This window comes from Primulina eburnea, chromosome 3 (assembly GCF_022965805.1).
Source record: "Primulina eburnea isolate SZY01 chromosome 3, ASM2296580v1, whole genome shotgun sequence".
Classification (NCBI taxonomy): Eukaryota; Viridiplantae; Streptophyta; class Magnoliopsida; order Lamiales; family Gesneriaceae; genus Primulina; species Primulina eburnea.
This window is the reverse complement of record NC_133103.1, coordinates 36,225,300-36,297,388: the sequence shown is the minus strand read 5'-3', so window position 1 is coordinate 36,297,388 and position 72,089 is coordinate 36,225,300. Positions and strand designations below refer to the sequence as shown.

Below are 72,089 nucleotides of genomic sequence, written 5' to 3'. Positions count from 1 at the left end.
TCCCATTTTTTTACAAATACACTTAAAAATGCTTTAACTTAATTTATAAAAATAAATCGTGTAATAAAATAATTTTTCTGAAAATTCTCCGGTCTCCATTCCTCGTTCGAGCGCAAAATGCAACTTAAAAATCTTTAACGCATGAACCTTTAAAAAAAATCATGAATTAAAAATACAAATTAACGAAGTAAACATATATTTAATGTTTTAAAATAATTTAATCAAATACTAAAGAAATTTAATAAGTTGCATGCATGTGGTTCTCGTGGACTTTCAAATTTTCGGGACGTTACATTAAGATTTTTATTAGTTTATGTTTTCGTATGATTATGGATGAGTTTGGTTATTTTAAACTGGATTATCGTTATTTTCAAATACTTAAGATCATTTTTAAATGTTATTTCGAAAATGTGAGCTTTTATTTTTTTTAAAAAAAAAAATATTTCCGCAATTTTTAAAACTAGCAGACGTTTTAATCTTATTTGCGGTCAGAAACACGATGGATGACATTAACTTATGGCTTCATAATTATCTGCTAGTATATACTTACAGCCCAATACATGAACAAAATACTTAACACAATGGAAACTAATGTTTGATTTATGGAATTCGCTTGGGTTTGCCAGGTGAATAGCAGATCGTGTACACAACAAGATATCCTGTTAGCAGTACAGGTGCATTAATGGGACCAAGGTAGTTCAGAGTGTTACAAACAAGTCAAATCGATTTAAATTATCAAACCTAATAAAACTTATTTCGAGCTTGATTAACCTCATTAAGGTTGTTCATGCTTGATCCAATTCCTTGGCCCTTGCAGAACCTTTCAAACAACACTGAAGTTCGATGACCAACTTAATAAGCTTTTAATGGTCATGACGACGGCATATTTGTTCACCTTATCAGTATGATATATCTTCTCTGCGGTACCAAACAACACAGAGCCCACAAGCTTCTGAACAAGAGAAAAAAAAAGCTGAAGCTTGAGTTGAGTTTTATTTCAAGCAAGTTCGAAATACTCATTAGCTAGCTGTCGTGGAGAATCATTAAACTGGTATTCAAGAACTCTCAGCTACCTAATCAAGAACCTTGCCAACATTAATAGATCCCTACTATGACCTTGTCCAAGGATCCATAGTCTTAGAAATGAATCACAAGTCTCAATATTTTTTTACACTTTGGGGGACCTCAACATACGATATTGTGATATGGCTACAGAATATCATTTATCAGTTTCATTTTAGCCTAATCAATATTAATTGCAATCTTGGTCAAATCCCTTTACGAAGTCATATTGGGAATGTGATTCGACTTAGATTGTGTAATGGTAATTTCTTAGGGGTTAATAGAAAGTCACATACTCAATCTGAAATTCAAAATCAAACTTCAAAATGTCCTGTAACCATCAGTTGTTGGGTTACATCAATTGTTGGATTAAGTACACATACAAATGTTAGAGTAGATACCCTGCAAGCCAGCTCTTGGCTAGAGATTTTATTGACTCAGTTGTAATAAACAATCTTTATTTTGATATAATTCATTATTTCATGGTTTGTTATTTTTTTATCTGTATATCCATGTGAATAACATAGATAAAGACCTTGATTATACATGATCTCTACCAAAGCTCAATAGGAAAAAGGAAAAACGGAGATAAATTTTGTGAACAATCATGATCCAATTGATATAACTCACTTGGACGTATCTAATTTCTTCGCTCATCCAAATGAGAATATAAATATTTTGATTGGTGGTCGTGTGTTAGAAAAAAATGAATAATTGTTTTTATTGTTCTTTCTTCTACTTTGAATTTCTATTATTTCTTAGGTTATCATGGTCTCGTTTTTATTGAGTTCATGTTTAAGATTTGTCAAGGGGTTATTAAATATTTTTTTTATTATTGAGTAAAATTCATTTGAATGTCTTACATATTATTTATCATATTTAACTTATTGAGTTATATTTTATTTTAGATTAGTGATGATATGTCATGATGAATGCTTAGTGGATAATGGTACAACACCTACCATTCTTCAAAATAAAAAGTATTTTTTGGAGTTAACATTAGCTGAAAATAATGTTATATTTCAATATCAGGTGCATAAAAAATTATTGAAGGCTATGGAAAGGCAAAAATTATTTTACCAAATGATACAAGCCTATACATTGAAAATGCTCTATATGCTAGTAAATCCAGTAGAAATTTTCTTAGCTTTAAAGATATCCACTGTAATAGCCAAGCCTGGTGAACGGTACGGTTTAAGATTTCGTATGATTATTTACTATTTGGTTAAGTTTAAGTATAGTTTTGATGTTAAGAGTTGCGATTTATGGTTTATAGTATTGTTGTTATTAGATGATGTGTAGTTGTTTTGTAGCGTTGTTGCGATTTAATTCATGGTAATTCGTATGTTGAGCCAATTGGCCAATTGTAGTGGTTAGATAAGATATAGAGGTGCAACTTTCTTGTTGGGAGTGTTGTCAGATTGTGAAGAGAAGTGACGTTGCGATTCGATTTTAGTTGCAAAAGTTTGTTGTTGGCTACAGAGGTGACCGCACCCGCGGTCAGTTAGCCACCGCACCCGCGGTGTTTGGGCAGAGACCAGACCGCACCCGTGGTCAGAAAGGTACCGCACCCACTTCGCTTGCTTCAGATTTTTGGTTGAATTCCAGTAGGCAGAGCGCACCCGCGGTAAGATCTTAGCGCACCTGCGGTCGTCACTTTCAGATTTTTGGATGTGGTTCAGTACACGCAGCGCACCCGCGGTCCAAGGCTAATCGCACCCGCGGTGTATGAACAGTGTAAGAGTGTTTTACGGTTTTAAGTGATTAAATGCAAGAGTTGGCTTCTTTTTCTCTCATTTCTTTCCCATTCTCTCGGTTCTTCTCTCAAGGGGAGGTTAGGGTTCCATTTTATTTCATTTCCTTTCTTTGATTCTAGCTTCTAGTTGGAGTATTGAAGTGAGAGCAAGGTCATTGTTGGTTCAAGGAGCTAAGGTAAGCTTGTGGTATAGTTTATTCTTGGTTTTTGTTGTTGGGAGAAATCATGGGTTTGTTGATGGTGTTGGTTTTATGGATTTATTGGTATGGTTGTTGATTATTGGGTTATTAATGGTGCAATATATGGTTTATTGTTGTAGGTTTTCTACCAAAGGATTAGATTCAAGGTTTTCAAGTGTTGTAAGTGGAATTCATTTCCTTGTGCTCACATGATAATATATGTATTGTGTTTCAATGGTTTTAATATGTTATTCCCTTCCATTTGATTCAAGCTATGTATTAATACACTTTGTTGTATATTAGAGGCATTTTATGTCTTAATTATGTCAAAGGGAATACAAAAGAATAGAGTATTCAAAGTGTTTGATTTAATGCCAAAGAGAGAGTTCAAATGATTTATTGGATTGATAGATACATAGTCAGAGACGGCATGCAATTAGTTGATCAACGACCATAGGCTTATATCCCAACAGAGTATCGATTCATGTCGATGAAATATAGGTACAGAGACAGAGATACTATTTAGATATCAATCCATCAGAGAAAAGAGAAATATCATCGTTATTGCTATTCATGCTATGATATTTATGTTTCAGAGTTGATGATATTTAATGTTTTCAAAGTTATGTTATTCAGAGTATGCTATGTATTCATTGCTATGTAAGAGTTCCACTTGCTGAGTTTTATACTTATTTCAGTTATTTCATGTGATGCAGATAAGAGCAACGAGCCTGGACGTTGATTGGAGCCGGAGTCATATGCATAAGAGAAGGAAGGAAGGAAGAAGCCTATTTTGCTAGCATTTTGGACATGATCACAAAAATGATATTTTGTATTTTGTTGTATCATTTTATTGATCATGCATATACTTTTGATTATATATTGAAATGTATTTTAAATCCTTCTTTCTTTTAATAAAATTTTAAATTCCGCTGCTATTTTGTTAAAACCAGTCAGAGGTGTTACATCCACTGAAATGGATACCATATCGAGACATTTAATGAAAATAACTTTGAATACATTTGCATAACATCTATTATATCTGGCCAGAAGCAAATAAAAGAAAAATTATGTGCACTCTCTTCTATAATGTATTTTATAACAATAAAAACAGTCGAAGCAAACATTCTCACTAACCAGAAGTTTGTTGACCAACAAAGCTTCAAATTATGACATGATCGACTTGGTCACGCTGGGGCAAAAATGATGTGCAAAATAATAATTAACTCACATGGACACCCTATAAAGAATCAGAATTTTTTTATACAATGATTATTCATGTGTAGCTTGTTCACAAGGCAAACTAATTATAAGATCTTCCCCTACAAAGTTGTTGTTAAAATCCCAACCTTCTTGGAAAGAATTCATGAGGATATTTGTGGGCCTATACACCCACCATGTGGACCATCTCCATATTTCATGGTATTGATTGATATGTCTACTAGATGATCACATGTTAGTTTTCTTTCAACTCGAAATATAGTTTTTGCTAGATTAATTACTTGCGCAAATTATTAAATAACGAGCTCAATTCCCAGATCATTCAATCAAGACAATTCGCCTTGATAATGCTGGTGAATTTAAATCACACACATTTAATGACTATTGTATGTCAATAGGGATTTCAATTGAGCATTCGGTTGCCCATGTTCATACACAAAATGGCTTAGCATAGTCATTTATTAATTGTTTGCAATTAATTGCTAGACCATCACTGATGAGAACAAAACTTCCATCATCTGTGTGGGGCCATGCCATAATACATGCTGCATCATTGATTCGTATGAGGCCAACTAATTATCACCAATACTCACCCGTACAACTTGCTTATGGTCGAGAGCCTGATGTTTCTCACCTTCGAGTATATGGTTGTGCAATACAAGTCCCTCTCCCAGCTACACAACGAACCAAAATGGGCCCACAACGTAGACTTGGGACTTATGTGGGACATGATTCATCATCTATTATTAGATATTTGAAACCTTTAACAAGAGACTTGTTTACTGCAAGATTTGCAGATTGCCACTTCGATGAGTTAGAATTTCCAAATCTAGGGGAAATAAAGTTATATCCTGAAGAAAAACAAAAGGTTTGTTGGAATGAGAAAAGACTATCTCATTATGATCCTCGAAATAATCAATGTGAGCAAGAAGTTGAAAGAATCATTCACTTGCAAAGAATTGCAAATCAATTATCTGATGCTTTTGTTAATACAAAGAATGTGACAAAGTCACATATACATGCAGATAATTCCCCTGTAAAAATTCATGTCCCCGTAAGACCAGCTAATATTCAACCTGCAAATGAATCTAAAATACGCTAGAAGCGTGGTTGACCAACTGGTTCTAAGGATATTGTACCTCGAAAAAGAAAGTTAAAGAAAGAGAAAATACGAAAGCTCCAAAAGAAGCAATCTTGGATGATACACTAGAAAAACAAAAGGTGTTTGAACATGTAGTTCGAACACCTGAAAATGCAATCTCGGTAGGAGACATATGGGTTTTTGTACGAAAGAGGAATGAAAATGGTGAAATTGTAAGATACAAGGCCCGACTCATAGCCCATGGTTCCTCGAATTGACTATGAGGAAACATATTCACATGTGATGGATGCCAATGCTTTTCGATTCCTAATTAGTTTAACAATATCAGAAAGTCTTAATATGCTACTTATGGATGTGATAACTGTTTATCTTTATGACTAAATTGATAAATTGATAGTGATATACATATATATATATATATATATATATATATATATATATATATATAGTGATATATATATATATATATGAAAGTCTCTGAAGATTAAAAATATAGAAAGAAAATGGTAAAGCGCTCATGGCTATATTATCAATAAAAACTGCACAAGTCCTTATATGGACTAAAGCAATCTGGTCGCATGTGGTACAATTGTCTTAATGAATATATGTTGATAGAAGGGTACACAAATAATGCTATTTGTCCACGTGCTTTTATTTTATAAAAAGAACAGATAAGGGTTTTGCAATTGTGACAGTATATATTGATGATCTAAATCTTATAGGAACTCCAGAAGAGCTTACTCAAATTGCCAATTATTTGAAAAATGAGTTTGAGACGAAAGATTTAGGAAATACAAAATTTTGTCTCGGATTGCAAATTGAACACTTACAAAAGGGAATATTTGTTCATCAATCATCATACACCAAAAAAAAAAATATTAAAGCACTTTTACATGGACAAGGCACACCCAATGGCATCAACAATGTTTGTTCGATCACTTGATGCTAACAAAGATCCTTTTCGACCACTTGAAAATGGAGAAAAAATCGTTGGTCCAAAAGTACCATATCTAAGTACGATTGGGGCATTATCATATCTCGCAAATTGTAATTGCCTAGATATATCATTTTATGTTAATATTTTATCAAGATATAACTCATGTCCAACCCAAAGACATTAGAATGGTGTAAAACACATATTTCGTTACCTTCGTGGTACAATTTATATGAGATTATTTTATTTGACAAAATCAAAGTCTTCTTTAGTTGGATATTTAGATTGATGATATCTCTCTGATCCACATAAATATAAATCACAGACAGGTTATATGTTTACACGAGGAGACACTACTATATCATAGAAGTCGGTGAAGCAATCCTTAACATCAAGGCCTTCAAATCACTCTGAGATCATTGTAATGCATGAAACAAGTCGAGAGTGTATGTGATTGAGATCCATGACACAACATATTCAAGAATCGTGTGGGTTTCCAACAACCAAAGATAGCCCGACAGTAATATTCAAAGATAATTCAGCTCGCATTGCACAATTAAAAGGAGGCTATATCAAATGTGATAGAACAAAGCATATTTCATCAAAATTCTTCTATACGCATGAGCTTCAAGAAAATGGTGATATTGGCATCCATCAAATTCACTCAAGTGACAATGTAGTCGATTTATTCACAAAAACATTGCCAATTTCAACATTCAAGAAATTGGTGCAAAAAATAGAGATGCATCAGTTGAAAGATCTTATATGATTGAGATCAGGGAGAGTATCTATTGTTGTACTTTTTTTTTCTTCTTTCAAGTTTTTTCCATTGGGTTTTACTGACAAGGTTTTAACGAGACAACATTTGAGTCCCAACATCTCTTAGAAATAATTTGTTGAATCGATAGTAATCTAAGGGAGAATGTTATATAGATAACGTATTATAGATGATTATTGAGAGAAGATTGTTTTTATCGTGTTATCAACTATTCAAACTGTGTAAATGTGCTATATAAATAGATTTTTCAAATGATGAATAAAGCATTACACTTCATTCTCTCCTTTTTATATTTTTCACTATTCATAACATATTCTAAATTTACTTAGAATAATGTAGAATATGGTCTTACAAACTACTGGAAGATTATTTTAGAATATGAACTTGCTTTTTGGGCTCTCATATTGGTTACAAAATTATTAAAGCCCAAATTATTTATTCAGTTGTAATGTACCAAATCAAGTGCAATATTTTTTTGTGGTTCAGAATTTTCCGAAATTTGGTTTATTCGATCCAATTCCATCTAATGTTTTGTTACAAATATTTGTTGATTATTTATCTAATATCAATCGAATGTAATTATTAATATTATATCAATTAAACTATTGAGTATATTTTTACTTTTTTATTAATTATTAAAAAAATAAGACTACAATTTATCCCAAATTAATAAAAAAAATTAAAATATTATTATTTATCAATTATTATTCCACACCAAACTAAAACATTTTAATAACCATATCAATTTTTTATCATGTCGAATCTCATCCATCGAAGTAAATATTTAGTAATCATTCAATTTTTTTTATCATATTTTTATCTCATCCGTCCAAGTAAATAGACGTTAAACGTTAAACCAACCTTCTGTTTTACGATTTGCAGTGACGTCGTGGAGCCGTAGACAAACAGGATATCGTAGGGGATCGGAGTTGCTGCTTTGTTTGTTGGATTTTTTCACAAATATCAGATATATTGTTTGGATTTTGATTTCATGTCTAAATTCTTCGCCACATTTGAAATTAAATCTGTCGAGATTTATGTTTAACATAAACAATAAAAGTGTTGTGTGTATCAGATATCAATATCGTCTCAAATATGGTAACATTTAGTGACAATTAGCAGTGGAATAATATATAACACAAATAAATAACTTATAAAAATAATTCATAGATAATTATGCACAAATATAAATACCTGCACGACACCCTGAGACAAAAAAATCACTGGAAAAGCAACTTAAGTTTACAAAACCAACTGATGGATCGGTTTTGACACCTGCGAGGGTGTATGCAAATACCGATGAATTAGATCGAGTTTGATTTTAAATTAAGCGGAAAATACTCGAAATAATCTTTCGTTAAGAAAGCTAACTAGTTTGAAAGTCTTTTAACTTGTGTAAACTGAATAACTGAAATAAGGGGATCAATTCTTGCGTATATTCGTTCAGTTATGGTGATAAATGAACTGATAACTACTCGAACTGATCAAATCAATTTTAAAAACGAAAGCGCAACAGTTAAGTACACAAGATATACTCATGGATGTTCGGAGACTTCAACTACTCATGCGTCACCCCTTCTACCATATCGGGTAGGATCCACTAGAAGACTTTTTTTTATACAATGCCGCATACAAACCCACTCAGCTTAGGACTTACACTACTACCTAACTGAACTCCTAACCTAGACTGAAGGCAACACCTTCCGGCCAATACTTGTTTAACGTCTATGTATCAAAGACTACATACACAAGTTTAACGTCTTCGTGCAAGACTCACTCAGCTATTCAATAAGCTTAACTCTCTGTATTTATGTGAGTGATAGTGTGTACGTGTGTGAGAACTGATACACGAATACAATACGAAAGTGTTCTCACACATTGAGGGAATTGTGCTTCTAATCTAAACTGATGACACTTTGAAGTGTTCCCTCAAATCTAGGCCAATTGCTTCTTGTAACCTGATATGCGTTGAACGTGCCCTTCTCTGTTGATTTTCACACTTGTATATTTTTTCACAAAAAATATATATTGATAATATTGGTCTGGTATTTATAGAGGCAATGAGACCATACATCAAGACTCATCAAATATATTCGTTGCAATTTGAATCCGTTTCTCGAAATATTCCTGTACTTTTCGACAGCCATTCTAGAATGTTTTGGTTTTAAGCTCTGATGCAACGTCCATTATTGTCCTTTGACAGGACAAAAGCTTTTCCTCAATGCGCACAGTTGGATTCGATTTGAATAAGCTTATTGTGTTCTACAAACTGATTGATTCATAACTAATGTTCAGAACTGATCTTGAACTAGTTTGGAGAAATCAGTTGGCTCGTCAGTTGAACTTGTTTCACTGCTTTAGTTGAACTGGTCAGCTGGACTCTTTATCAGTTGAGATCTTCATCAGCTGGCCGGGCTTTGAAGGTATTCTGTTGAACCACCTATCAGCTAGACAATCAGTTGAACTAGTCTTTGATATATTAGTTGAACTGATTCAATTTGGGCAATCAGTTGGCGCTTTCAGTTTTGCATCTCGATAGCTTCAGTTTTGGCTCGATAACTGATCAGTTCGAATCCCGATCAGTTTCAGCTTCTGCGCACTTAGATAAGTTCATTAGAAACATAATAACAAGTTTTCTTAACATCAAAATCAAGATTGCAAACATGAAATATTGTAACACCAACATTATTGCTTATATATATATATATATATATATATATATATATATATATATATATATATATATATATATATATATATAAACTATCTTGCTTAACATGTTAAAGAATTAAATTGCATCCTAAAACAAATAATCAAACTTAAAACGAAATCAAAGAATGCAAAACGATGTGCTGATAACTAGAGCAACTAAACAAAATTTCCGATCAACACTTTCGCGAAAATGTTGTCTTCATATGTTTCAAACAACCATGACAACACGTAAAATATCGACGATCTTCAAACGACGACGCTCTGTGACTTTTGATTCTTCTCTCTATATTTCTGCATCTCTCATCTCTCGTTTAAGCGTAACATATGATCTTTATATTTATAAGAATGTTTTTCCCAGACTTGTTTCTTTGATTAGATGTCTACCGATAATGGTAGGATAGAGTTTATAAGGAAATAAACATTTTTAACTATATCAAATTAAATCTAGCGTCAATCTTTATAAAAATCTAAAAATGCAAAACTCTTAACAAATCGTATCAATAAAAAAGGTGATTTTAAGTAATAAATTATATCTTGGAATTCAATAATTATTTTTCCTTCCAAATTTCAAAATCCAATATGAAAAATCAAATTTGAAACACATTTACAACATGAGTACCCACCTAGCTATGTATTAGTCGGTGGCATGCTCGCCAAACAAAAAATAGTCTAATTATTGTGTAAACATTTCTTGAAATTTAAATTTTTCTGCTTCTAATTTTTAATATCGACTCGACTCGACTCTATTTATATTCAGAATTATAGATCTACATTTCACTACAATAATTATATGACATGTATTTTTTTTATCACATAATTATGTCCTCGAAATCGATGTTTTAATCTCTTCGTGGTAGCATATTTTTTAACTTTAACTTTACTAATTATTAAATAAAATGGAGAATGATAATTCCATAATGCGCACTAGTCAAGAACAACAAATGCATATTCTTACGTGAAGTAAATAACAAACGAAATAAGACAACGAAAACCTTCCAAACCCCTACAAGTGGTGTCAAATCATGCATATCGAAGGGGGATTTGATTTCTTGGGAGGGCTGAAACTGAGAAAACGAAAAGATTAAATGGAAAGATCTCAGTTGACGTTGGTGTTGGTCTGAGGGCCCGGCCCGGGACTGATCACCGGTCTCGGAGGCGCCCTTCTCAAAGTTGTAGCAGTAGCAGTAGCAGTAGCAGTTGGAGGGTCTGCGGGTGGATCTGAAGTACTGCTTTCTTCTTCACATCCACTACTTTTCTCCCAATATCCGAAGCCTAAACACTTGAGAAAAGCTCTTGAGATCTCCTGCAAAACTCTGCATGGATTCTCAACAACAGAAAATGGTGCTCTAAGGTTCTGGGTCGCCTGATCTTCCTCTGTTGCGTCCGCCATTTCTTTGAATCTCGCTTCCTGCGTGGAGTATTTAATGCTGCGTGGGTGGTGTCACCTTGAATGAATGAACTGTCTTAATTCGTTTCAGGATCGTATGATAATGGTATCTTCTCGTCCAGTTGTCCGGACCCATGTTCTGAACTCTTACGGTCACATTTTGCACTTGACCAAAACAACCTCTCGAATTTTCAATTTACGCCTTAAGCCCACGCAATGCCACATAAAAGTTCTATAATTCTTGTTTTTTCGTAATTTCCGTCACCATTAATGTGTGCTTTTCCTTTTCTTAAATCTAACTATTTTTTTTCTCGTATATCTATCCGACAATTCTATAGATATATATATTATACGAATATTTAGCATTTAATACGTATATGAATAGGCAATTCTTGATGTCATGTGTTTAGTAAAGTGAAATTAATGGATTTTGGATCAGACTTAGACAAAACATCTATGATAACACAGTATTAGCTTCGTATTAATTAATCTTTTTTCTTTATTTTTAGAATACCAAAGTATTATATTTGTAAAGACCAGAAGTTCTCATAAAAAGTTTTTTTAACCTATCAAAATAACCTCCAGTTTTGATTTATTTTTAAAATAATATGATATACTATATATACACTATTGATGTGCAATACCGTTGTTTTATAATTAAATTTTTATAATTAGGGCATGAGAGAACTCAATTCATGATTAAAAATTATAAAAAAACTCATGTGAGACAGTTTTACGTGTCAATTTTGAGACAGATATTCTACTTGAGTCATCATTGAAAAAATATTATTTTTATGACAAAAATATTTCTTTTTATTGTAAATATAAATAGGATTGACGCGCCTCACAAATAAAGATTCATTAGATCATTTCACAAGAGACTTAGTCTAAAAATTATTAAGTTCAAAGTTGGACCCACATCTTGAAAGCTCATGTTGTTCATGTGGCACAACTGATTTGACAAAGTTAATATATTTCCATTTGTACATATTCATTTCTAGCTTTGTACTGCTTGATGAAGGTTCACTCTGGCTATTAAAGCCTAAAACAATTTTATCTTCCAACTGATTTCTGCCATCCTTGCATCTCAGTCAATGCAACTGATTACTTGTTCCAGACCTGGATCAGATCAGTTAGTCTCGAATTTTCAGACTTTAACTACTGTATCACATACTGGTTCTCATCCTTTTCTGTTGTTAGCTCAACACTCTCATTTTGAGATTCGACATATCAACTGATTGTGAACAATCAATTTCAGTTTTATCGTCTTTAGGATTAGTTTGCTTTTCTTTAGCTTCCTCAAAGGAGAGAGCAAGCATTCGTTACCTTTTTACCATGTCATGAAAAGTTGAAATAAGTTCTTCTCGTGTTTAATCAGTTGAACTAAAATCAAATACCTGTTTACTGTTGGATTCCAGCTCAACATCATTAGCCATGATGCATTTCACATCTTCTTCATCACTCGAGCTACTTGAGCTCTCATAGAATGATGTTTCCCTATCAGTTCTGCCTATTTATACTTATTTTCTTCAGCCACTAAGGCTTCATGCTTCTTTCTGGATGATTTCTTGTCATCTTTAGATCTCTTTTTGTGCTCAAATGGCTTGTTTTCCTTTTCAACTGATCTCTTGTTGTCCTTCTTTGGCTAAGGACAGTCAACGATGAAGTCACCATTTTAGCCACAATTGTAGCAAACATTCGGTTCATCCTTTGACTAATTCTTATGATAGTGCTTGTGGAAATATCCTTGTTTCTTCCTCATGAACCTCCCGATTTTTCTAACAAACAATGACATCGCGTCATTGCTTAATTGTTTAATGATTTTCTCAGTTGAAATGGTTGGACCCAATTTCAGAGCACTTAGGCATTTGTGACTGGTATAACTGATGGTTAGCCCTCTCGTATCTGCATCTTGAATTCATATGCTTTTAGATCAGCAAATAAGTCATGAATTTTCACTTTGTTAAGAACTTTTGATTTTCATATGGTCATTGTCTTGACATCTCACTCCTTGGGAAGATCACGCATCACTTTCAGTGAAATTTCTTTATTTGAATACATGCATTCAGTTCGTTGACAGTGCTGCTGAATCGTTCATCAAACCCATTCATCGATTCACCATATTTCATTTTGATGTTGTCAAATTTATGTACAATAACTGAAAGTTTATTTTCTTTTGTCTGCACATTGCCTTCACATAGCTGAATCAGTGTCTCCCAAATTTCTTTGCCAGATTTGTACATCTTTATTTTGCTAAATGTGTTCTTTTCTAGCGTCTTGTATAGTATGTCCTTGGCAACATTATCTAAGTTGGCTTTTTTCGTTTCACTTGTTCACTCATCACGTGGTTTCTCAATGTGATGAGGTGCTCCATCAGTTAAATAAAAAATAGTGTTTTCTCTCATGATATTTATTGGTTCATCAGTAATGACGTACCGCATGTCGTCATCTTGCACAGCTAAGTGAGCCGGCATTCTAATCTTCCAACCATCAAATTCTTCTCTGGAGAGCATACGAATTTTTTTGGATGAAGTCATGGTTATCAGATATAAGTATTTGAAAGTATTCAAGAATAAGATTTAACCGCTCTTATACTATTTTTTAGGATCGATTAACTCAAGTAAAGTATTTAGAAGAGATGATTGAATAAACATTAATCTTTTTGAGTTCTTTTTTGAATGTGAGTCAATTCTTGAGGGACTGATCTCAAAATGTTATATGCCTATATCAATCAGTTAACTAAGATAGTGTGGAATAAACTGAAAGATAAATTTGAATATCTTGGTTTGGGTGCTGCAAAAACTTAAGGTATGGAAAAATGAACATATGGATTTTTTGGATGTTCAAAGACTTCAAATGCTCCTACTTCAACCTTATATCTCAAGGATACGTTTTTACTAAAAGACTTTGATTAATTATAACAAAATGTAATAACTCACTTCAGTTTGGACATAAATACTGTCAAACTAAAACTCTTAGCTTCTTTTCAACCTTATCATTTTATAACCTAATTACTTAAATGAGTAGCCTGATTGCTAAAAATAAATCAATGAAGTGTGAGCTTGATATTGCGATTTGCAAACTGGATATTAACTTTAGAATGAATTGCAAATGACTTGATAACTGATTGTTCTTTGAGTAGTTGTGTAATTGTTATTCACGTTTGATGCCCGAGAATTTATATCATGCTAATCTGCAATTATTGATTTTGAGTTCATATAATTATGAAGGATCGTTCCGAGGCTTGAAATGTGATTGCATGTGATATCGAATGTCCGAGAACAGTACCTCTCGCGCACATGCGCATCGTGATGCGCGCACATGCGCGAGGCGGGCAGAAGACCTCGCGCATATGCGCGGAGTGAGGAAGCGCATATGCGCGAGATGTGCGAGCCAAGTCCAGAGAACCTCGCGCATATGCGCGGAAGTGGTGCGCGCGCTGAGACCCGAAGGTCTCGCGCATATGCACCGAGGATGTCGCGCATATGCGCGAGACGTTTTTTGTAAAGAATAAGCCACCTAGCTTGGAGCATGCTATATATATATATATATATATATATATATATATATATATATATATATATATATATATATATATATATATATATATATATATATATATATATATATATATAAACCAGCCTTTGCTCCTCAGATAAAAAGGAGAAGAATACGAAGGAAGCTCGAGGGAATTGCATACACTAGAAATTGATTCGTTCAAAATCCGTTCTTCCAATTTGTAATCCGAGTATACTACCGTGATCCTATCGTCGACCGCTACAACTGGACGTAAGTTTTGTTACGTTTTGTTAAGATTTGAGATTATGATATTTTCAGAATCGGATATAATTCATATATGGCACTCTTGACATGTTAGACATCGTAGAATCGAAGTCAGATTGAAAAACAGATTGGTTATGGAATGTTATGGTTTTTCAGATTTTATTGATTGATATTGGACATATTTGAATTATGAATTGATTATAGATTGTATCGGATATCAGTTATAGATTGTAATTATTATCTGTTGAGATTGTGTTGACGTGAATATCGAGATTATACCATTATGCCATTGATTTTGAGTTAAATCCAGATTGATCAGAATTGGTATTGATTAGAGCAGTATATTGATATTGTACTACTTGATATTGTCATTACCGGATTGAATATTGACAGACTTGGAATTCCCGACAGGAACTTGGTCAGAACTGCAATAAAAGAAAGGTATAAGTCAATGTGGTACCGGGTGAACGACTCGAGTATGATATACTTGAGTTTCCCTAAATCACATTCTTATTGTTATTGTGTGCATTGATTGAATTGATATGCTTGTTTTATTGATTTATAGAAAGCATGCATTAGACGAGTATTAGATGATTAATCTTGTTACAGAAATGCCGATAGTGATGGAATCGTCACTGAAACATTGCACATTGTCACAAGATAGTAAATTGGCGAAAGTTCCAGAGTCTGTGACGGATAGATCAAGACACCGTATGTTTGGTTATATCGATGTTGAATAGAATTGGAGTTTCTTCTATTACTGATATTCGATATGTAATGCCAATGTCTGGAAACCGGGATCCCTCGACTAGGATTGAGTCTAGTCTGAGACGTGGAGTCACGAGTCTGATTGACGATTTTATATTGGTTATGTTTCAGATTTTGATACATGTTACTGCTATCTGTTACATGCTTTTACATAGTTTATATGATTGCATGTTTCGTTGATTTATACTGGGATGTATTTCTCACCGGAGTTATCCGGCTGTTGTCGTGCTTGTATGTGTGCATGGCAACGGGTGGGACATGATCGGGGTCGAGGAGATGAAGAGAGATCATGATTAGAGTGGAGACTACGGACCTTGATTAGAGATAGGGTTTGGACACTTGATATTTAGATGTTAAACTTTAGTTTGAATGTTTGTATATAGTACAAGACTTGTACTTTAATATTGACATGTATATTAGATCGAATACATTACGTTTCCGCATTTGTATTTAAAAAAAATTAGACCCTGTTTATTATAATTGATTAAATTGTCCCAATGATGATTAAGAACATGATTAGCGTCCGGGTCCCTACAACAACTGAACTCCTCAGCTGTTTATATTATTTGATTCCAACAGTCACATTGAATGCATTTAATGACGATGTCCGTTGACTTATATTTTTGTCCATGTAGGCATCCCTCTAACAATAGTACGATGTATTAGACTGTTATGCACCGACTGATTTTCTCAGGTATGGAATGTCAGTTTGTTTGCTGGAATTCACTTCAAAGGATGACATGGTTAACGTATAAGGAGTCAAACTAGTCGACTGATCAGTTCAGCCGGTCTTATATATGGTAATCAGTTCTGATTGATGTCCTTTCAGTTTGAAATATTTGTTAGCTTTAGTTTCAGTATTTCAGTTATGCTATATGAGTTCTATGAATAACACTTTCAGTTATGATCTTTAGTATAATAGATCGAATACAAGTCTTGTACTTTAATACTGACATGTATAGTAGATCGAATACATTACGTTTCCGCATTTTTATTTTTTTAAAAAAAAATTAGACCCTGTTTATTATAATTGATTAAATTATCCCAATGATGATTAAGAATATGATTAGCGTCCGGGTCCCCACAACAGGTGGTATCAGAGCGATAGATCCTTTAGACTGAGAGAGAGAAGCTAGTGAGCAGGGTAGAATGAGTTTTCTTTCCTTGCTTTTGATTGTTAGCATGTTCTACTGCTTTATAATGCATGTTTATCTGAATGGATTTAGAAACATGTGTTATTAAAATGAATCAGAACCGATTCTTGATCAGCAGTAAGATGATCGGAGGAGGACTGAAACAGATTTGTTGTATTTGGTTGCTAACCCTTTTGATAATCAGATATGCCTCCTCGAAGAGTACCAGAACAGGGTAGCACTTCGAATCCTCCAATGGATGTGACAGTAACACCGATGGAAACGTTGCTGAAGAGATTTCAGTCGTCCCATCCACCGACTCTAAAAGGTAATGAGACTTCAGTGGATTGTGAGAGTTGTCTTGATGATAGTGAGATGCTGTTTGAATCCTTGGATTACACCGATGAGAGGAGAGTGAAACTGATCGGGCCCCAGTTGCATGATGTTGCAAAGAACTGGTGGATTACGACGAAGAGAGCATTGGAGCATCGAGGTACGACTATTACCTGGAATGTCTTTAGAACTGAATTTTATCAGAGATTTTTTTCAGTGTCATATAGAAAGGACAAGGGTGCAGAGTTTGCTAACTTGAGACAGGGCCAGTTGAATATTGAAGAGTATGTGGCCAAGTTCTCTACCTTGTTGAGGTTTGCTCCACACGTGGGCGAGAATGACGAGGCCGTTGCCGATCAGTTTATCAATGGATTGAACCCTGAGATATTTAAATTGGTGAATGTGGGGCGACCAAACAATTTTACTGATGCCTTGAATAGGGCCAAAAGAGCCGAAGCCGGTCTGATGAGACAGAAATGAGCTTTGTTTGTGCCTTCAGCACCGAGACCACAGCAACCACCTCCTCGATTTGAGAGTGGCAGGAGCAGTGGGGGAAAGAAAGATTTCCTGAAAGCAAGAGGGAAGCAATTTAAGAGATCTGGAAGCAGTTCATCCAGTTATAGTGGCTCGAAACCGATCGGTCAGGGCCAGAGTTATACAGGAGCCTACTGCAGCACTTGTGGAGGGAAACATGCCACAGAGCAGTGCCGAGGAGTGTTTGGCAGTTGCCGTATCTGCAGACAGCAGGGACATTTTGCTAGAGCTTGTCCCCAGAGAGATTCTCAGAGATCCCAGGGTGCCGAGTCATCTGGATCAGTAGCTCAGACTGGTAGACAGCCACCAGTTGCAGTCCACTCTTTCCAGCCAGCACCAGCCCAGTCACAACCGAGGCTAGGAGGAAGCCAGACAGTAAGCCAGCCTCCTAGACAGCAGGTCAGAGACTGAGGAGCAGGCTCAGGACGCAGCAGACGATGTTGTGGCAGGTAACTGTTTTATTTCTGGTTATCCTGCATATATATTGATAGATACTGGTGCATCACATACATTTATATCTAAGCGATTTGCATTGAATCATTCGCTGGCTATTGAGTCATTATCTGCGGTAGTGTCTGTCTCTTCTCCATTGAGGACATGTTTGATATCAGTGAAATCTGTTAAATCTTGTATACTGCAGTATGATGGACATGAGATTGAGTTAGATTGTATTGTATTTGGGTTATCTGATTTTGACTGTATTATCGATATCGATATGTTGACCAAGTACAAAGCTACTGTTGATTGTTTCCACAAGATTGTGAGATTCAGAACTGAAATGGCTGAAGAGTGGAAGTTTTACGGTAAGGGTTCTCGAGCCAGAATTACTTTGATATCTGCTATGAATATGACTCGATTATTGCAGAAAGGAGCGGATGGATTCCTTGTCTATTCAGTTGATTTCCTAAAATCGAGTCCATCATTGATGGATTTGCTAGTGGTGTGTGAGTTTGTTGATGTCTTCCCAGATGATATTCCTGGATTGCCTCCGATTCGAGAGATAGAATACAGTATCGAGTTGATGCCAGGTACAGTTTCGATTTCGAGGGCTCCGTAGAAAATGGCACCGATTGAGTTGAAAGAGTTGAAGAATAGTTGAAGGATTTATTGCCCAAGGGGTATATCAGACCGAGTGTGTCTTCTTGGGGTGCTCCAGTACTGTTTGTTCGAAAGAAAGACGGTTCTATGAGACTCTGTATTGACTACCGACAACTGAACAAAGCAACGGTAAAGAATAAATACCCTTTACCTCGTATTGATGATTTGTTTGATCAGTTGCAGGGTTCTTCGGTATATTCCAAGATCGATCTGATATCTGGATATCATCAGCTGAGAGTCAGATATTCTGATATCTCAAAGACAACATTGAGAACCAGGTATGGACATTATGAGTTTATTGTCATGTCGTTTGGGTTGACGAATGCTCCAGCTGTATTTATGGGTCTGATTAAGCGCATATTCCAAAGGTATATTGATAATTTCGTTATTATATTCATTGATGATATCTTGATTTATTCGAAGAATATGATTGAACAAGCTGAGCATTTGAGAACTGTATTGAAAATTCTGAGGGCTGAGAAACTGTATGATAAAATGTCGAAACACGAGTTTTTGTTGAGACATGTTGTATTTCTGGGGCATATTATATCCGGAGACGGTATATCAGTTGATCCCAGTAAGGTTGAGGCAGTGATTTCTTGGCCGAGACCGACATCAGTGCCCGAGATTCGCAGTTTTATGGGTCTGGCAGGATATTATCGTTGATTTATTAAAGATTTCTCGAGTATTGCCAAGCCTATTACTCAGTTGACTCAGAAGAATGCTCCGTTTGTATGGTCTGAAGACTGTGAGTCCAGTTTTCTTGAGCTGAAGAAAATACTGACCAGTGCTCCGATCTTGACTATCTCGTCAGGTACTGGTGATTTTGTGGTTTATTGTGATGCATCTCACCAAAGATTGGATTTTGTTTTGATGCAGCAAGGACATGTTATCGCTTATGCCTCAAGACAGCTGAAGCCACATGAAACCCGTTACCCAATTCATGATCTTGAATTGACAGCCATCGTCTTTGCGTTAAAGATATGGCGACATTATCTTTACGGTGAGAAATTTGAAATTTATTCTGATCATAAGAGTCTAAAGTATCCATTTTCACAGTCTGAATTGAATATGAGACAAAGAAGATGGCTTGATTTACTGAAAGATTTTGATTGTGAAATCAAGTATTATCCAGGAAAATCCAATGCAGCAGCTGATGCACAGAGTAGGAAGGTATGTTCTTTATCCCTATCAACGATCGGTGTTTCGAATTTGATAAAAGATTGCTGTTTGTCTGGATTATCTTTTGAAACAGATCGTCAGCCTCTGAGATTATGTACTATTCGAGCTGAACCAGAACTAATATTGAGAATCAAAGAGGCACAGAAAGTTGATCAGAATGTACAGAATTCGATTGCGATGGTCAGAGCTGGACATCAATCGGAATATCAGGTTCGTGACGATCTTTTGTATGTGAATAATCGTGTTGGGCCGAATGTTTCAGATTTTAGACAACGGATACTAGCAGAAGCGCACATCAGTTGTTTTAGCATTCATCCTGGTGGCAGAAAAATGTATAATGATTTGAAGACACAGTATTGGTGGAAACATATGAAATCTGATGTTACTGAATTTGTAGCCAAGTGTCTGAATTGCCAACAGTTGAAGGCAGAAAGAAAGAAACCAAGATGATTGTTACAGAGTTTGTCTATTCCTGAATGGAAATAGGATTACATTTCCATGGATTTTGTGACGCAGTTACAGAGATCCTCCAGAGGTTGTGATGCGATTTGGGTCGTGATTGATCGATCGACCAAATCTGCATGCTTTATTCCGTACAAGATGACATACAGACATGACCAGATGGCCGATATCTATGTCAGAGAAGTGGTCAGATTGCATGGAGTGCCGAAGTCGATTGTTTCAGACCTTGATCCTCGGTTTACTTCGCACTTCTGGCAGAGTTTACAGTAGGCTCTAGGTATGAAGTTATATCTGAGTACCGCATATCATCCACAGACTGACGGACAGTCAGAGCGGACGATTCAGATATTGGAGGATATTCTTAGAGCTATAGTGCTTGATTTTAGCACTAACTGGCAAGATGCATTGCCTCTTTGTAAGTTTTCGTACAACAACAGCTATCAAACGAGTATTGAGATGGCTCCTTTCGAAGTGTTGTACAGAAAGAAATGTCGATCCCCTCTTTACTGGGATGATATCTCTGAAGTTCCTGAGACTGGACCTGATATGATCAGAGATATGACTGAAAAAGTGAAATTGATTCAGAAGAAAATAAAGGCAGCTCAAGACAGACAGGCCAAATATGCCAACATCAGACGGCGACCGTTGATATTTGAGGCAGGAGACCAAGTATTTTTGAATATTTCACCTTTCCGAGGAGTTGTCAGATTTGGCAAGAAAGGGAAGTTATCTCCACGATACATTGGGCCTTATGAGATTCTCGAGAAGATAGGAGATCGTGCCTATCGACTTGCATTGCTGCCTTCTTTATCTGAGATACATGATGTCTTTCATGTATCATTACTACGGAAATACCTGCCTGATGCTTCACACATTATGCAACCAGATGAGGCCGAGCTTGACGAGACATTGAGCTACTTTGAGAAGCCGCTTCAGATTCTTGATCGGAAAGAAAATCAACTCAGAACAAAGACTATTCCGCTTGTGAAAGTGCAATGGAGTCGTCATGGCATCGAAGAAGCTACCTGGGAGATTGAGTCAGACATGAGACAGAGATTCCCAGAGTTATTTCATTGATGTGAGTTTTCTATTCAAATTTCTGTTATACCCCTTCTTATTGATATGATTGATTGCATGTGATTTCGGGGACGAAATCGTATCTTAGGGGGGAGAAATGTAATGCACGAGAATTTAATCATGCTAATCTGCGATTATTGATTTTGAGTTGATATAATTATGAAGGATCGTTCCGAGGCTTGAAATGTGATTGCATGTTATATCAAATGTGCGAGGACAGTACCTCTCGCGCACATGCACGTCGTGATACGCGCACATGCACGAGACGGGCAGAAGACCTCGCGCATATGCGTGGAGTGAGGGTGCGCATATGCGCGAGATGTGCGAGGAGCCAAGTCCATGTCCAGAGAACCTCGTGCATATGCGCGGAAGTGGTGCGCGCATATGCGCGAGTTATGCGAGAAGTTAAACTGAATTCTAGTGGACCTCGCGCATATGCGCGGAAGATGGGCGCACATATGTGCTAGCTGTCGAGAACACAAGCGCTGAGACCCGAATGTCTCGCGCATATGCACCGAGGATGTCGCGCATATGCGCAAGATGTGTTTTGTAAAGAATAAGCCACCTAGCTTGGAGCATGAATTATATATAAACCAGCCTTTGCTCCTCAGATAAAAAGTAGAAGAAAATGAAGGAAGCTCGAGGGAATTGCATACATTAGAAATTGATTCGTTCAAAATCCGTTCGTCCAATTTGTAATCCGAGTATACTACCGTGATCCTATCATCGACCGCTACAACTGGACGTAAGTTTTGTTTCGTTTTGTTAATATTTGAAATTATGATATTTTCAGAATCGGATATAATTCATATATGGCACTCTTGACATGTTAGACATCGTAGAATCAAATTCAAATTGAAAAACAGATTGATTAAGGAATTGTAATGGTTTTTCAGATTTTATTGATTGATATTGGACATGTTTGAATTATGAATTGATTACAGACTATATTGGATATCAGTTATGGATTGTAATTATTATCTGTTCAGATTGTGTTGATGGGAATATCGTGATTATGCCTTTATGTCATTGATTTTGAGTTAAATCCAGATTGATCAGAATTGGTATTGATTAGAGCAGTATATTGATATTGTACTACTTGATATTGTCATTACCAGATTGAATATTAACAGACTTGGAATTCCCGACAGGAACGGCTTCAGAACTGCAATAAAAGAAAGGTATAAGTCAATGTGGTACCGGGTGAACGACTCGAGTATGATATACTTGAGTTTCCCTAAATCACATACTTATTGTTATTGTGTGCATTGATTGAATTGATATGCTTGTTCTATTGATTTGTAGAAAGCATGTATTAGACAAGTATTAGATGATTAATCTTATGACAGAAATGCCGATAGTGATGGAATCGTCACTGGCACATTGCACATTGTCACAAGATAGTGAACTGGCGAAAGTGCCAGAGTCTGTGACGGATAGGTCAAGACACCGGATGTTTGGTTATATCGATGTTGAATATAATTGGAGTTTCTTCTATTACTGATATTCGAAATGGAATGCCAACGTCTGGAAATCGGGATCCCTAGACTAGGATTGAGTCTAGTATGAGACGTGGAATCACGAGTTTAATTGACGATTTTATATTGGTTATGTTTCAGATTTTGATACATGTTAATTCTATTTGTTACATGCTTTTACATAGTTTATATGATTGCATGTTTTGTTGACATATACTGGAACGTATTTCTCACCGGAATTATCTGGCTGTTGTCATATTAGTATGAGACGTGGAGTCACGAGTCTGATTGACGATTTTATATTGTTTATGTTTCAGATTTTGATACATGTTACTTCTATCTGTTACATGCTTTTACATAGTTTATATGAGTTCATGTTTCGTTGACTTATACTGGATGTATTTCTCATCGGAATTATCCGGCTGTTGTCATGTTGGTATGTGTGCATGGCAACAGGTGGGACAGGATCGGGGTCTAGGAGATGAAGAGAGATCGTGATTAGAGTGGAGACTACGGACCTTGATTAGAGATAGGTTTTGGACACTTGATATTTAGATGTTAAACTTTAGTTTGAATGATTGTATATAGTACGAGACTTGTACTTTAATACTGACATGTATATTAGATCGAATACATTACATTTCCGTATTTGTATTTAAAAAAAATTAGACCCTGTTTATTATAATTGATTAAATTGTCTCAATGATGATTAAGAACATGATTAGCGTCCGAGTCCCCACAACAACTGAACTCCTCAGCTGTTTATATTATTTGATTCCAACAGTCACATTGAATGCATTTAATGACGATGTCCGTTGATTCATATTTTTGTCCATGTAGGCATCCCTCTAAGAATAGTACGAGGTATCAGACTGTTATGCACCGACTGATTTTCTCAGGTATGGAATGTCAGTTTGTTTGCTGGAATTCACTTCAAAGGATGACATGGTTAACTTATCAGGAGTCAAAACTAGTCGACTGACCAGTTCAACCGGTCTTATATATGGTAATCAGTTCTGATTTATGTCCTTTCAGTTTGAACTATTTGTTAGCTTTAGTTTCAGTATTTCAGCTATGCTATATGAGTTCTATGAATAACACTTTCAGTTCTTATCTTTAGTCCTGATATCGATCAGTTTGTCAATTTCCAAATCATCAGTTTCGAGACTTATTTATATTTTGAGAACTTTAATTTATTTACTTCAGTTCTACTTAGTCTATTTCAATCAGATAAGTCTTTTTAGTTCTAAGACTAGTTATGTTATTATTAGTTCAGTCAGTGTTCAGTTATGGTCTTCAAATTGGTTACTGATTGGTTTGCCAAACTCAGAAAATTATAATTTTCCAACACAATCAAAAATAGTATTTCGATTGGGAGGAGATGACAAAATGTTTTTTTGAGAACCCAGATTATTCAAGAGTTATGAAGGTAGGATGAGCTTGTAGTGAGTTTGCCGACTATACTAATACTTAGTGGATAAATTAGTTGGGCGGGGTAGGAGTAGATGTGGATAGAACCATATAGTTACGTTGGATGAGATGAAAAAGATAACGAGTAAATGATTTTTCCTAATCACTGTGATATTTGAGTTGATAGAAAAGATGGACGTGACTTGCATGAGGCGTCTTTGGCATCTACATGGAGGTCTAGTATGGAGGATAAGCTCATGGATACACCAATGAGTGAGTCGAAACACGAAATTCCCAAGCATGGATATCAAGGTACATCTAAAATTTCAAATGCTTGTACTTGTCATATTATATGTTGTTGGTCTCTAGAAATTGGACATGATATTAGCCAATGTCCAAATGAGAAGGCGACAATGATGGATTCTCAAGTAGAGCTTGAATCCAAAGTTGTAAATGAATGTGAATCCAAAGTGAGACTTTGATTCATACATCTTCTGAGAAACAACGCTAAGTTGTAAATGACAGTGATGGATTCTCATAGCATATTGTTCAACAATTGCATAATCAATGGCATCTGACTCAGTACATGAAGAAGGAGTTCCTGATATGTATGCTATGGAGGAGAAGAAAAGCCAAAGTGGGACTCTGATTCATACATCTTCTGAGAAACAACACTAATTTTTGTAAGACTGACCATACCAAACATAAATCCATATTTTAAGAAAATCGGAATTTGCGATAAAAATCTATAAATAGTCAATCATAAAACATACGTCAATCATATGAAACACAATGTCTAATTTTTTTTAAAAACGAAACATAAGTCTCTCTTTAAAATATTTCTCAAAATCTTAATCAAAACTTTAATTATCATAATATTGCGGAAAACTTAAGGTCTTCGGGAGCTCACTTCTATGTCCGATCCACTCAAGCGTCTGAGCCTCCCTAAACATCATTCTCATCTGTGATCATTCAAACCTAGTGAGTCTAACGACTCTGCACTTCCCAACCGTGATAGCAAATAATACATATATAAGCACGTGCATTTAAAATAACATTTTTAGTAAAGTACTTCTCACTTTAAAATAGTTATCATACCACATTTTCATAAAACATTCAAAATACTCAACATCATACAGCATTTCCTCATCCTTTATCATAAATCATTTTCGGTGAAGTTTGATCCTTGAAAGTGAGTGCCCTTCATCCTTTATCCTTCGTTTGATTTATCAATCTATAAATCATGGTACCCGACGGCGGTGCGTCAGCAACTCTCATCACTTTGCGTTTAAAATGTTCGAAATACGAATATTGAGGCGATGGAACGTCGGTGAGGAACGGAAGATGATTTCTACCTTTTTTTCTCTGTCGTTCTTCCTCTTCGAAATTTACGTGAGTTGTGTGTGTGTTTCGGGTTGTGTGTGTAGGGCTTAGGTTTAATTAAAAAACAAAAAGGTTTTTTAATTACTTAATTAATGGGATTTATTAACTCTAGTTTTTAATTAATAAATTAGGCTCATTAAGATCAATAAAATCATTAGGCTCAAATTAAAAGATTTTAAAAAATACTTATTTACAAAAATCCCTTATAAAATGCATATATTCCTCGCTCCCACTCATTCATTTAAAATTGACCTTAAAATGCTAAATTTTAAATTATTTAGAATAAATATTTTCTTAACTAAAAATAAAAATTTAGCTTTTATATATTTAAAATCTTAATCGTCTGTAGTTTGCCGTCCTTGTCCAACCACCGATATTCATATGAAAATCTTTAAATTATGAAACCAAGTAAAATTACATAATTAATCATTTAGTCACCCAAAATATATCATTCATTCATCTAAAATCATTTAATTAAAATATTTTAGCAATTTAATAATTTTCATGCATGCAGTTTATGTTACCAGATTTTTGGACGTTACAACTCCTATCTCCCTTAAATAAAATTTTGTCATCAAAATTAAGACTCAATGAACAACTCCGTTTATCAACTCCTCATATCAGTCTCGGTCACCAAATAGCTTCTTCCTCCAAGTGATTCAGCCACTAGACTTTGACCATCTTTATCACCTTATTCCGCAGCCTTTTCTCATGTCAGCTTAAAATTTGAGTAGGCCTCTCTTCATAAAACAGGTTTGGTGTGAGTTGCAGTGACTCAAAATTTAGTAAATGTGAAGGATTTGACATGTACTTGCGATGCATAGACACGTGGAAAACATTGTGAACTAAAAAAAGATTAAGTGGCAACGCCACTCGATAAGCTAATGCTCCCACTATGTCTAAGATCTCAAATGGTCCAATGAATCTTAGACCAAGCTTGTCTAAGATCTCCGATGGCAAACTCGAGATCCCTTCTTCTTTTGTCAGCATAGCTTTTCTATCAACTCTGTACAGTCTTCATCTTGTCCCGGATTCTGACTATTAAGTCTGATGGATGCTGACAATTTCTGGTCCTGTTGCAGCTCTCTCGCATACATCATCCCAATGAATAGGTGTAACTCATTTCCTTCCATATATTGCCTCATATGGAGTCATTCCTATCGACGACTGAAAACTGTTGCTATAGGTGAACTCCACTAGAGGTAGCTTCGGCTTCCAACTTCCTTGGAAATTGATCACACATGCTCGAAGTAAGTCTTCTATAATCTGTATCAACCTCTCTGACTGACCATCTGTCTGATGATGAAATGTTGTACGGAACAGTAGCTTTGTTCCTATAGCAGAATGCACACTCTTCTAGAAAGATGAAGTAAATCTCGTGTCTCTATCAGACACTATATAAATTGATATTCCTTGTAGCCTGACTATCTATCAAATGTATAGTTTTGCATACTGCGTCATGGAGAAAGTTTTCTTTACTGGCGGACAATGTGCTCATTTGACGAGACGGTAAACTATCACCCAAACAACGTTGAAGCCCTTTACCGTCTTCGATAATCCCACTACAAAATCTATGGTAACGTTTTCCCACTTCCACTTAGGAATAGGAAATGGTCTGAGCACCTCTGCTGGTCTCTGATTTTTTGCCTCTATTTGCTGACAAGTTAAACATTCAGATACAAAACGTACGATGTTTCGTTTCATACTCAACCACCAATATAGTAATTGCAAGTCCTTATACATATTTTTGCTCCATGGATGTATAGAATATGGTGTATTATGAGCTTATGTCAAGATTTCCTCTCTAATGGAATCCGCACTAGGAATCCAAAGTCAGCCTCTGTATTCTACAATACCATCCTCAGCTGATATAACATCTGGCCCTTAGATTCATCCTGCTGTCTCCATTAATATAACTGCTTGTCTATAATCTGCTCTGACTCGAATTATGTCTTGCAAGGTATATTGTACCATCAAAGTAGATAGATTAGGAGCCTTGCCATTAGTATACATCTCAAGATTGAAACTCTGAATCTCCACGTGAAGAAGTTTCGGTACTGATAGTTGGTCTAAGACTGTTGTTTTTATGCTCAAAATATCTACAACTACATTATATTTCCAAGGATGGTAGCTAATATCACAGTTGTAATCTTCACAAGCTCTAACCATCTTCTTTGTCTCATATTCAGCTCTTTCTGGGTGAAAAAATATTTGAGACTCGTGATCGGTAAAGATTTTGCACTTTTCTCCATACAATTAATGTCTCCAAATCTTCAGAGCAAAAACAACTGCTGCTAGTTCGAGGTCATGAGTAAGATAGTTCTTCTCATGCACCTTCAATTGTGTAGAGGCATATGCAATAACTCGATCATGACGCATAAGAATTGGGTCCATACCTAGCTTTGAAGCATTTGTGTACAACATGTACTCTCCTTGCCCCGATGACATAGCTGAAATTGATGTCGTAGTAAGATCTTGCTTCAACTGATCAAAGTTATCCTGACAATCAGCTCCCTATATGAACTTGGCATTCTTCTTCGTCAGCTCTATCAAGGGCACTGCAATAGAGGAAAAGCCTTTGATGAACTTACGATAATAGTCGGGTAAACATAAGAAACTGCGTATCGTGGTTGCATTTCTAGGCACTGGCCATTCATTGACTGCCTCGACTTTCGTTGGATCAACCTCCACTCCATTACTTGAGATAATGTGGCCTAAAAATGTCATCTTTTTAAATCATAAATTACACTTGCTGAACTTAGCATACAATTTTCAATCCTACAGAATGTTATTTTCAAGTGCTGACTCTGCTCCTCGAATAGATCAAAATATCGTCTATGAATAAGATAATCAACTGATGAAAATACGGCTGAAATATGCAATTCATGAAACCCATGTAGATCGTTGGGTCATTCGTCAATTCGAAGGGCATAACTAGAAATTCATAATATCTGTAACGAATCTTGAAAGTTGTCTTATGCACATCTGATTCTTTTACTCTCAACTAATGGTATCATGATCGAAGATCTATCTTCGAGAATATAGAAGCTCATTGCAATTGATTGAATAGATATTCAATTCTCGGCAAGGGGTACTTGTTTTTCACAGTCACCATGTTTAGCTCTCGATAAGCGATGCGGAGTCTCATACTCTCATCTTTCTTCTTCACAAATAATACTGGTGAGCCTCATGGGGAGAAACTAGGGCGAATGAATCCCTTATCTTGTAGCTCTAAATTTGATCCTTCAGCTCCTTCATCTCTGCAGCTGCTAAATGATACGGTGCCTCAGAGATTGACAATGTACCTGGCAACAACTTGATGGAGAATTCCACCTCACTCTCAGGTAGGATGTCAATAACATCATCAAGGAATACGTCCGGAAAGTCTCTGACAACCTATATATCTTCAATCAGGCACGAAGATGATACTGGAAAGAAAACCTGGCAACCTCTTCGCATAAGCTTTATAGATTGGTTTGGGCACCTTTGAAGGCGCTTCAAATACAATATTCTCAATGAGCTTTAATAGCTCGTGTTCCAAAAATATAAGCACCGATGAATTAGATCGAGTTTGGTTTTAAACCAAGAGAAAAATACTCGAAACAATCATTCATTAAGAAAGCTAATCAGTTTAAAGCTTTTAACTTTTGCAAACTGATTAACTGATATAAGGGGGATCAGTTCTTGCTTATATCAGTTCAGTTATGGTGAGAACTGAACTGATAATTGCTCGAACTGATCAAATCAGTTTTAAAACAATAGTCAAACAGTTAATAACACAAGATATGTTTATGGATGTTTGGAGACTTCGAATGCTCCTACATCATCCCTTCTACCACCTCGGGTAGGTTTCACTAGAAGACTTTGATTTATACAAACCAAGTCAGCTTAGGAATTACCCTACTGCCTAACTGAACTTCTAGCCTAGACTGAAAGTACCACCTTCCAGCCAACACTTGTTAAATGTCTATGTGTCAAAGACTACATACACAAGTTTAACATCTTTGTGCAATACTCACTCAACTTATCAATTCGCTCAATTCTCTATATATATGAGTGATTGGGTGTGTGTGTGTGTGAGAACTGAACTATGAATACAACACGAAAGTGTTATCACACACTGATAATTTTACTTCTAAACTAAGTAGTTGGCATGCCCTTTTTCTCTTCTATCTTCACACAGTTGTGTATTTTCCATACATTTCTTATTTGTTGATGGTCTTGGTCTGGTATTTGTAGAGGCAATGAGACTGTACACCAAGACTCGTCAAATATGAACGTTGCAGTACATTCCTCGATATTTGTATTGTATTTTCTGATAGCCATTCTAGAACGTTTTTGCTTTAAGCACTGCTGCAACGTCTATTATTGTCCTTTGACTGGACAAAGGCTTTTCCTCAGTGCACATAGCTGGATTCCATAGAATAAGCTTGTCATGTTCTACAAACTGATTGATTCATAACTGATGTTCTGAACTGATCTTGAACTAGTTCAGTGAAATCAGTTGGCTCATCAGCTGAACTGATTTCGCTGCTTTACTTGAACTGGTCAGCTGGACTCTTCATCAGCTGGCCGGGCTTCTCAAGGTTTTCTGCTGAACTGCCTATCAGCTGGACAATCAATTGAACTGTTATTTTGATATTTCAGTTGAACTGGTTCAGTTTGGGCGATCAGTTGGCACTTCTGTTTGCATCTCGATAACTTCAGTTTTGGCTCGATAACTGATCAGTTCCAGTTTCTGCGCACTTAGGTAAAATTATTAGAAACACAATAACAAGTTTTGTGAACAACAAAATAAAGATTGCGAACGTGAAATGTTCCAACAAGCTTCCTTGCACAAATACAAGAAATGATGAGCGGCATTGGTATGCTCTTTGCTGCCTCGAAGTATAAGTTTTCTCGTTGGCTGGTTTGATAGACACCAACCTCTGCCGGAATCAATCCAAGCTCCATTCAGCGCTAACCAATCCATTCCCAAAATAATATCGAACTCAGGCATTGGCAACACAATAAGTGCTGCTCGCAAAATATCCTTATGCAACCTACGCTCCACGTCTTTCATTAAGTTGGTAGACAACATTTGCTCGCCTGAAGGCACTGTAACTCTAAATCCCGATTTCATGATCTCTGATCGTTACCCAAAGGATTCAGGTATAAATGAGTGTGTAACTCCAGAACCTAGCAAAGCATAGGTGGCCCATAATTTCTGAAAATTGTTGTACCGCCCTTCAATTTTCTGAAATTCGCAATTTAAGCCCTATAGTTCTCGGATTATTCATATTAAGCACAAAATATCAAATTCAATGCCCTTAGGTTCCTAAAGTTTCCAAATTATGCAATTGAATCCTTAAAGTGCTCTAACTAATTAAAATTCATCCCCCTAAGTTCTTGATTTCCTATATAATTCATGCACGTAAGCTCTTGTTCAAAAACTCCTTCCTAAATTGTGCAAATTCGAGACATGCAATACTAAAGTAACAAGTCCAATACACATCAAATTGACCCTAGTAGCAGCATCTAGGGTGGTCGAGGTATCTCCTCACATCTCTCCTCCTCCCCACTCATGAAAACAACACGTCTCAGAGGCATAACTGTACACACCATCCAAATCACGTAACCAACATGCATTTAAATTTAAAAGAACGTCTAACCTCATATTATCCATATCATAGAAGCATTTAAATCTAGCATGTAAAAATTAAATTAGTAAAAACTCACAGACTTGAAGCTTGACTTCTCGAGCTTCTAGGAGTGGCAGTAGACACAACCCTTACAAGAACCTAGCTCTGATACCAACTGAAACGTCCTTTACCACTTATTTTAAATAAATAATACTAGACATTTTTTTCTAATATCTCCATAAAGACTAAATCATACCAAAACATAAATCCATATTTTAATAAAATCAGAATTTGTGATAAAAAAATCTATAAATCGTCAATCATACGAAATACAACGTCTAAACTTTTAAAAATGAAACATAAATATCTCCTTAAAATAATCTTCAAAATCTTAACCAAAACTTTAATTACCATAATATTGCGGAAAACGTAAAGTCTTCGGGAGTGTACTGACATGCCTGATCCACTCAAGCATCCGAGCCTCCCTCACCACCTGTAACCATTCAAACCTAGTGAGTCTAACAACTCAGCACATCCAACCGTGATAGAAAATCATATATATACAAGCACATGCATTTAAAAATATTATTTTTAATTAAATACTTACCATTTAAAAATCGCAAACATACACATTTTCATAAAACATTCAAAATACTCAACGTCATATAGAATTTCTTCATCCTTTATCATAAATAATTTTTGGTGAAGTTTGATACTTGAAAGTGACAATCCTTTATCCTTTATCCTCTGTTCAATTGATCAATCTATAAACTATGGTACCTGGTGGCGGGGTTTCAACAACTCTCTCACTAGGCTGTGACATAAAATAAAGTAAGTTCACCAACCCTTCTTAAGACGGATCCCCACCAGTCATCTGAGTCAAAGTCAATTCGCATCATTCAAAACATTTTTCTTTTTCTTTTATTTATAATATATCATATCTTTCAAAAATCGTAAAATAAGCATTTTTGAGATAATCACTCAACTGTAGCATTTATCGTAAAATTACCATAATCATTTTAAAAATCATTTAACATGTATTATGACCCCTCGGGGCACTGCCATGACATTAGAACTACCTAGGGACATAAAATTATCATTTTACCCATGGACGCCGAACTCCCTGTTTTTGACTTTTTCCTATGTTTATTGACTCAAGCCTATCCTGAACCATCATATAACCTTATTTTTTACTTCTAATAATTTTCTTAAACGAAAACTCGCGTCTTTCAATTTATTCAACTTAATCGTTAAACTGTCATCCTGTTTATAGCCTCAATTGACTCGAAACTTAATAACTGTTTCCCAACTTCTAACCGCGACTTATTAGACCCTAGTCTACCCTCATAAGCCATGGTCCAACCCACATAAGACCACGGTCCAGCCTATTTCCTAAGCCCTAGCCAAACCGCACGATTTCCTCATGCTTTATGTCGCGGCCCAACTTTACCTCGAGCCACCTTTGATCAGCCCCTTGCTAGACAAAATCCATCTTCTTATAATTCCTTCTTAGGACCCTATTGGACTGCTCACGCACCAGCTCCCATGCACAGCCCACCATGTTCCATCTTTCTCCATTTTTTTCCCTAAAACTGTGAGACCTAAGCCCCAACCGAGTCCTCAACGCTTCCCTATCGTTCTACCCTTGTTTCCAACCACACTAGTACTCTCTAGGACCATGAATCAGACCCAACACAATGCCTTTATCACTACTAGATAGCCCACACGCAGCCTTCCCTTGCAAGTGCCAAAACCAAACCCTTACATGCAATAAACCTTAACCGAGGCTCGGGGCTTTCCCTCTCATTCTTGTCCTTTTATACCCTACATGGGACTCCCTTTAGGAATTCTAAACATAATCTCCCTTCCTTTTAACGGTAGCAAATCGCTAGAAATCATAACGCGACTCAAACGTGTATTAAAAACATCGAAACTTTAAAATATATTGTTCAAAACGTTGATAAAACTTTATCGACATGTTTTTCATTCAAAATATCATAAAACATCTATAATATCGTTTGAATGATACAAAAAGAAAGGTTTAGAAAGTGCCTTTGCATTTAAAACGCTCGAAATATGAATATTGAAACGTTGGAACGTCGGTGAAGAACAAAGGATGTTTTTTTACCTTTTTCTCGACAAAATCCCACTGAAAACCAAACTATGTTGCAAGGGAGCTGGTGATCATTGTTGGAATGAAGAACGAGGAAGAAAATCGAAGAACGAAGAAAAAAAAACAAAAACTTCCTTTGCAAACAAAGAAGGGTTCGACCGTTCTTCCTCTTCCAAATTTACATAAGTTGGGTGTGTGTGTTTCGGGGTGTGTGTGTAGGGCTTGTTATTGGAACTTTTCAAGTTCATAATCTTGATTTTGATGTTAACAAAACTTGTTATTGTGTTTCTAACATATTTACTCAAGTGTGAAGTTGCAAACACAAGAAGCTAGCTGAAACTGAATTTTGCACAAACTGAATTTCTGGCGAGCTTCGGTATTTTGATGATATCTCTCAACTGGATGATTCAAATTACAATCCGCCAATTGGACGGATTAGAAAACTCAATTTGGAACAAATCGTATATCACGTCAGTTGGGAAAAATCGGAATTTATCATGGTCTAACTGATCGCTCAATTACCGAACTGATCACAAGAAAACAGCAATCAGTTGTGTTTGAGCAGCTGCCGTATTTTGGTCATATCTCTCAGCTCGTTTATTGAAACGATGCGATTCAGTATGCGTTGGAAAGATAAGACAAAGATCTACAAATCATTCTTATAAGTCAAAGTCGGAATCGAAGCTTACGATGCTGAGAAATGACGATGAAGTTACTGGTTTTGCACAAACTGAAATCAGCTAGACTGATTTCAGCACATCAGCTGAAACTGAACCAACTGAACCAGCTGCTGACCAGCTGAACTGAACGACCAGTTGAGTTGACCAGAATTGACCAGTTGACCAGTCGGGAAAATGTCCAGCAAGACGAATTTGACCGTTGCAATTCCAGAAACAGTACAGAAACTTTTCAAACGGTCATATTCTTGTGTCTAACGTATATATCAGTGTTGGAGCCTATAAATACAACATATTGAAGATCAAACAAGAGCTTTTGAAGTGGGATTCAAAGCATGGGCAGTTAGCATGAATATATTAGCTAGTTGAGAGCACAAGCCCTTGTGTGAGGATACATTTGAGATGTACACTGTAACTGATAAATTCCTCACACACAATCACTCCCACATCTCCAAGTTCAATATTTCAAGAACAAAGCTATTGTAGCTCAACGGTGCTCCCCCTAATCGATCCTAACAAGTGGTATCAGAGCCGGTTGTTCTTGAAAGAACATTGAAACTGATTTTGATGTTTAAAATTCAAAATTTCAGATTTTTCACACATATATATATGCAAAACCGAATTTTCGCGCAGCTTGCAGCGACCGTGGGAAAAATAATATATCTCCTATCTCGAGTGTCCAAATGATGAACCGCTTTTTGCGTTGCAAACTAGACTCGTAGAGGTTTACAGCAATATAAAATTTTCATCCTAATTATGCTCGAGAAAATACAGTTTATTCATGGAAGACAGAGCATATGTGCTGCAGCAGAAAATGAGTCATGGAGAAAATTGGTTAGTTATCCTTCTTATTTTATAATTTTCAAAATTTCAAAAATATAGGGGGAGAACTCATAGTAATTTTAATGGAGTTATTATTTTTAAATATTGAGGGGGAGAAAATTTTGTTTAAAATGTTTTGAAAATATGACTTTTTGATTCACAAAAAAGGGGAGAAATATGTTAGTTGAGTTGATTGTTTATCCAAGTTTTGTGATCATCAAAAAGGGGGAGATTGTTGGAACTTTTCAAGTTTGCAATCTTGATTTTGATGTTAACAAAACTTGTTATTGTGTTTCTAACATATTTACTCAAGTGTGAAGTTGCAAACACAAGAAGCTAGCTGAAACTGAATTTTACACAAACTGAATTTCTGGCGAGCTTCGGTATTTTGATGATATCTCTCAACTGGATGATTCAAATGACAATCCGCCGATTGGAATGATTAGAAAACTCAATTTGGAACAAATCGTATTTCACGTCAGTTGGGCAAAATCGGATGTTATCATGGTCTAAATGATCCCTCAATTACCGAACTGATCACACGAAAACAGCAATCAGTTGTGTTTGAGCAGCTGCCGTATTTTGGTCATATCTCTCAGCTCGGTTATCGAAACAAAGCGATTCAGTATGCGTTGGAAAGATAAAAAAAAATATCTACAAATCATTCTAATAAGTCAAAGTCTGATCGAAGCTTACGATGCTGATAAATGACGATGAAGTTACTGGTTCTGCACAAACTGAAATCAGCTAGACTGATTTCAGCACATCAGCTGAAACTGAACCAACTGAACCAGCTGAACTGAACCAGCTGGTGACCAGTTGAACTGAACGACCATTTGAGTTGACCAGAGTTGACCAATTGACCAGAGTTGACCAGTCGGGAAAATGTTCAGCAAGACGAATTTGACCGTTGCAATTCCAGAAACAGTACATAAACTTTTCAAACGGTCATAATTTTGTGTCTAACGTATATATCAGTGTTGGAGCCTATAAATACAACATATTGAAGATCAAACAAGAGCTTTTGAAGTGGGATTCAAAGCATGGGCAGTTAGCATGAATATATTAGCTAGTTGAGAGCACAAGCCCTTGTGTGAGGATACATTTGAGATGTACACTGTAACTGATAAATTCCTCACACACAATCACTCACACATATACAAGAGAGTTGAACTTCACATATTAGTTGAGTGAGTCTTGCACAAAGACGTAAAACTTGTGTATGTAGTCTTTGCATATGAGACATTAAACAATATGCTGATTGTGAGGTGCTGCCTACAATCTTGAGTGCTATGACTTCAGTTTAGGCAGTGGGTAAGTCCTAGCTGAATGGGTTAGTACAAGGTGTTGTATAAATCAAAGTCTTCTAGTGAATCCTTCCCAAGAGGAAGAAGGGGTGACGTAGGAGTGTTGAAATCTCCGAACATCCATAAACAAATTCGTGTCTATTTGTTTATTGCATTTACTTATTATTTTCATAGTTTTAAGGATACATTGTTGAAGCATTTTATGTGTTCTTCAAATACCAAAATATTGCATACCAAGTGTTTGATAAAATGCTTCAACTAAAATACTTTTACTCATTCAACTTGCATATATTTTAAATGCTTTACAAAAGATTTAATCGGTTTCTACGAAGGATTATTTCGAGTATTTTCCGCTTGGTTTGAACACCAAACTCGATTTAATTCATCGGTGTTCAATATTTCAAGAACCAAGCTATTGTAGCTCAACAGTGCTCCCCCTAATCGATCCTAACACTTATGTTTAATTAAAAAAACAAAACGACTTTTAATTACTTAATTATTGGGCTTTATTAACTCTAGTTTTTAATTAATAAATTAGGCACATTAAGATCAATAAAATCGTTAGGCTCAAATTAAAATATTTAAAAAATACTTATTTCCAAAAGTCTCTTATAAAATACATAAATTCATTGCTCCCACTGATTCATTTAAATTTGACCTTAAAAATTCTAAAATCCCAATAAATATTTTTTTAACTAAAAATAAAAATTTAACTTTTAAATCTTTAACACCTTAATCGTCCCTGGTCCTCTATCCTTGGCCAACCATTGATATTCGTCTGAAAATCTTTAAATTATGAAACCAAGCAAAATTACACAATTAGTCATTTATTCACAAAAAATATATCATTCATGTATCCAAAATCATTTAATTACAATAATTTAGCACTTTAATAATTTTCATGCATGCGATTTACATAACTGAAGTAATTTTTGGTATACTTTTCGATGGGGGATTATGTTGATGAGGTATTGTGTGATGTGGTGCCAACGCATGTTTGTCATATCTTGTTGGGTAGACCTTGGCACTACGATAGGAATGTGACACATGATGGTTTCAAGAATAGGTACACATGTGTCCTAAACACAGAACCGATTGTATTGTTTTCCTTGTCCCCGAATCAAGTGTTGGAGGACCAGTTGAGAAATAAGAAAATATGAGGCGGGAAAAAAGAGTGTTCAAAATAGTGATATGATAGTGTTCATAAAAGTAAGATGACCTTAGAAAAAGAAAAAGATATGGTCGAAAGAAAGAGTGAACAAAAAAGTGAGATGACCATAGAAAGAAAAATAGAAAAAATGATGAGAGGAAAGAAAAAGAGGCCAAAGAAAAGAAAAAGAAATTTTTCATTTCATATTCATTGCATGAGAAAATTCTTATTCCTAGTAAACTATGGGTGTGCACTTGTGTTGAAATTTTTGTGTTGTTAACTAGGTCTAAGAAGGGGATGAATTTAATCTTCATGATGCTTAATGCGATATTAACATTATCATTCTATGTCACTCGTTATTTGATGTTTGAAGTAATTGATGATTACATGGAGAGGGCAACCAAGGAGTTGAGGTTCCAAAGGTCAATGACGCACATGGGGGATAGCACCTACAGAATTGAATTTCGAGGTAAGCATGTTGGTCACATAATCTTTGTTATTACTAACTTGCTTCATTTTTTGTGTAGGTAGCAAAGATTTGAGGACAAATCCTTTTCAAGAAGGGGAGGATGACGCGATCATGGTGGGCCAAACTCCGAGGAAGGTGTAGAAGACATGGGAGTGGGTTTGGGAGCCGAAGAAATACCATTCAAGCATTTGTTTTAAGCGGCCGAGAGCACATGGACCTGCACACGGACCTGCACACGGGGTCCGTGCTCTATACAACCTGAGATGCCCATTGACAGTGTCTACACGGACCCGTACACGGAGGTGAGCACGGGGTCTGTGTCTCTTGTTTCCAGCTGAAGTTTATTCCCGAGTGTACTAGAGTTTTGGGCGAGAAAAATTACCGTCTTTAGAGTTTTATTTTGTTAGGAAACTAGATTTTAGTAATCTTTTTTATATGTAAACCATATTGGACGAATTTTGACACACAATACACATATTATTTTGAGTTTTTTCAAACTTGTGAGATTTTTCTCTCAACTTTTCAAGGCTTTAGCTTTGTTAAATCAAATCAAACTTATCAAAGTTTATAACTTTGTGGCGTTTGTCGATCGTGCTTGTGCGGATTGTCATAGGCGTCGTTCTTCGAAGGTTCGTATCAAATTTCGATTGTTATCCTCGTGTTTATTTGTTGCTAAACTTTTATAGTTTAGAGGTGAATAACACATCAATTACTTGATTCAAAAGATCGGGAAAACACACGAGTCTTATTATCGTAATTAAATAGTGGGTGCGATTGCGTTTTAATCGTGTTTGCTATTTATTCGTATCGAGATTCACATCATTGTCACTGCAACGACTATGAGGTATGACCTTCTTCATTACCTTAGTTCCTTGTGTTGTCGTTTTCGAGGGTTTGGAGAACGTGTCGAACATGTGATATTTAGGAGGTATGATTGTGATTTATCCTTTTTGCCTAAGTGTCATAGAAATGAGATGGTGATATAATATATGAATCAAATTCAACTGTTATTGATTTGAGTTTTCAAAAATTGTCAAATTGATGAGACTTTGTCATGGAAATGAATTGAATGCGTTGGAATTGAACTCATGTGGTGTGATAAGTGATAGCATGGATAGTACATTTAGTGTGTCCTATTTGCATGATTTATATTTGGTTGATGATGGTTTTGAAAGGTACATGATAGAATATGATAATTTTTTTCATTCAAGACGAATATATGTTTAAAGAGAATAAATTTTTCATTCTATATTCATTGCATGAGATAATTCTTATTCCTAGTGAACTATGGTCATACATGTATATGTATTTTATTTTTGTGTTAACTAGGTCTAAGAAGGGGAGGAATCTGATATTTGTGATAAATAATTATATTTTATCATTTGGTTTTGTTTGTTATTTGGTGTATGTTGAAGTTGGTGAGTTGATAGCGAAGGCAACCATGGAGCAAGGGTTCAAAGCGTTGATGGAGCACGGTGACGATAGCACCGACAAACTTGAGCTTAAAGGTAAGCATGTTGATCATATAATCCTTGTTATTACTAACTTCTTTCATTTTTGTGTAGGTAGCAAAGATTTGAGTACAAATCCTTTTCAAGAAGAGGATGATGATGAGATCATGGTAGGTCAAGCTCCGAGGAAATCGTGGGATCCTTTAGAGTTTCCGGAAGGACCAATCACGAAGGAGCGGATGAATAGATCCAAGAAAGCATTGCATGGATTCATAAGCAATCGAGAGGAGCTTACAAGCAAGGTTCCAAGTCTCAAAGGAGTCGTGATACATAATAGTGATCTTGAAGGCCAGATGGATGCTATTAAGTGCGGATTAATATGGGTGGACCAGTGCTACAGCGCCTGGGAAGAAGTGGCGCAGCGCTAGGAAGAAGCTAGCGCCTAGGCGCTAGCTAGAATTGTAGTGCCTAGACGCTACTTTTGCGTGCCTGTAGCGCCTAGCCTAGGCACTGCCCCAGCCGAAGGTTCAGCGCCACGGCGCTTGGAATGCGGACAAATATATTTTTACCTTATTTTGAGCACTAGATAATTTGGAAACTTATCTTTTCATATATTTGGATTGTAAGCAATTTTGGACAAATTTTTGCACACTTATTCAGATTATTGAATATTGAATTACCTTGTTCTTGAGTTTTCTCTCAAACAACAAAAAAACTTCTTGCTTGGTATCAAAAATCAAACTTATGAAAGTTTATGCTTTGTGGTGTTGTCGACCGTTCTTACATAGGTTGTCAAATGCGAGTTCTTTGAAGGTTCACTCGAGTGTAGATTGTTTTCTTGTGATTATTTGTTGCTAAGCTTTTCGTAGTTTAGATGTAAAAATCACGCAATACTTGATTCAAAATGTCGGGACAACCCATCACGCATCCTTTAAACGTTATTGAATTGAGGGCGCGATTCTAATTAATCGTGTCCATCTTTCTTTCGTACGTGAATTCATATCAGATTCATTTAAATTTGACCTTAAAAATGCTAAAATCCTTAAATTATCTAGAATAAATATTTTATTAACTAAAAAAAAATTGACTTTTAAATCTTTAACACTTTAATAGTCTATGGTCATCTGTCTCAGGCTAACCATCGATATTTGTTTGAAAATTTTTAAATTATGAAACCAAGTAAAATTACATAATTAATTATTTAGTTACTCAAAATATATCATTAATTCATTCAGAATCATTTAATTAAAATATTTTGATAATTTAATAATTTTCATACATGTGGTTTATATAACTTGATTTTTGGACATACAAGTACCGTTCATCTTGAGGGTGAGTTTCATACTTAGATAGTCATATTAATTGCTGTGCAATTATTTATCAGTCATTGTGTATAAACACATTAATGCATGTACATTCATTTTTCATATACTGAATAAAAGAGAGAGTATTCTTCTTCGTGTTTCTCCAAGTATTACTCAGCTGTAACATATTGGTCAAGACACGTACACCTCATGCCAACAAGTAAATATAAATCAATTTCGTAGGTCGAATATCTTATTTGAATCATCTATAAAAAAAACATTACTTTTATACTAAGAGAATTAATTTTTATTATGAATATTAGTAAGATTGACCCGTATCACAGATAAAAATTCATAAGACCGTCTCACAAAAAATCTACCATGATATAAAATATTGAAAATACATAACAAGTATCATAAAATTCTGGTACAAATTTGTTTGAAAAAATTATATCATTGTTCAATATGTTGTCTTATGTGTCTTTAGTCGATAACTGTTATAGTTTTTTTTTAAAAAAAAAAAAATTTTGATCGATTTATATTGGATAGGACACGTGTCAATTTATAATCTTATCCAGATAAGATTCCATCCCTCACCACATTTCTGTCATGCTCTTGATTACAATCCAAAATCCCCCATTTTTCACTACATCCACATTCCTCCTCCCCACCACCACCACAGCTACAATGGCCGCCGCCCTTCAGCAAACTCCAATCACTTTCCAGTCTCGTTCGCTGCCGTCTTCGCAACTGCAGCAATCCACTCGAAAAATCGAGCTCTCCCTCTCAACCCTACTCCTCCCCAAGCTCACCCTGAAATCGCGCCCATCCCGCCGCCGGACAGGTGGAGGCGGTTCATCCGGAGCAAGAATGGCCGAATCCGCCGCTGGAAGCTACGCCAATGCTCTGGCCGACGTGGCTAAGTCCAACAACACACTCGACCAAACCAGCTCGGATCTCGAAGCGATCGACAAGGTCTTCTCCGACGAAGCGGTGATGAATTTCTTCATAAACCCCACGGTCACGGAGGAAGATAAGGCCAAAATCGTCGATAAGATAGCCAATAAGTCGAAGCTGCAGCCGCACGTGGCGAATTTCCTCAAAATTCTGGTGGAGATGAAGAGGGTGGATATGATAAGAGAAATAATCAAGGAATTCGATGTGGTGTACAACAAATTTACGGAGACGGAGCTGGCGGTGGTGAGCTCGGTGGTGGAGCTGGAGTCACAGCATCTGGCGCAGATCGCAAAGAGCGTGCAGAAATTGACGGGGGCGAGGAACGTGAGGATCAAAACCAAGATCGACCCGACACTGGTGGCCGGGTTCACGATCCGGTATGGGAATTCAGGTTCGAAATTGATCGACATGAGCGTGAAGAAGCAACTTGAGGAGATTGCAGGGCAGCTAGATCTTGGAGACATTCAACTAGCTGTGTAATTTCATTTTTTTCATCTTTTTTTTTCTTTTTTCCATTTTTTGGGAAATATAAAAAGATATAATTTGTAAGGATTTGATTAATCTGGAGATATATATATATGTGTGTGTGTGTGTTCTACAAATGTGAATGAGCGATATTTCATACCCATTGCTAGGCTGAGTTTGGTGGCTGGGATTGGGGGTGGGGATTGATGAGGTATCCAGATTTATCCAACTTTTGACTATATTTTGATCATTTAATTTAAACATTAGGGCTGAGTTTGAGTTTGGCAGATTTCATTTACTCAACTTATCGTGTGCTGAAGGATGAATGAGTAGTTATTTTGTGAAACGATGGTACGAATTTTTATCAATGAGACGAGTCAATCTTATCGATATTTTCAAAAAAATTGTAATATTTTTAGCATAAAAAGTTACATTTTTTTTAGATGATCCAAATAAGAGATCAATCTCACAAAATATGATCCGTGAGATTGTCTCATTCAAGCTTTTATCATGACGAATTATGGCTTTTCATCTATACATCATAATTGAATGATTGGTCATGTATGTGTTAAATAGATAAAAACATTACTCGCATTAAAAACATAAATAAAACCTTGAGTTTGATATAGTTGATAAAATGGTCATAGATTGCTCCACTCACGCTTAGTCTATGTACCAAACATCATAGAAATAATCTTCCTACGTATATTTCGTTGATTTTTTTTTTTATATCATTCACATAATTGGATTAGGAAAAATGGATGATTATTTGTCACTAGATGGAAGAGATAGTTTTAATTCTGCTTGCGATTTTTCCACGCCCATGCGCAACGAGGCCTAGGGGTTCCAATAGTTTACACTAAGGCTCCGTTTGATATGTGTGATGAGATAAATAAATGATTAATAATTAGAGTGATTAAAAATTGAGAGATATGGATTAATAGTATGGTGAGATAAATAACATGGTGTTTGGTATAATTATAAAATGATGGATTAATTTTATAAATTTTATTGTAATGACCGAAATACCCTAAGTGCTACTTAAATATATATTCTTAAAATAATTGGATATATAATTTAAATATTTATAATTATAATTTAAATTTATTAAAATAAATTTAAAAATATTTATTAGAAATAAATTTGAAAATATGCATTTACTTTAATAATTAAAATAATTTACAATATTATTGTTTTCTTAAAATAATTATAATTAATTTTAAAATAATTTGATAGCTAATTATACATTTATAATTATATTTTACATTTATTAAATTAATTTAAATATATTTATTAGAAATATATTTATAAATATACATTTAATTAATAATTAAAATAGTAATAATATGTTAAATATAAATTTTATTGTTTAATAAATTTTAGTGATAATTACTATATTATTGTTTCTTTTTAAAATAATTGAAAATAATAAAAATATATGAAATTAATTTATAAAAAATATAATAAAAATTTAAATATTATATTAATTATTAAATTTTTATTATTTTTAATTTTCATATTATATTGAAGAAGATAATTCAAGTGTATTATGATCAATATACAATCTTATCATGATCACTATTCAAGAATTATACATTATCACACTTTTGCGGAGGGATATTTAGTCACACAAATAACATGATTAGTGAGGGCTTTCAATCATAATCAAGGGCTTGAAGACTAAATAAAAAATGACAAAATAAGGAATGATTATTTAATAATCATTCCCTTATCATGGTTATCAAACATAGCCTAAACAATTAATTAATCATGACAATCAACTTTTAATCCAATCAAACCAGATTATTTATCACTACATAAATAATACTGATTGCCTTATTTATGACACTAGAAGCATAAAACGTAACATGAGATGAATATCCAAACTTTATTCAAGAAGCCTCTCAAAACATCAGTTGGAGTCGATGGAACATCAGATGAAAATGTTCCATACACAACAGGAAATCAAGAAGGCTAATCTTTGAAGAATAGGAGAATTCAATTCACCAAATCACATCAATAAAACCACTCCAAACCCTCACAAATTTAACAGCGTTAGTACTCCTTTTCGCATACTCGAACTCTCGAATCTCGAACGCGAAAGAGAAATGTGAAACATGAACTTGTGTTAGGGGAAAAATGTGTTGTGGTACATATCTTAAATTCCAATTCACTGTGTTCTGACAGGTAAGTAAAGAATTATTATATACAACATGATTTATGTTTCATTTTTTCTTTAGATTAGTAGGAAGATAATATACATATGATTTCCCTTCAATGACTTTACACAATAAATCGATGTATCCCTTGTAAAAATATAGGATTGAATAATTACAGGTGTTGAGATGAATTATGACCTACAACTTGTTATCTTCATCTTGTTCAAGTTCAAGACCCTCTGCTGCCAGAAGCTGGCCGATGATCTTCTTCCCTTCTTCTGCCTTTCTCCGCATTAAATCCCTTTTTCGAAGAACAAGGGTATGCCGTCTTAGAGTGCTGTTGAAGTTCTCCAAGGATGCTTTTTTTTCTTTCACCAGTATCTTCCTTTCTTCTTCAGGGTCAATCTGAAATTCCATAAACATTATAAGCAGGTTTTGTAAGTTTGTAATTAAAAAGTTACAATATAGACAAGCACTTGCCACGTTCACTATTCAATCAAACCCTCTTTCATCAAGTACCTAGAGGCTGAAGTTTTTGGATCCCTAGTTATAAAAAAAACTATTTTACCTTCGTTCGAGCAAGACGACGTGCTCGTAGATTTAATTCCAGCTGTTGTTGCTCAGCCCAAGCTGCAATGGCCATATCTCCTCTCTGGTTAAATGATTTTCTCTTCTTCATAAGCCAATCCATCCATGCTTGAGATGCCTGATAAATAACAAACCTCGATGCAGGTAGATGCATTACACGACAAGTAGATTAGAAATCCAAATTGCGCATAAAACACATCATTGTTACTGTCACTATTCTATATTTGCATTTGGTCATCTTGTGATCATCAACATGCTGCTGTTGTATGAATACTAAATGACAATTTCACGAGAACAAAGAGGTTTTGTCTAAGACTACTTAAAAATAGATAACCTAGACCCTAAAATATCTCTTTAAATTTATAATGCATTTGGAATCAAGTTTATTGAAAAAGCAGACAGAAGCTTAGTTTTCATCATTCCTACACACATTCACCCGGTATCTGAAAAAGTCGACGCACTTTGTATCCAAGATATAAGTAAACATCAATAAGTATTAGAAAGAAATTTTTCACCTTCATCGGGTTTACACGGTTATCAGTATCATATTGCCTCCTCCTCTCATCATCAACAAGAAGCTCATAAGCAGCCTGAATCTTTATAAATCGTGCTTCAGCTGTTTCCCCTTCATCTAAAGTTCCTCTACCATCATACACTAGAAAGATAAAAGTGGTACATTAGCAAAGCCTATATATATATATATATAAATATTTTGTTTTTGAAGATGCAAAAATATTTTTAAAGAAAATTGAAAATTATAGCTTCATGCTCTGTACTCAGAAAAGTTGGAAGAGAAAAATTAAGTACCCAACTAAGAAAGGTACTTTGGATTCATTCAAATTATAAAAATTATTTGATACCAAAAAGTTTCAATTCGTACAAGCCATATATGGGATTTAAGAACATGTATAAAAATATATACATGTCTTAGTATTACAATGGAAGAAATAAACTGCAGATGCACCACATGTAAAAGATTGAAGATAACGGACAAACCATCAGGATGATAGAATTTGGCCAGACGCCTGTATGCTATCTTTATTCGTTCCTCATCTGCATCCCTTTCCAGTTCTGGATTTGGAAAGTCAAGCATAAGTCACCACACCCAAGAACAATAAAAAAAGAAAAGAAAAATAAGAAGTCACTGGGTAAAAAACGAGAAAATATACATGATTTATAGATGCTTGAGACAAGTTTATTTAAATAATAAGCCAAAGCCAACACTTGAAGCGCCTAAAAAGAACCAAAAAAGAAGCTGCGTACATCAGTTTTCACTCCTGAGATTACAAACCCATTTCATAAGTTGCAGTAGTTCATAGATGAAATTGAAATATTTGATGTTTACAGTTGGTCAAAGAAACCTTAGTTTAACTTCTACTTCACTGTTATCATTTCCTGTCGATCCTTGCTTGCTAATTTCACTCTCAAATTTCGGGAAAAAAAATACTTCTGCAGTTAAACTTTAATGATACCCTTTTACGAGGTTATACATCACCCTGTCTGATACATAATCCGGAGTTTGCCTTGTCTGATGCTCAAGCCAAAAAAGTGAAAACACCATAACAATTTGTGTTGCATGAAATTTTATCTTTGAAGTGAGCCCACTTATCAGACCAGGATGGTTTTAGCGGCTGCTGTTCGATTTGTTTAAGGATGATATATTATTCAAGCAGACAGAAACGCAGAAGACGGGGAACTCAAAGCCATAAACATAAAGCTAAAAATAAACTACCAAGAGTTTCGTATGGAGATTTATCGTCGATCCAATTAGAAGCTCTGGAAGCCACCATCCTCCTCTGATGATTCAATCTCACCCTCGGCCCATTCTTTCTCTGCTCCCCCAATCTATCAAACCAAACAGCGAACACCGGTGAATACTGGCGAAGTCTGAAATTGTTGCTGCTGGGGCTTTCAATCGACGAAACCCTAGTAATCGATCTGCAACAGCAAGTCATCGAAGAGAACACAACCTGGGGTCTACACATCCCTCTCAAATTGCTCATGTTCCTCGATTCAAAACCCGGTAACAAAAGCTGAAAATTTTGATTTCCAATAAAGAAAAATGGGGAATTTTTGACGGGATTGGTCAGATTGAAGCCGTGAGGAAGAGAATCGCAAGGGGGAAGTGTGCCAAATTTGGTTTGTAGTTTTGTTTTAATGGAAATCTATCAGCTTCCGTGGAATCTGAAAATCACACAAATGCTTTCATTCAATATTTTCCTCTTACATTTTTTCCTAAATAAAAAAAAAATGAATTTTTCAATGGATGCGATTCAAATATTAGTAGACAGTTGGCCAAAGAAACAGGATGAAACAAGAATATGTAAAAAGGGCCCTCAACTCGCATAAATACAAGAAAAAATATTCATTTCTCAACACATATACCTGTTTCTGGAGGATCACGGATTTATTATAATTGGATCTTGAACTCGAAAACTCTCTTAAATTTCGGGTATTAGTGCCATATACGCATATATTAATTACAACTTTGAAATATCTCCAAGACTCCAACCATTCGTGCATACATATGTACAATATACCAAACTAATTCCAGTCACTTGCTAAGAACCATAACTGAAATTGCTAAATAAACCTACTCACACACACATAAAATAGGCCATAAACTAGAACTACAACTAGTGTAGATGAGCTCTGACTACCAATTAACTAGTAAATGTCATAATGCAGAAGATGGGAAGGCTGTTGGGGCTTGAGGCGACCACACCATAGAGAGTTGAGAGTCCGAAGACGTTGAAAATACTCGCCGAATATAAGCAAGCCTTTTGCTGCTTGGTGTGTTGACAATATACGAGACATTTGCTCTAGAGTTTGCTCTCGAAGGTGGTCCGCCTGTAGCACGAAACTTTCGAGTGATTCCAGCTTTTCGAGAGATGAAAGCATCAGAGCACCATAATTTCCGGTTCCAGCCGCTAGATAAGTGAAGCCCTGTGCCAGAGTTTGCTGCAGCTTCTCCACTCCTAGTGATAGAGCATCCTCGGCTTGCACACACGAATGTCTCAACGTGCGAACCTTAACGACTTGCTGCTCATCCAGCCCCAGTTGAGGCATCACAACCTGATTATCGAGTACCAAAGACTCAAAAATAAGTTACCAAAGACTAGCTGAATAAAGATATCAATGGAATAGCTAGTCTGCATGTTACATTTATAAGAGTAGATGGTCTGAACCCTCCGATCCAAAGGAAGAACTGCTCGACCGACGTTTTCCATGCTCCGTGCACTAAGTAGAACGCATCGGTCCTGGCAACGTCTCTTTTAATACGGAAAAGATTTCGATAATGGTTTAGTACATTCTGTACTATCATTCCTAGCTCTGGTTCACTAACTGGTAATTGCAGAACATTTCTTAGCTCGGATATTTTTCGTTCCTGCTCATCAATCCAGTTCCCGTATTCCACCTCAAACGCTGCAATTCCTGCATATTCATCACTATCATACCATTAAGACAAAACACGAGAAAAGTATAACGTAATTTTATCAAAAACCAAATACCTGAGTTCATAGGTCCAAATATTTCGATATTTGCCGTAGATCTACAAGGTAACAGTCCCTACAACAAAAATGTAGACCATAATATGTTGTATAATATAAGCTTTTTGACAGGTTGCCCTTTCCGGGAATCTCCGGATTGCACCTGATTATAATATAATACCTGCTGTCTAGCTTGCTCAAGTTCAAGTTGAAGCCGTGCCAGCTTCAAACGACTCGTTTCAAGTTTCTGCACATATGCCTGTCAATATAAGAGGATGTTACAACGACAGATTAAACTGAATAATTTCGGAAAGAACTAAGATTTAATAGAATCAATGAAATGTCCCTAAACCTTCTTTCGGAGGCGACTTTTCCTTGCTGCCGCTCGATTTTGAGCCAAACGCCGTTGTATCTATTATTCGTTCATAAAATGTATATATTCAGTCATTAGACAAGAAAAATGTTGTGGATATACACTAAGAGTTTTTGGTCTCATTACCTTCTCCGAATTATTCTTTGATGCTTGATTACCTTCATAGTTATCCTCAAGAGATTTATCAGATGTATTTTCAGACTAAAAAAACAAATGAAAAATTTTGTAAGTACATATAGAACTAAGCAAGTAATCATCTTGAAAATGTAAATAACTTGCATCAATCTTTCTTCACCTTGTTATTCAGCATTGTGTCTGCCTCTTCTGCCATCATGACATGGCCTTCAAACGTGTCGTCCCACGAGCTAATTTGGTACGTCTCCATGTTGCTCGGGAGAGCGAACCGTGAAGTGGGAGTGGTCATGCTAGTTAGGCCAGAGAACAAGAAAGATCAGTCTTGCCACCAAAAAGTCAACCTTAAGCGGGATGCAACACAATGACAGCAGATCATCAGCAACCCGAAAATAGATCTTTCAGCCTCCGAATCAAAGTACAGCTCGTTCTTATCAACTGTCTGATCTCTAGTTTAGAAAAAGTGATTGGCATCAACAAGAAAACATGCAGCTTATGAGTTGATGAACAGATTCTATGATCCAATTAATAAAGGAGAGCAATCTTTGATTTGTTCACATAATATAAAGTGATTGATATGCTCATATATAATGTGCTAGTTATAATTATATATCTCACCGGCCATTAGCTTTGGTCTCAATCAGGCAAAGGTAAGGCAACTGATAATTATACGACGAGACATCAAAAACTTTTCTACTTTTGGTAAAGAATTGGATATTTTAATTATGTTTTCTCACAATACCAATTTTATTTGTTCATAGCTTGTAGCTCTTTAACTTGTAACTATCGATGATTTGTAGCACATCTAACACCAATGTTTTGAGACAACGTCTCGAGTTTCGTTATAACAAACCTCTCCCCAATCTAAAAAAAAATGCACTTTTATTTTCGGACTAATATACTTTTATTTATTAATTTATTATGAAAACAAATACTCATGTATCGATTGATAACTTGGAAGATTCTTTTTAAATTATTTTACTTTCTACATGTATAATACTTAATCTATTTTTCCCTATACTTAATAGTTGTTCACATTAAATTAAATAATATATAGTATCCTTCAAACAATTGATATTTAAAATATAAATTAAAATTTTATACGAGATAATTATAGAAAAAAAAATCAGATGATTAACAATTTTTGACAAATAAAACAAATTCTAACTAGATTAATGATTATAGAAATTCTCAAATACGAACCAATTATGATTGTAGTTCTAAAATAAGAATTTGATTTTTCAGATCCTTTTACATAGTCAAAATAAACATATTACATGTAGCATTAGTAATATCAACAATTTATGTAAGCACTGTAAATTGTTTCCCTCGTGATTTTCCTATTTGTTATTTTGGTTAATTTACAAAGTTTGATAATAAAAAATAATCATTAAACAAAAGGATGTCATTCACAAATACGAAGGATTTTTTTATTCAATTAAATAAAAATTAATCATAAAATGAATGGAAACATATATATATATATATATATATATATATATATATATATATATATATATATATATATATATATATATATATATATATATATATATATATATATATATATATATATAAAACAAGGTAAACCAATTAGAAACTAAAATTTAATTATCTTCTCTATGAGTAAAATTCCAAGTTTGAAACATTATAATTAAAAAAAAAAAAAAGAATGTCATAAAGTATGATAAATCGTTCCACGACTAGCTTTTAAATCCTTTTTTGCTTACAAAAATAAGTGCTTCCCAGCTTTCCCCAAAACTTTTGGGGTTAACTTATTATTTAATGCCACCACCACCAAACCTTTTGTAGTTGGGACATTTTTAAAAAAGGAAACTTAAGGATGAATAATGGGGAACATGTATATATATTCTTAGCTATGAAGAAATTAAGTTGACCAAAAAAATGAAAACTTTATAATCATTAATAAAATGTAAATAATGTTTCGATGCATACGACTGGGCTCGAGCTCGGGCTCAGCCAGTAACTAGCTTGACCATTGGCCAAAACTCAGCACGAGCTCGTTCGTTCGAGTTTGATGCTAACTCGAAAGGTCAGGATCTCGGTGCTCTAAACTGAATAGCCATGTAGTAAAGGTGAAGTCCTTGGCGATATCATCTTGAGAAGTGATCAGGAATATTAATTAAGTTATTTTTATCATGGCTATTATTTTTGTTAACTAATTTTTCCTTTTGGGAAACAGGGAAAAGGGGAAAAAAAGAAGAAGATATGGGAGTTATTGCACTATGAAAGAGACATCACTAGCTAGTAAATGAAACTCAGCCATTGATGAAGCTTTTTGGAAGGCTTATAATGAACTAAAGGAATCAAAATTTTTGACATTTTTGCTCCCTACAACCTGTCCAAAAGTGACCAAACCATGCAAAGAAACTAAATGATACAAATCGGTCGATGAATATGTTACTATGTAATCAAACTTCATATTATTAAATTTTCGATTTATGAATGTTCAGAACCTTAGAGATTAAGGTTTTCCCCAAGTTTTGAAATATATGTCGACAGTTTCAAGCACCACTGTATATGGTGGTGCCACTAGGAAGTATGAGATAAAGATTTGTGCATCAGATTAGCATAATCGACGTAAAATATATAAAGAGATAAAAATACAAAAGATGATGGAACAAAAGGGGTAAACTTTAGGTCTGTCCTTTTGCTACAATATTCTATATAATTATATGGGGTCTCCAATGAGATATCACTAAGTTACCAAAGTAGTTGACAAATAGCTTTTTACCTAAGAAAATTATTATTATTTTTAACTTGAGATGTCACTGAACAACCATATATATCAACAGTTATATATAAATATTGTAGTGCCCAAATTTAATACACGTATAACCCATGCATTCATTTAATTATTAAATCATTTAAATTAATTTTAAGTGAGTTTTGGGCGATGCATGATTTATTTAAATGCATTATTTTAAATTATTTATGTTTATGTGATGCACGTTAAAATGTCTATTGAGTTTCATGTTTCAGGCGTGCATTCGAGGCGGGATTGAGGAAAAGACCCGGTGACGATTTTTGGCAATTTTAAAGATGATATTTTATTTTTAGTTGAGTTTGGGGGCATTTTAAATAATTTAGTGAGATGTTAGCATTTTGAATCCTAAAATAATTATTTTGGTGAGTTTATGATTTTAGAACTTTTAAAAGTCTAGTATGGTGTGTTATATTTTAATTGTAGAGTTTTATTTAAAAGTGAGTGTGAGTTAGTGTTTTAATTGGTAGACAATTATTTTAGTGAACCAAAATTTAGTCTCCTAAATATTTAAAACACACGCACGCACACAAACACACTTTTACACACACCTAGACACGCACAAACACACACACGAGTTCATTCTAGACTTTTATTATTTTCAAGAGCAAAACCTAGGGTTCTAAAGCCTATAGCAGCCGCCCCCTTCCCTTCAGTTTTCCAGCAAGATTTTCGTGATTTTATTTCGAGAAAAACGGTGCCACGTTCGTCCCGGATCAAGCCTCTCTCTATCTCCGCTTCGGTGTCGTCTTTCGGTAACGTTATCATCAAAAAGGCACGTATACTCTGTTCTTGCTGTGTCGATCAAGTCATATTATGCGTTGTGTCGATTTTTATGCGTAAAAGTTATGTATGATGATAGTAGTTTGAGCGGATCATGAATCGGGTCAATTTCGAAGGAAAATTTTTAGATCTAAAACTCGTTTTTACTGTTCATGTCAAAACTGAGATTTTTCTGTTCATATTTTGGGAAAACTTTCAACGGCAAAAACGTAGAACTTTTCGATACCTTCGATTTGATATATGATTCGAAATTTTTGGACGAAAAATGAGTGAGTTATGATATTTTCCGTGCAACTGCGCAAACTGAAATTTTCAGAAAATTATGTTATTGATACGTTTCTTGAAGTTTTAAGTTGCAGGCTTCGTTGGAAATCGACGGGCGATGGTTGCTGCGTACGGGTATGTTAGTAATGATGTTAAGAGTGTTTTTGAGGTTACGTTTCATGTCGATAGGCACTCGAGCTAATTAGAAGTCGTAGGAGACGGTTTGATGTCATTGGTCGTATCTTGGGTCGTGGGGGTCGTAGAGCGAACACTGTCGTTTTGAAACGTTTGTACAACTTGGATTTGTGTTATGGTATGCTAGGATGAGTCCCGAGGTGTCGGTGCTTAGTCCGTATAATCGAGTCTAGAAGAATAAGCATTGGGTGTTCAGAATTTTCGTAAGTTCGCGATCACAGTGGGTACACGGACCCGTACACGGACCCTGACACGGGGTCCGTGCCTTTGTTTTCCCCTCGGAGTCTTTTTCCAGTATCTACACGGACCCCTACACGGATGAGGGCACGGGGTCCGTGCCTTTGGGTTTCACTTAGTGTCTATTTCCAGTACCTACACGGACCCTCACCCGGACCCTGACACGGGGTCCGTGCCTTTGCTTTCCTTTCAATGTCTTCTTCCAGAGTCTACACGGACCCCCATCCGGACCCGAGCACGGGGTCCGTGCCCCTTCCGTTTTCCGACACACTCTAGGCAGTACGTACACGGACCCTCTCCCGGACCCAAGCACGGGGTCCGTGTACCCTTGTATTTGGGAAATATTTGTAAGTTCATTTTAAGTTAGATGTTATGGGTTAGTGCAAAGATTATTAAGGGCGTGTCGTGGGAAATTGTAGAAGGTCCTAAGATATGATTGAGCTTGAGAGTAAGCATGAGTTTCCTACGTCTAAGTAATGCAAGTTAAGTATGAAATTCACGTTAGTAAGTAGCAGCAACGGCCCCAGTCGAAGTCCAACGAATCCCTCAACGCCAAGTAAGTATGTTGACGTGCAAGAAAACATTTTTTTAGTTTTTGAGGTATGCTAAATGTCTTGTGACCAAATTATGTTAGGATTGGAAAGCGTTAAATTATGAACGGGGACCAATCCGCCCGTTAAATTATGAACGGGTTAGATCGTGGTTGTGAAGCGTTAAATTATGAACGTGGATCAACTGGCCTGTTAAATTATGAACAGGGATCTTATGTATGCGGCAGCGGATACGTCCCTGTCAGCCCAGTACTGTGGTATAGTCTGATCAGGCTCATTTATGTTACGGGTCACTTGCTTTGAAACATCCTCTACGCAAAATGATGAAGTTATGTATGTTAAAGTATGTTCAAGTATGCAGCATGTTTATGAAAAGTTTAAGTTATGGCACGTCGAAGTATGTATGTACGTATGTTCAAGTTTATTATGCAAGTTCAAGTTCCAAGTATGTATGTCATATTTTCAAGTTGCATGTGGTTTTATTACGTATTACTCGTTATTTCCAGTTTATACGGGTTGAGTCTTTAGACTCACTAGACTTGATCGATGCAGGTGACTATGTTGAGGAGACAGGAGGTGATGACCAAGGGGCAGGCTTGGGCTGAGTGGCAGGCTAAACCCGAGGACCGCAAGTTTATGTTTATGCAAATTTTTAAAATACTCTGATGTTTTGATTTGTACGTGAGACGTTTTGAGACAGTTTATTTTAGCAAAATTTTATTGGTGACGGATGATTGTGAGATTTATTTTTATGAATGTTGAGTGACGACCGTATGAATGTTTTTATTTAAGAAAATTTAAAATTTTTCCGCAAATTTTAAGTAGTGTAGAATACGGTTCGTTACAAATATATATCCTAAAAACTCGTGTGAGACGATCTTACATGTCCATTATACATATATGTATATATATATATATATACATATATATATATATATATATATATATATATATAAATATATATTTTAAAAAATGAAGTTTGACCAAAATTATTTACCAAAATTTCCCAATCGGGACATTATCAATAACTTGACATATGAGAGCTTTTTACGAAGTTATTCATCTCAATATTACTCTCACTCATGCAAGCTTAAGTAACAATATATATATATTTTATATATATATATATATATATATATATATATATATATATATATATATATATATATATATATATATATAGTTACTTAAGCTTGCATGAGTAAGAGTAGTATTGAAATAAGTTATAACCTCATAGAAAGCCCTCATACGTCAAGTTGTTGATACTGTCCCGGTTGGGAAATTTACTAAATAACTTTGGTCAAACTTCATTTTTTAAAATAATTATCCTCAAGTGTATTTGAGTGTTTTCATATACACATTGGAGGGTCATTTTTTTTTTTAAATGATTGAAAAATATTTTTTTGCTAATTACCCTATGCTATTTGATCTGGTTGGTTAGATAAACCGTAAAACAGGGACGTTAGATCTCATAGGTAAAATTGTCTCTATCGCAAGGAATTGGTAAGAGTGATCTGGAAAGTGATGTGGGATAACACGATCTGTGATACACACCCCTCACAAGACTCATGGATCTAACAGTCCAATTCAATGGCGCCCAAATAAGTCTAGTCCTTCATATTCACTCATCGCTTAGTACGAGGTTATTCGTATCATAAGTGTAAGAAAATAAAGTCGCGACTCTACAAACAATTATAACTTTTAGCCAAATAGTAAGAGTTTATACTTTTGTTTATAAATATATATATATAATTGATTTTAATGTAAAACAATTTTATTTTAATAATATTTTACAATTTTATTCAATTATGACATTTACTTTATCTGTATACTCATGCAAGCTGCATAGAAAAAATCTTTGAATATATAAAAGGTAACATGAGGTATGCCTATGTAAGATAGTGAAACTCATGAGAGAGTGTACCATATATTGTAAACAGGTTTTTGGTCGAATCAACCGCCTGAAATAAGGATAAAGGTCGCTTGAGCTTGATACTAACATTTGTGATATAAACGCAATGTTTCATTGGTAAGGGCATGGAAATGTTCATTTTTGCAGATATGTGATCATTTAATGATTCACTGAACAACCCTCTCTCGGACCCTCCAAATTATTATCATTTATCGAGTGGAATATTATGCGGTTATAGTTGTAAACCATTAGTCCTTTGACCTGGGACAATGTAGAGGCTCTACATACTTGCATGCACTTTGATCCGTTTATCAACTCCATTGAGGGTTATTAGGTGGAGATTTTGAGTGTAGTTTTGATATACGTATAAGAAAATATATTATAGTCAGGAATTCACCGTCTGTCTATGTGAAAAAATATCATATGTGATCTGATGAGTTAATAGTGCAAGGAATCTATGGCCAGAGTAAGGCATGTGAATTTTCAAAAGGTGTTTCCTCAGTAGTACATATCATGTCACTATTATTATTCAAAGATACATCACATTGTTATCGAATTCATATGCAACTATCGATATACCAATGAATGCTGATTCGATCAGGATATATGAATTGAAGGGAACATACTTTATGCTAACCATAAATTAATGTTCTTGCAGACACTATCAGCGATACCTAGGGTATCATGGGGCGATGCTACTTGACGTTCTTACCATGATCCATTGGGTACAATCAGAAATGAGTTCTGATATTTTTGATCAATGTGTTGATGAAAAGAGTTGGGGGTAAGCCCAAATAAGAATAAATGTTATTTTGAATCACATGGAGATGTGAACCCACAACTATATGTATTCCTGAATCATTGAGGGTCACATAACTATCAGACTATGTTCCCGTTGAGATAGTCAAGTTCAAAAAATTGAATTTGGCGATTATAATTTCATGAGATCAAACAGAATGCTTATAAAGGAGTTTATAAGTTGATTCCATAAGATGTAAGAAATGTAAGTTAGCTTAACTGCTAATTAAATAAGAAGAGTGACACTATCTGTTTTGGTCATGCGTTCACAAAACTAGCAGCTGCCAAAAAATGGATCAGTTATAATTTTGATCTTTGAAATTTTTAATTTTCATTATACTAACAAGATTTGTATCATTGATATATCGGCATTGTCAGATCTTCCATTGGGGTTATAATGAATTCACAATTATATATTTAGTGAATTTAGAATTTACAAATTAAATAATAGTATTAGTAGTAATGACCACTAATATGTACAAAATACTCATAAAATATTCTAGAGGAATCTAGAATTAATTAACTAATAAGCTTATCAAGAAAATTAAATAATGATTATTTAATTTTAAATAATATTTCTATGCATGTAGTATATGTGAATGTGTGTGTGTGTGTATATACTTGTATATTTTAATAAATATGTTATCAAATGCTGATAATAATACACACATAACACAATACACAAACACTTATCTCCCTTCCCTTAAAATTTTGGCCTACACTTGAACTTTTCGTCAAAAGATTTCGGCCGAGCACTTCCCACCACCACCGCCGCACAAACTCCGAATTTTTGGAATTCTGGTGTTCTAGTCTCAAAGCATAAACTGTTTGAGATCTAAAGTGTGATCCAAACAAAGAACAAAGTCTCCGATCGTGGACCTAATTTGACGATCAAAGGAGGGACATTCGTTCGGAGGGTTATACAAGAAGGATTATCCCCATTTAAAATCCTGAATAGTATGGAGCTAGAGTTGAATACGCAAATGTAACAAGTTAAACACCCTATAGATGTTTAAATACTCCAACATTGGTATCAGTGCCAAGTTTTCTTAATCGTATATTTTATTTAAATCTTGTTGAGTATTTTATTTCTAACCGTCTTTCTTTGAAATTCCTGAAAAATAACATCCCCTAAACACTACTCGCGGTCAGTGTCAAACTCATATTATTGGGGAGGCCTGGATGCCGGAAATCTGTGACTTCGACTGACATATTTGATGTGAATTATATAGAAATCCCATGACTTCAGCTCAAATTATTGGAGATCTCATGGAGACCGTTCAATAAGTTTCAACATTGATGGGTCGATCTCAACACATAAAGAACAAAGAGATCTTATTATTAGGCCATCTTCAAACGTGAGACATAATTATGTAAGAGTTGAAAGTGGTTGGAATTGGGCTCTACCTTTAGAAATTATGATTGACTGATATTATTCGAGATCATGATTTAGTAATTGGGCCTCGCGTTCTCATTAAGGAAATTAGATTTTTCGTTTTCATTAGATGGTAGTCAAAATATAAAAAATAATGGGAGACAATTCATAATAACAAAAGACCATATTTTTGTCTTATAAAATACTTTAAAATAGTTAGTATCGTTTATTCTGTTTTTGTTTCAGTATATCTACGGTTTCGTCACGAAATCCTCTATCTGTTATACTCCATCAAAACAAGATAACCGGATCTAACTACCACGACTAGCTGAGAAATTTAAAAATTGTTTTAAACTGAGAGAAAATAATATATGTGCTCAAGAAAGCTCCTCCAAAGAGGCTGCTTCCAATGCCTCTACTGAGGAATTGGCCAAGCTTGAGAAATTGTGGGATCATGATCTGCAAGAAAAGAGCTATATATTGGCTTCTATGTCAAACAAGTTGCAAAGACGATTTGGGAAGCTGTGAATACTGCTGACATTTATAGTCACCTGTAAGAGTTGTATGGTTAAGAAACATGTCCACTGATACATGCTACTGTTAAGGAGCTAATAACATCAAGCTTGCAAAAAGGGGCATCAGTCCATGAGCATGGTGCGAGGATGATTGGATTGATCAAGAAATTGCTGGGCTTGGACCTTGTTATTCTTAATGAATTGTCCACGGACATTCTACTATCGTCATTTTCGCCGTCATTTGATAGGTTTGTGTTAAAATTCAATATGAACAAATTGGAGGCTAGCCTTGGAGAGTTGGTCAACATGATTACAAGTTATGAAGCCACCATAAAAAAAGGAAAAACATGTTTTCCTTGCGGGTTCTTCGTCATGGACAAAGAAAGGCCAAAAAAGGAAGGGGAAAAAGTTATGCTCCTTCAAATAAAAACATCAAGTAAGAAGCAGGCTCCAAACACTTCTAAAGAGCCCACAAAGTCCGATAAAGTAGAAGATGTTTGCTTCCACTGCAAGAAACCTGGACATTGGAAGCAGAATAGAAGCGTAATTGCAAGGATTCTAGCCCACAAGGGTTCTGGCAAAGGTATGATTTATATTGCAATAAATGTCTCAATTAATTTAACTTTTTAGTATTAGATACTGAATGTGGATCTCATCTTTGCAATGATTTGTAGGCATAGAAGGCCATGGGAAGGTGAGGTGAGACCTCCCTGAGGAAAAGTAACGGAGCAAGAGTTGTTGTAAAGACCATAGGAGATGTTTACTTGATATTAAACATTAACTTTATGTTATTTTTTAGAGATGTTTTATATGTTTCAAACTTGGTTAAATACATTATTTTCATTTCTATGCTTGATAAAGATGGATTTTCTTGTTTATTTTCTAAATGTGCTTGCGATATTTACCAAAATGAATGTTTAATTAGAACAAGAGAAATACAATGTGATCTCTATAACTTAGACACAAAAGATATTCCAAACAATCATGTCCAAGTAATCATGCATCAATAATAACAAACAAAAGAAAAAAAGATAGTCTAAATCAAGTACTCTTGTCATACGCTCGGCTGTGACATATTTATCAAAGAATGGTGCACAAGCTAGTGGGAGAGGATATGTTTGACTCATCAGACATAAACTTCCTAGAGAGATATGAGTCATCTATGAAAGGAAAGATGACCAAAGACCTTTTCATAGGGAAAGTTAAACATGCACATGATCTGTTGGATTTGATCCATACAGAATTATGTGGCCCGCTAAGTGTTAGCACGAGATATAGCTAATCATACTTCATTACCTATTATGATGACTACTCAATGTATGAGTATGTGTATTTAATGAAATACTAGTCTGAAGCCTTTGAAAGGTTTAAAGAATTCAGGGCTGAAGTAGAGAAACAATTAGGAAAGAGTATTAAAACACTTTGATCTGATCGATGTGTAGAATACTTAAGTACTGAGTTTCAAGAATACCTTAAAGAGAATTTAATTCTTTTACAGTGGTATGATTTATATTGCAATAAATGTCTCAATTAATTTAACTTTTTAGTATTAGATACTGAATGTGGATCTCATCTATGCAATTATTTGTAGGCGTAGAAGGCTATGGGAAGGTGAGGTGAGACCTCCCTGAGGACAAGTAACGGAGCAAGAGTTGTTGCAAAGACCCTAGGAGATGTTTACTTGATATTAAACATTAACTTTATGTTCTTTTTTAGAGATATTTTATATGTTTCAAACTTGGTTAAATATATTATTTTCATTTCTATGCTTGATAAAGATGGATTTTCTTGTTTATTTTCTAAATATGCTTGCAATATTTACCAAAATGAATGTTTAATTAGAACAAGAGAAATACAATGTGATCTCTATAACTTAGACACAAAAGATATTCCAAACAATCATGTCCAAGTAATCATGCATCAATAATAACAAACAAAAGAAAAAAGATAGTCTAAATCAAGTACTCTTGTCATACGCTCGGCTGTGACATATTTATCAAAGAATGGTGCACAAGCTAGTGGGAGAGGATATGTTTGACTCATCAGACATAAACTTCCTAGAGAGATATGAGTCATCTATGAAAGGAAAGATGACCAAAGACCTTTTCATAGGGAAAGTTAAACATGCACATGATCTGTTGGATTTGATCCATACAGAATTATGTGGCCCGCTAAGTGTTAGCACGAGATATAGCTAATCATACTTCATTACCTATTATGATGACTACTCAATGTATGAGTATGTGTATTTAATGAAATACTAGTCTGAAGCCTTTGAAATGTTTAAAGAATTCAGGGCTGAAGTAGAGAAACAATTAGGAAAGAGTATTAAAACACTTTGATCTGATCGATGTGTAGAATACTTAAGTACTGAGTTTCAAGAATACCTTAAAGAGAATTTAATTCTTTTACAGTGGTATGATTTATATTGCAATAAATGTCTCAATTAATTTAACTTTTTAGTATTAGATACTGAATGTGGATCTCATCTATGCAATTATTTGTAGGCGTAGAAGGCTATGGGAAGGTGAGGTGAGACCTCCCTGAGGACAAGTAACGGAGCAAGAGTTGTTGCAAAGACCCTAGGAGATGTTTACTTGATATTAAACATTAACTTTATGTTCTTTTTTAGAGATATTTTATATGTTTCAAACTTGGTTAAATATATTATTTTCATTTCTATGCTTGATAAAGATGGATTTTCTTGTTTATTTTCTAAATATGCTTGCAATATTTACCAAAATGAATGTTTAATTAGAACAAGAGAAATACAATGTGATCTCTATAACTTAGACACAAAAGATATTCCAAACAATCATGTCCAAGTAATCATGCATCAATAATAACAAACAAAAGAAAAAAAGATAGTCTAAATCAAGTACTCTTGTCATACGCTCGGCTGTGACATATTTATCAAAGAATGGTGCACAAGCTAGTGGGAGAGGATATGTTTGACTCATCAGACATAAACTTCCTAGAGAGATATGAGTCATCTATGAAAGGAAAGATGACCAAAGACCTTTTCATAGGGAAAGTTAAACATGCACATGATCTGTTGGATTTGATCCATACAGAATTATGTGGCCCGCTAAGTGTTAGCACGAGATATAGCTAATCATACTTCATTACCTATTATGATGACTACTCAATGTATGAGTATGTGTATTTAATGAAATACTAGTCTGAAGCCTTTGAAAGGTTTAAAGAATTTAGGGCTGAAGTAGAGAAACAATTAGGAAAGAGTATTAAAACACTTTGATCTGATCGATGTGTAGAATACTTAAGTACTGAGTTTCAAGAATACCTTAAAGAGAATTTAATTCTTTTACAGTGGTATGATTTATATTGCAATAAATGTCTCAATTAATTTAACTTTTTAGTATTAGATACTGAATGTGGATCTCATCTATGCAATTATTTGTAGGCGTAGAAGGCTATGGGAAGGTGAGGTGAGACCTCCCTGAGGACAAGTAACGGAGCAAGAGTTGTTGCAAAGACCCTAGGAGATGTTTACTTGATATTAAACATTAACTTTATGTTCTTTTTTAGAGATATTTTATATGTTTCAAACTTGGTTAAATATATTATTTTCATTTCTATGCTTGATAAAGATGGATTTTCTTGTTTATTTTCTAAATATGCTTGCAATATTTACCAAAATGAATGTTTAATTAGAACAAGAGAAATACAATGTGATCTCTATAACTTAGAAACAAAAGATATTCCAAACAATCATTTCCAAGTAATCATGCATCAATAATAACAAACAAAAGAAAACAAGATAGTCTAAATCAAGTACTCTTGTCATACGCTCGGCTGTGACATATTTATCAAAGAATGGTGCACAAGCTAGTGGGAGAGGATATGTTTGACTCATCAGACATAAACTTCCTAGAGAGATATGAGTCATCTATGAAAGGAAAGATGACCAAATCCCTCTTCATAGGGAAAGTGAAACATGCACATGATCTGTTGGATTTGATCCATGCAGAATTATGTGGTCCGCTAAGTGTTAGCACGAGATATAGCTAATCTTACTTCATTACCTATACTGATGACTACTCGAGGTATGAGTATGTGTATTTAATGAAATACAAGTCTGAAGCCTTTGAAAGGTTCAAAGAATTCAGGGCTGAAGTAGAGAAACAATTAAGAAAGAGTATTAAAACACTTTGATCTGATCGATGTGTAGAATACTTAAGTACTGAGTTTCAAGAATACCTTAAAGAGAATTTAATTCTTTTACAGTGGAATCCCCTACCACACCCAAGTTGAATGATATGTTAGAACGTCGTAATCAAACATTGATGGACATTTTTCAATCTATGATGGGATTCACTGCATTATCTTCATCCTTTGGTGATTTGCACTTAAAAAACAACGGCAAAGTTTATTCTACTTAAATATATTTTCTTAAAAATATGAGGATATCCTGCTTATTTGAAACAGACAGTGAGAGACAAATTTCATAGTAGAGCCAATTTGTGATATTTTATTGGATATCCAAAAATTCTGTTGGATATTATTTCTATGGTCCCAATGAAACAAATGTGTTTTTACCCAAGAAATGACACCTTATTAGAGAATGGATTACTATTTGATAGAAAGGAAAATGATAGAAATCGAAGAGATTCGGGAGCCATCCACTTCTAAAAATAGTAGAACCCACACCCCAATAGCCAGTTGAAAGAGCAAAAGCTCGTAGGAGATCCGAAAGTGTCTCAAAACCGCCTAACAGGATGAGCCTGCTTTTTGAAGCAGGCTAATAAGAGACAATTCCTAGATGCGACCCAAGAAACTTTGAAGAAGCATTGTTTGATGCAGATTTATCTAAATGGCTTGAAGTAATGCGGTTCGAGATGAACTCCATATATTCGAACCAAGTATGATCCTTAGTAGATCCATATAAGAATATTGTTATCATAGGAAGCAAATGAAATTACTAAAGGAAACTTGGGGCAGATGAGAAGGTAATAACATTCAAAGCAAAATTGGTAGAAAAAAGATATACTTAAAACAAGGTGTTGACTTTGAGGAAACAATTTCTCTAGTTGTATTGTTCAATTCTATTAGGATATTGCTAGCCATAGCATCATGGTATGACTATGAAATATGACAAAGTTATGTGAAAACAACATTCCTTAATAGTGACATTAAGGAAGAGATTTACATGTCTCAACCTGAAATATTCACATCAGTGGGACCTCGCATTTGACAATGGAACCTCGCATTTGACAACACTATCAAAGAGTTTGATTTTGCAAAGAACTTTGAGGAACCTTGTATATACAAGAAGGTTAGTGGAAGTGCAGTGAGATTTTTCGTATTTATGTTGATGATGTACTACTCATTAGGAATGATGTAGAGATGTTGCAATCAACTAAAATATGGTTAGCTAGCAAATTCTCCGTAAAGATATGAATGAAGCATCAAATGCATTAAGAATACAGATCTATCGGGATGGATCGAAGAGGATGCTAGGGATCACCCTATCCACTTATATCGATAACATACTGAGGTTATTCTCTATGGAGGAATCCAATAGAAAATATCTCCCAATGTGTCATTGATAAGTGAAAATATTGCCGAGAGATGAGCGCCTAGGTGCTAACCATCAAGCACCACGCCTAAACGATACAATCCCGAGATACAAGCGCTTAGGCACTGCTTGATGCAACTCCACACCCTCAATACGCGGGCGCAGCACCATGGTGCTAGCACACTCAGAGACTCAACAAATGGGCTTCAAACTATGAGCCCGTGCAAAACATAAAAAAAAAAAGGAAAAACCTAGAACAAAAAAGGGGGACAACCATTTTTGGGAGAAAACGATGATAGAACAAGAGCACACACTTGGAGATGACCTGGAGCACAAGGATTGATCACGAAGACGAAGAACGACGAATCTGGTAAGTGGTGACAGAGACACAACTTCTGATTTGTCATCTAATTCTTTCGTTCTTTTTATTTCTAGTGTTGAGATGTTGAGATTTTTAAACATGCGTTGTTTTTGTTTAGATTTCACTATGAACTAACTTTTCCATTCTAGAGGATGACATAACTTTGTTGATATGATGGTTCTAACTCGGTTCTTTATATGATTGAATTCCTTTTTGTTGTGGAGATCCGGACGCTAATCAAGTTCTAAATCATAATTACGACTAATTAATCAATTAGTATAAACAGGGTCTAAATTTTTTTTTTTTAACTAAAATACACAGCGGAAACGTAATGTAATTAAATTCAAATTACATATTAAACATAACATACAATTATTGTATAATCTACAATAATCCGACTAGGTTCAACTACAAGTCAGTGCTGAATCCTAAGTTGCTTCAAAGCCCGGATCTCCACGCTATCTAGTCCAGCCTCGTTTTTTTCTTGACCCTGATCCTAGCCCACCTGTTGCCATGCACACATACAAAACAAGACAACAGCCGGATAACTCCGGTGAGATATAAATATCCCAGTATAAATCATGTATACATGCTATCATATAAACAATATAAAAGCATATATCAAAAATCATATCATATATCAAAATCATGATTTGAATCCATAACAAGAATAAATCATATTCTATACATGTCCCCTACTCCGGAACATAATTCAATATCAAGAATAAATTCCATTCTAAGCATGCACCAACATCAGGAACATAATTCAACATCCATCAATATCAATCGATATAACTGTCACTCAAACTCGTGACTCTACGTTTTAGACTAGACTCAATCCTAGCCTAGGGATCCCGGTTTCCAGACATTGGCATTCCATATCGACCAACAGTAATAGAAAAGACTCCAGTTCTATCCACGTCGATATAGTATCGATCACCAGTAATAGAAGAAGCTCTGTTTCTATCCACATCAGTATAGTATTGATCACCAGTAATAGAAGAAACTCCGATTCTATCCACATCGATATAACATCGATCAACAGTAATAGAAGAAGTTATGATTCTATCCACATCGATACAGTACTGATCACCAGTAATAGAAGGAGCTATAATTCTATCCACATCGATAGCCAATTATCCAGTGACAGACTACGGAACTTCCGTCAATACAATATCTCATGACATCGTGCAATGTGCCCGTGGTACTCCTACCACTATCAGGCACTTCTGTCACAAGATTACTCATCTAACACCTGTTATCTATAATTCAAGAGAACAAGTATATCAATCAACTCAATGCAAATATCAATGCAATAAGTAAAGTATGTGATTTAGGGAAACTCGAGTCAAACCTCACTCGAGTTGTGCAATCCCAACTCAACATTAATTTATACCTTTATCTTCTCGCTCAGAAGACGAAGAAAAAGTCCCGACTCTATATCGGTCCATTCCCAAATCTGGTAATAACAATTGAATAGGTATAATATCAATAATCAACTCAATTCAATACCTGTTCCGATCATTACTCAATCACAATACAATCTGATCAATGTCAATCGACATACGGTACCATAATACAATCCAAATCAATACCAAATCTGATCGATATCAATTAACTGATGTTTTGACGGCATAACGATACTGTCTCAATAACCCCGTCAGTCCAAACATCACAGACATAATACCAGAACTCATATTTAGTGTCGATACCAGTCATAATCTCAATAACCATACATATCTGATATGAGTTTTCAGTCAAATCGACTCCAAAAATCATAACAATTACATAATCAGTCCTTTTCTCAATCTGACTTCGATTCTATGATGTCTAACATTACAAGAACATCATATATGAATTCTATTCAATTCTGACAACAGCATAATTTCAAAGCATATCAAAACGTAGCAAAACTTACGTCAAGTTGTAGCCTACGTTGATAGGAACTCAATACTATACTCAGATTCAAAATCTGATGGACGGATTGAAATAAAAAGGCGTAAGGATTTCTGAAGCTTCCCTCGTGGCTTTTCTCAATTCTTTCTTCCTGAATTCTGAGGGACGAACTTGATATATACATATATATATCCAACTTGCATGATAGAGAAACGTGGCACATTTTCATATTTTTCGATCGGCGCTTGGGCGGTTAAACATTACCGCTCGAGCGCGAAATGTTCTGCCCGGATGCTTAGCCATTGGCGCTCGGGCGGTAACCTTCTACCGCTCGGGCGCCACATATTCTGTCCCCAATCCTACTTTTGTGAAACACTGGCGCTCGGGCGGTTCTTTTCTACCGCTCGGGCGCCAGAGGTTCTGTCCAGAATCTTGGCTCGTAATGCCCCGACGCCCGGCTTCACCTCTCATGTCTTATTTTCGTGTCCCGATTAATCCTTTCATAATCATATCAAATTATATATCAATAATTATAGATTACTAGGATTAAATTTTCGGGCATTACATTTATCCCCCTCTAAGATATGATTTCGTCCCCGAAATCACAAACACTCAACTCGTGTTATACAGATAATCAGATCATATCTCAAATCAGATACAAGAAGGAGACATATCGAAATGACAATAATCTCATATCAACGAAATCACTCGTGATAGAATCAACCTCAGAACCATGGCTATACAACATCTGTATATACCAATCAATCAACTCATAACAATCAATATCCTTATCTGTTAATCCCAGTCAAAGACATACTCAATTTTCGGCTTCAAATACCAACAGTCATCGTCCGACATTGGCTTAATAGTCTCTGTATTCTGAACTATCCTCAATTTCTTCTGAATCAATTTCATTTTTCTTATCAGATTTCTGATCTTGTTAAATCCAATCTTAGGCATCCCTGCAATATCATTCTTATAAGAAGGAAAATAGCAGTTTTCACTGTACAATACTTCAACTCAAGCTATTTCGATACTCGTTTAATAGCTATTATCGTACAATAGTTCAAAAGTGACAATGAATCATGTCAACTAGTGCTATAATCCAGCACTACACTTCCTGGATATCTTCCAGTATCAGGATAGTTCACTCCGACTATCCGTCAATCTATAAATCATGTCATACACTCAGCCAAAAGTATACAATCACACGCAAATCACAGTATGATAAAATCAACTCTGGCATTCAATACAATCTGATTCATGTTTCTGACATACTCCTCAGTCGTCTGGTCATATTTATACGTCATCCTGTACAATATAACCTATACAGATTTGAACAATCGTTCAATCTTAACCACTATCTTGGCAAGATTACAGTAGTGTCATCACACAATCCATAGAAATGTACTCCCATTTCTATTTAGAAATCAATAATCAAGATCAGTAATTTAAAAGTTTCTATCTGTCAGTCTTCATCTGTCAGCAATTTAGACATTTCAATACAAATTCTGACATAACTGATTCCGTCTATTTGCTTCAAAACTGTCTATCGAATTATCACACATTTCCTGTTACCAGAATAGTACTGAATCTACAATTGTGTGCATCTGACAATATCTGTCCATTTCCAATTCGAATATCCGACACAAACAATTCAGCTAATAATATAAATTAACGAAAAATACCTACCTGGTATTCGGTTCTGACTATCAAAATCAAATTCTGGACAGTCTGATCAAACTTCTGAACTGCTTTAATCTTCAAAACCAGTTCTGATTCGACTGGACTGTATATAAAATCAACGGTTCATATCAATCGGTATCAAACACGGATCAGAATGATAATAATATCAGATCAAATTCAAAATATCAATACGCAATACTGATCTAATAACTGCATAGAACGCCATTTCTGACATTTCGAAAATTCTGCCATATTCAATGTCGTTCTCAGCCACTGATCACGGTCTCACAGTGCTACAATCAATCAGTATACTATCTTCAGATATCACAGACTCTGAATACAATCTGTTACAATCCCAATTCATATCCAAACAATTCTGTATACAACACTCTCAGTACCCAGAATATTTAATATAAATGTCAACTGTTCGATTCAATCAATCATATGCTACGAATATATCAAAAGATCATAGATAAAACGAGCATAAAATCATCAGAAAACTTCCGAGCACAGGATTTATCAACCCATGATTGGAACTGAAGTACTTTACAGAGAAATATATACTTAGATGTAACTCTAACTTTCAGGCAGTAATTCTTTCAACTGATATCTCAATTCTCTCAATTCAATCAATATCAGTCTATAAGAAATTCTAAAATGAAACCAATACCTGGAATCACATCAAGGCTGAAATCATTCTCCCTGATACAGGCAAACCTGAAATCTCATCTGCCAGACTATAGCAAACTTCCTGCTACTAGTAAATCAATCCGTGATAGACTCCACTTCAGTCATCCACGAACAAAAAGGAATAACTCCATTCCTTTCGACAATCATCTAATCTTATATAATACGGATATCAAGAATTCAAAATCAAGAATCCTTACCGTATAGCATTCATTCTTTGGCCATTTCAGGTCCGAATCTTATCATTTCCTGGCAAGACTCTATAATAGTTCTGTACTTGTTCGATATATCAATATCAATCATGCAGTCATCATCAGACAACACAAGTACAACATAAATTAACTCGTTTTCATTCTCAGCTTACTGTAGTATATGATATGTCACAGAGTTCACTGATATCAATTCTTTTCCCCAAAAGGTATAAAAGTCAATACTACAGTAACACAGACCCACCAGGTACAACATATATCAATGCAACTCAGTCAAAGATAATCACAAGGAATGCATTAGTATACATAAATACATATGCAACATAATCATAAGAGATCAGTACCTGTCACGATATCATCAAGTGTGTCCTGGGTCTGTTTCTCGATTACCACCCCCAGATGATCCTGCTCTCTGAAATCTTCGGGCACTTTTCTGTGGACAGACTCTAGCAAAGTGTCCTTGCTGTTTACAGAAGTTGCACCGACCAGTCACTCCATGGCATAGCTCCGGGGAATGTCTCCCACCGCAATTTTTGCAATAGATGCCAATATAACTCGGACTAGAACCGCTAGAGCTAGATGAACCGCTCCCAAACTTCTTGAATTGCTTCTTTTGAACTTTCAACATCTCTTTCTTTACACCACTGCTACTGCCAATCTCGATTCTAGAAGACAGTTGTTGTGGTATCGGTGTTGGAAGAACATATGAAGCTTCCTTTTGTCTCATTAGAACGGTTTCTGCTCTTCTGGCTCGATTCAGAGTATCAGTAAAATTACTTGGTTGTCTCATAGTTACCAAGGTGCGTATTTCTGGATTCAAGCCCTTGATAAACTGATCAGCTACAGCTGTATCATTTCTAGCCACTTGCGGACCAAACTTTAACAAGGTAAAGAAATGGGCCAAATATTCATCAATCTTCAATGGACCCTGCCTCAAATTTGCAAATTCTGCACTTTTGTCCTCTCGATATGATAGAGGTACAAACCTTTGATAAAATTCAACTTTGAAAAGTTTCCATATAATCGTGAAACCACGCTGTGCTATGGCTTCCCGGGTTATCAGCCACCAACTCCTAGCGACTTCCCGTAGTTGATTCCCAACCAATTTAATTCTGCAACCATCTGTGAATCCCAGAAATTCAAACAACATTTCAATATCCTCCAGCCAAGTCTCACAATCAGCTGGTGCCTCAACACCCCTCAAAATCGGTGGTTGAAATGACTGAAACCTTATCATCTGTGTTTCCATCAGAGTTTCAGACACATCCATCTGATCATACGATGTACTACCCCTTTCTGGAATCCTTCTAGGAGGAATATCTGATAATCACAGACGTTAGTAGTAACAGGAGACATATCCGTCTCAATCCCAATCCTGATCAGCTTACCTCTGATCAAGAATTGGTTCTGATCCAGTTCCAAATAATACATATTACCAAATCAACTCAGATATTCAGGTAACATGTAGCTTAATATACAGTAAAAACATACTGAAATCTTAGCATATACAATGTAATTTCAACATTATATTCACTCATGTGCCATATAAATCCAAGCAGTAAAACATAATATCATGCTAGCATACACAATGTAATTCCACATTATAATCAATTACATGCTAGCAATCACATGCAAGGAAAGAAAACTCATTCTACCCCGCTCACTCTTCTCTATCTCAGTGCTAAGGAACCTATACTTCAAGGACCTACAGCTCTAAAACCTAATGCTCTGATACCACGTGTTGTGGGGACCCGGACGCTAATCAAGTTCTAAATCATAATTACGACTAATTAATCAATTAGTATAAACAGGGTCTAATTTTTTTTTTACTAAAATACACAGCGGAAACGTAATGTAATTAAATTCAAATTACATATTAAACATAACATACAATTATTGTATAATCTACAATAATCCGACTAGGTTCAACTACAAGTCAGTGCTGAATCCTAAGTTGCTTCAAAGCCCAGATCTCCACGCTATCTAGTCCAGCCTCGTTTTCTTCTTGACCCTGATCCTAGCCCACCTGTTGCCATGCACACATACAAAACAAGACAACAGCCGGATAACTCCGGTGAGATATAAATATCCCAGTATAAATCATGTATACATGCTATCATATAAACAATATAAAAGCATATATCAAAAATCATATCATATATCAAAATCATGATTTAAATCCATAACAAGAATAAATCATATTCTATACATGTCCCCTACTCCGGAACATAATTCAATATCAAGAATAAATTCCATTCTAAGCATGCACCAACATCAGGAACATAATTCAACATCCATCAATATCAATCGATATAACTGTCACTCAAACTCGTGACTCTACGTTTTAGACTAGACTCAATCCTAGCCTAGGGATCCCGGTTTCCAGACATTGGCATTCCATATCGACCAACAGTAATAGAAAAGACTCCAGTTCTATCCACGTCGATATAGTATCGATCACCAGTAATAGAAGAAGCTCTGTTTCTATCCACATCAGTATAGTATCGATCACCAGTAATAGAAGAAACTCCGATTCTATCCACATCGATATAACATCGATCAACAGTAATAGAAGAAGTTATGATTCTATCCACATCGATACAGTACTGATCAGCAGTAATAGAAAGAGCTATAATTCTATCCACATCGATAGCCAATTATCCAGTGACAGACTATGGCACTTCCGCCAATACAATATCTCATGACATCGTGCAATGTGCCCGTGGTACTCCTGCCACTATCAGGCACTTCTGTCAAAAGATTACTCATCTAACACCTGTTATCTATAATTCAAGAGAACAAATATATCAATCAACTCAATGCAAATATCAATGCAATAAGTAAAGTATGTGATTTAGGGAAACTCGAGTCAAACCTCACTCGAGTTGTGCAATCCCAACTCAACATTAATTTATACCTTTATCTTCTCGCTCAGAAGACGAAGAAGAAGTCCCGACTCTAGCTCGGTCCATTCCCAAATCTGGTAATAACAATTGAATAGGTATAATATCAATAATCAACTCAATTCAATACATGTTCCGATCATTACTCAATCACAATACAATCTGATCAATGTCAATCGACATACGGTACCATAATACAATCCAAATCAATACCAAATCTGATCAATATCAATTAACTGATGTTTTGACGGCATAACGATACTGTCTCAATAACCCCGTCAGTCCAAACATCACAGACATAATACCAGAACTCATAATTAGTGTCGATACCAGTCATAATCTCAATAACCATACATATCTGATATGAGTTTTCAGTCAAATCGACTCCAAAAATCATAACAATTACATAATCAGTCATTTTCTCAATCTGACTTCGATTCTATGATGTCTAACATTACAAGAACATCATATATGAATTCTATTCAATTCTGACAACAGCATAATTTCAAAGCATATCAAAACGTAGCAAAACTTACGTCAAG

General features: G+C 35.2%; 3 protein-coding genes across 3 annotated transcripts; 1 reads left to right on the top strand and 2 right to left on the bottom strand.

Moving 5' to 3' along the window:
• Positions 1–41,299: 41,299 nt before the first annotated feature.
• On the top strand, positions 41,300–42,390 carry LOC140827555 (ATP synthase delta chain, chloroplastic-like). The gene has a single exon (XM_073190253.1). The coding sequence runs from the start codon at positions 41,374–41,376 to the stop codon at positions 42,121–42,123; it is 750 nt and encodes a 249-aa protein (XP_073046354.1). The 5' UTR covers positions 41,300–41,373; the 3' UTR covers positions 42,124–42,390.
• A 1,859-nt stretch (positions 42,391–44,249) lies between these two features.
• LOC140827554 (uncharacterized) lies at positions 44,250–47,085 on the bottom strand. Its single transcript, XM_073190252.1, has 5 exons — positions 46,588–47,085; positions 45,852–45,926; positions 45,371–45,510; positions 44,836–44,973; positions 44,250–44,672 (listed from the first exon to the last, which is right to left on the bottom strand). The coding sequence occupies exons 1-5, from the start codon at positions 46,856–46,858 to the stop codon at positions 44,466–44,468; spliced, it is 831 nt and encodes a 276-aa protein (XP_073046353.1). The 5' UTR covers positions 46,859–47,085; the 3' UTR covers positions 44,250–44,465.
• On the bottom strand, positions 47,014–49,437 carry LOC140827553 (transcription factor TGA4-like). The gene is made up of 7 exons (XM_073190251.1): positions 49,015–49,437; positions 48,846–48,920; positions 48,699–48,758; positions 48,528–48,605; positions 48,368–48,425; positions 48,019–48,290; positions 47,014–47,930 (listed from the first exon to the last, which is right to left on the bottom strand). Exons 1-7 carry the CDS (start codon positions 49,141–49,143, stop codon positions 47,523–47,525), a joined length of 1,080 nt encoding a protein of 359 aa, XP_073046352.1. The 5' UTR covers positions 49,144–49,437; the 3' UTR covers positions 47,014–47,522.
• Between the last annotated feature and the right edge of the window lie 22,652 nt (positions 49,438–72,089).

Bases quoted from the DNA above. Each gene is read 5' to 3' on its own strand.
- LOC140827555 (XM_073190253.1), top strand. From the start codon at position 41,374: ATGGCCGCCGCCCTTCAGCAAACTCCAATCACTTTCCAGTCTCGTTCG.
- LOC140827554 (XM_073190252.1), bottom strand. From the start codon at position 46,858: ATGAGCAATTTGAGAGGGATGTGTAGACCCCAGGTTGTGTTCTCTTCG. The intron at 45,927-46,587 runs GTAGTTTATTTT...TTCCAAATCCAG, and splicing joins ATCTCCATACGAAACTCTTG to AACTGGAAAGGGATGCAGAT. The intron at 44,673-44,835 runs GTAAAATAGTTT...ATGGAATTTCAG, and splicing joins GTCGTCTTGCTCGAACGAAG to ATTGACCCTGAAGAAGAAAG.
- LOC140827553 (XM_073190251.1), bottom strand. From the start codon at position 49,143: ATGACCACTCCCACTTCACGGTTCGCTCTCCCGAGCAACATGGAGACG. The intron at 48,921-49,014 runs GTGAAGAAAGAT...TTGTTTTTTTAG, and splicing joins ACACAATGCTGAATAACAAG to TCTGAAAATACATCTGATAA. The intron at 48,291-48,367 runs GTATTTGGTTTT...ATGAATATGCAG, and splicing joins ATTTGGACCTATGAACTCAG to GAATTGCAGCGTTTGAGGTG.